General features: G+C 36.3%; 7 protein-coding genes across 8 annotated transcripts in view; 5 read left to right on the forward strand and 2 right to left on the reverse strand.

Annotated features, from left to right (window-relative positions):
• The first annotated feature begins 19,917 nt into the window (after nt 1-19,917).
• LOC143569872 (uncharacterized) lies at nt 19,918-32,430 on the forward strand. Its single transcript, XM_077055673.1, has 21 exons — nt 19,918-20,269; nt 22,425-22,510; nt 22,611-22,712; nt 22,800-22,906; nt 22,994-23,094; nt 23,195-23,282; nt 23,694-23,782; nt 24,496-24,635; nt 24,741-24,894; nt 25,236-25,371; nt 25,472-25,568; nt 26,207-26,336; nt 26,427-26,486; nt 26,579-26,697; nt 27,282-27,406; nt 29,479-29,703; nt 30,001-30,161; nt 30,887-31,050; nt 31,234-31,316; nt 31,482-31,567; nt 32,182-32,430. Exons 1-21 carry the CDS (start codon nt 20,060-20,062, stop codon nt 32,323-32,325), a joined length of 2,607 nt encoding a protein of 868 aa, XP_076911788.1. The 5' UTR covers nt 19,918-20,059; the 3' UTR covers nt 32,326-32,430.
• Nucleotides 32,431-34,076: 1,646 nt separating this feature from the next.
• LOC143569866 (large ribosomal subunit protein uL22y-like) lies at nt 34,077-36,702 on the forward strand. The gene is made up of 7 exons (XM_077055665.1): nt 34,077-34,100; nt 34,186-34,222; nt 35,220-35,260; nt 35,452-35,682; nt 35,935-36,037; nt 36,116-36,183; nt 36,514-36,702. The coding sequence occupies exons 1-7, from the start codon at nt 34,098-34,100 to the stop codon at nt 36,562-36,564; spliced, it is 534 nt and encodes a 177-aa protein (XP_076911780.1). The 5' UTR covers nt 34,077-34,097; the 3' UTR covers nt 36,565-36,702.
• Nucleotides 36,703-40,812: 4,110 nt separating this feature from the next.
• Nucleotides 40,813-41,246, forward strand: LOC143569867 (signal peptidase complex subunit 1-like). Its single transcript, XM_077055666.1, has one exon. The coding sequence runs from the start codon at nt 40,843-40,845 to the stop codon at nt 41,119-41,121; it is 279 nt and encodes a 92-aa protein (XP_076911781.1). The 5' UTR covers nt 40,813-40,842; the 3' UTR covers nt 41,122-41,246.
• A 1,043-nt stretch (nt 41,247-42,289) lies between these two features.
• Nucleotides 42,290-47,218, reverse strand: LOC143569873 (small ribosomal subunit biogenesis GTPase RsgA 1, mitochondrial-like). Its single transcript, XM_077055674.1, has 5 exons — nt 46,537-47,218; nt 44,856-45,077; nt 44,572-44,766; nt 43,455-43,648; nt 42,290-42,695 (listed from the first exon to the last, which is right to left on the reverse strand). The coding sequence occupies exons 1-5, from the start codon at nt 47,215-47,217 to the stop codon at nt 42,503-42,505; spliced, it is 1,485 nt and encodes a 494-aa protein (XP_076911789.1). The 5' UTR covers nt 47,218; the 3' UTR covers nt 42,290-42,502.
• A 1,006-nt stretch (nt 47,219-48,224) lies between these two features.
• Nucleotides 48,225-53,195, reverse strand: LOC143569876 (small ribosomal subunit biogenesis GTPase RsgA 1, mitochondrial-like). The gene is made up of 5 exons (XM_077055678.1): nt 52,480-53,195; nt 50,688-50,909; nt 50,259-50,381; nt 49,229-49,428; nt 48,225-48,417 (listed from the first exon to the last, which is right to left on the reverse strand). The coding sequence occupies exons 1-5, from the start codon at nt 53,089-53,091 to the stop codon at nt 48,225-48,227; spliced, it is 1,350 nt and encodes a 449-aa protein (XP_076911793.1). The 5' UTR covers nt 53,092-53,195.
• Nucleotides 53,196-60,440: 7,245 nt separating this feature from the next.
• LOC143569874 (F-box/kelch-repeat protein At1g67480-like) lies at nt 60,441-66,160 on the forward strand. Of its 2 annotated transcripts, XM_077055676.1 has the most exons (5): nt 60,441-60,533; nt 62,451-62,517; nt 63,018-63,849; nt 64,665-64,922; nt 65,659-66,160. In XM_077055676.1, exons 3-5 carry the CDS (start codon nt 63,350-63,352, stop codon nt 66,029-66,031), a joined length of 1,131 nt encoding a protein of 376 aa, XP_076911791.1. In that variant the 5' UTR covers nt 60,441-60,533; nt 62,451-62,517; nt 63,018-63,349; the 3' UTR covers nt 66,032-66,160. The 2 variants fall into 2 exon arrangements, with proteins under 2 accessions (XP_076911791.1, XP_076911790.1); XM_077055675.1 differs by lacking the exon at nt 60,441-60,533 and having other exon boundaries at nt 62,362-62,517.
• Nucleotides 66,161-67,698: 1,538 nt separating this feature from the next.
• LOC143569868 (nuclear pore complex protein NUP54-like) overlaps nt 67,699-70,752 on the forward strand; it is a 5,511-nt gene continuing 2,457 nt past the window's right edge. The window contains exons 1-4 of the mRNA XM_077055667.1: nt 67,699-68,159; nt 69,190-69,243; nt 70,068-70,127; nt 70,271-70,381. Of these exons, the coding sequence (XP_076911782.1) occupies nt 67,758-68,159; nt 69,190-69,243; nt 70,068-70,127; nt 70,271-70,381 (627 nt within the window). The 5' untranslated portion in view covers nt 67,699-67,757. The remainder of the gene's footprint in view (nt 68,160-69,189; nt 69,244-70,067; nt 70,128-70,270; nt 70,382-70,752) is intronic.

Below are 70,752 nucleotides of genomic sequence, written 5' to 3' on the forward strand. Positions count from 1 at the left end.
GGCACACCCACTCGAAGTGGCGAATCTTCGCGATCGCCATTGGGTGCAGCTCGGTCAGATGAACACCATGCCTTTCGAGGACACGGTAAACAAACTTTGTCAATGGGAACCTAAGGTTCCCATAAACAAAGAATGCAGCATATACCCCGATCTTGCCACTGGGGGCATCGTACACGGTCTGATGGGGTTCAGGAAACTCAGGCTCGAGAGGATCGAGCATGAACTTCCTAACAACATACCGGTACTGATCGCCGGGCAGAGCACACTGGCACTCACCAGCAGTACTTTTGTCATCGGCCGAAGACTCAAGATCACGAGAAGACATTGTGCAGAAAAAAGAAAGCGATTTCGGGAAAATGCTAGCCTGAAAAGGGGAGTATTTGCCGGAAATCGCTAAAGAAGAAGAAGAGAAGGGTGAAAGTGTGGATTGCAAACAGCCATCTCCCCCTTTATATACTAATCGCAATTAATGCGATGAATTTTATGCGGAGGAGAGAGAAATCGAAGGTGCAATGAAACTATGACACGTGGCATAAAGCAGGCTGGCAACAGCTGTTGATAGGACGTGTGCCAGTAATTTCGCGGCCACGCGCCCGAAAAATCGCGCCCACGCGCCTGAAAAAGAGACTGGAATGACCATATAATGTCACGTCACCATAACTTCCTGCACGTCCTGACACAGTCAGAAGAAACCGTCGCACGACGTTTCAGACGTTTGGACTGTTCCTATCTTTCTACCAACTCTTCGAATTTTGAAATTCAAAATTCAAAAAAGATTCAAAAGTAAGCGGGAAAACTGTAACACCCCGACCAAAGGCGGATTATACATCGGGGCGCCACATATTGCTTCATTACTCGCGACACTATTGGTGTCAATATTTATTAATACACATTTTATCGCGCACGCGCAGCGGGGAAAATAAAGAACATAAATCAAACATAAATCAATATATTATAAATTATAACATTCAAACAACATTAACTTGTCTTGATACATTTTAATTCTAGGTCCAAAAGTGAAAACGTCCTACGTGTCCACAAGCTCCAAAACAGCTACTGCAAACCTGAACATGTGTTAAAATAAACGTCAAACACTTGCGTGTTGGTGAGAAATCAAGTTTAATACAATACATAGATAATCATAAATCTGCGCGCAACATGTGTATGTCTGGGTTTCAACAAGGGTGTAATCAGATCGGGACCAACTCTAAGAGACAAGACTGCCAGTGCTCACAATTGAGCTCACAAACAAGACTAACTGTGCAAGTGTAACAAAAGAGAAAATCATAAACGATAGTTCTCCCGTGTTCATCTAATGGTACCATGCGAACTGCGGAATAGACCGGCAAGACGGTTAATGATCCACACATACAAATAAACAGCCAAGTCTACATCCTCAACACATGGGATACTGCGCGACTAAAGTTCATAAACAAGTTTAAGACTAAGTTTGTATGAACACATGAACATCCCAAAACATTAAAAGCAAAAAGGGATTTGGTACGAGATTACTCACTTGATAAACGATGCGGTGTAAGATAAAGCAAGAACCAACTTTAAACAAGCACAAGTTAACCTATAAGTAAAGATTATTGTTTTAACGATCGGTTTTAAGTCTTGATTATAAGTTAGCATAATTAATAAGTAAATTATTTTATATATATATATTACCAGAAAACAGAGCAGAACAGGGAGGAAGACGGAGGCAAGAGAGGAGGCGGCAGAGGAAAAACAACGGCAAGGAGCAAGAGAGAACAGGAGAGTGTAAGTGTTTTGTGTGTGTAGTGTTATGAAAATAGTACTATATATAGGTAAACCCTAGGGGACACAAACCCTAGAAAAGATCTCCAAAAGTAAAAGAAAAGATATCAACAGTAAAAAGTTCTGAAAAGTAAAGATATCAAAAGATATGGCAGCAGGGAAAAAGAGAAAAAGGCTGACAGGATTCAGAAAAAGGCATGGGCGGTCCAGAAAAAGTACTGGTCAAGCATGGAAAAAGCAGATCTCAAAAGATTATGTCAGTCACTTTATCTACCAACCAATGGGGTTGGTGCGCATGCTGCGCCGAAAGTAACTATTCAGACATTAGATAGGTTAGGTCAACAGCTCAAAAGATAAGACAACACAAAAGCAAACGGCTAGATTTAAACAGAAAACTCGAAGGATTCAGCGCGAGAAGGCTAAGGCGCGAAGGCAGATACAGAAGGTCAAGAGAGCGCGAGCGCGAAGGCAGACAGAACCAACCTTAACGCGTCGCGGAAAGAACTACATTTCTAAGCGTGCCGCGGGAAGAATCACATTTCTTAGCGCGCCGCGGGAGGAACTAAAATTCCTAGCGCGCCGCGGGAAGAACTATAATTCTTCGCGCGTCGAGGGATGAACTACGATTCTTAGCGCGCTGCGAGAAGAACTACAAATCCTTAGCGCGTCGCGGGAAGAACTTCCGTTCTTAGCGCGCTGCGAGAAGAATTTCAATTCTTAACGCGCTGCGAGAAGAGTTCGTCTCGCGTATCGCTGAAACAGGTGGTCTTCACGCAGGATTCCTTGTAAGGGGTCTAGCGCGTGGAGCTGCGCAGACAACCTTAGGCGGAAAGGAACAAAGGACAAGCAACGAGTTAGAAAAAGAGGGAAACAAGGCGTAAGGGCGGGACGGCGACAAGAGGGAAAAGAAGGCGGAAAGAGAGAAGGAAGAGGGACGGGACGGCGGAAAGAAAGAGAGAGAAAGAGGCGGGAAGGAAATATATATTATTATTATTAAAAATAAAATATAAGTATAAATAAATATTAAATCATAAAAGAAAGAGATCGGGTCAGAGAAACGGGTACCTGGGTCGGGTCGGATCGGGTCAGATGTCACAGTCTCCCCTACTTTAAGAAATTTCGTCCCGAAATTTATCTCGAAGTAGGTTGCGCAGAGAACAGGTGCGGGTACTTGATCTTCATTTGATCTTCCCTTTCCCATGTAAACTCGGCTCCGCGCTTGGACTCCCAGCGAACTTTCACGATAGGGATACGACTGCGCTTGGTTTGCTTTACCTCGCGATCCATAATCTCAACAGGCTTCTCAACGAAATGCATAGATTCATCAACTTGAACTTCATCAAGTGGAATGTGAAGGTTCTTGTCAGCTAAACACTTCTTGAGATTGGATACATGGAACGTTGGATGCACATTACTGAGCGCGGGCGGCAGGTCAAGTCTGTAGGCAACTTTTCCCACACGCGCGAGAATCTTGAATGGACCAACATAACGAGGAGCAAGCTTACCTTTCTTCCCAAAGCGGACAACACCTTTCCAGGGCGACACTTTGAGGAGAACAAGATCACCAACTTGAAATTCGAGAGGCTTTCGCCTGCGATCTGCGTAACTCTTCTGTCGGCTTCTGGCAGTCAGCAGATGATCACGGATCTTGGCGATTTTATCTGTTGTCTCTTGAACAAGTTCGGGTCCTGTGATTTGAGTTTCACCCACTTCGCTCTAACAAATCGGGGAGCGGCACTTACGACCGTAAAGTGCTTCAAATGGGGCCATACCGATACTGGAATGATAGCTGTTATTATAAGAGAACTCGATCAAAGGCAGGTGCGAATCCCAATTACCTCCAAAATCAAGAACACAAGATCGGAGCATATCCTCAAGAGTTTGAATAGTTCGCTCAGACTGACCGTCAGTCTGAGGATGATATGCCGTACTCATGTCCAAGCGAGTTCCTAGCGCAGATTGGAGAGATTTCCAAAAGCGAGATATAAAACGGCCATCGCGATCGGATATGATGCTCAAAGGAGTACCATGGCGGCAAACAATTTCCTTGACATACAGCTGCGCGAGTTGCTCAACACGGTAGTTTTCACGAATGGGCAGGAAGTGAGCAGACTTAGTCAAACGATCCACTATTACCCAAATGCTATCATGTTTACTTGTTGTCAAAGGTAACTTGGTAATAAAGTCCATTGCTACACATTCCCATTTCCACGTAGGAATTTCTGGTTGTTCGAGCAAACCAGATGGGCGTTGGTGTTCAGCTTTCACTTTAGAACAAGTCAGACATCTAGCTACGAACACAGCAATATCCTTCTTCATACCGGGCCACCAATAAGTTATGCGCAAATCCTTGTACATCTTATCAGCGCCAGGATGAATAGAATACCGAGATTTGTGCGCTTCACTCAGGATATCAACGCAAAGATTCTCATCAAAGGGAATCCAGATGCGATTGAGATAGCAGAGAATTCCACTCAGATTAGGGACAAAAAGTGCTTCCGCGCCACACGCTAACTCGGCGCGAAGGTTACCGTTACTGATGGATGCGCGCTGCGCGTCACGAATACGCGATTCAAGGTTGCTTTGAATCGGCGCGAAGTGAAGCTGCGTGCGCGGCAAAATACAGTTAAGCTGGCAGGGTTTTCGGCTGAGCGCATCGGCTACCACATTAGCCTTACCAGGATGATACCGGATCTCACAATCGTAATCGCTGATGAGTTCGTTCCATCGGCGTTGCCTCATGTTAAGTTCCTTCTGATCAAAGATATGCTGAAGGCTTTTATGGTCAGTGTAAAGGATACACTTAGTACCATAAAGGTAGTGTCTCCAGATCTTCAAGGCAAAAACAACTGCACCAAGCTCGAGGTCGTGAGTTGTATAATTCTTTTCATGAACCTTAAGTTGCCTTGATGCGTAAGCGATAACCTTGCCTCGTTGCATAAGAACACAACCGAGACCTTGGTTGGATGCATCGCAATACACGACAAAATCATCATTACCCTCAGGTAGCGCAAGAACAGGAGCTTCACACAACAAACGCTTGAGCGTTAGAAAGGCTTCTTCTTGCTTCGAGCCCCAAATATACGGTTTACCTTTGTGCGTCAGAGCTGTTAAAGGCAAAGCGATCTTTGAGAAGTTCGAAATGAATCGCCGGTAGTAACCAGCTAAGCCCAGAAAGGAACGGATCTCAGAAGGAGAGGATGGCGTAATCCAGTTCTTGATTGCTTCAATTTTGGATGGGTCGACATGAATACCCATCTTGTTCACAACATGGCCAAGAAACTGTACTTCATCCGACCAGAATTCACACTTGGAAAGCTTAGCATAGAGCTGCTCGGTTCGAAGCTTTTGCAACACCAACCGAAGATGTTGCTCGTGCTCGGCCTTGGTCTTAGAATACACCAGAACATCATCGATAAACACAATCACGAATTTATCCAAGAAAGGCCTACACACCCGATTCATTAGATCCATGAAAACGGCGGGTGCGTTGGTTAGACCGAAGGACATGACCAAGAATTCAAAATGGCCATAACGAGTTCGAAAAGCAGTCTTCGGAACATCTTCATCGCGGATGCGCAACTGGTGATAGCCAGAGCGGAGATCAATCTTCGAGAAACAAGAGGCACCTTGGAGTTGATCAAAGAGGTCGTCAATACGCGGTAAGGGATACCGGTTTTTAATGGTGAGTTTGTTCAACTCGCGGTAATCAATACACATGCGAAACGATCCATCTTTCTTTTTAACGAACAACACCGGAGCACCCCAGGGCGAAGAGCTAGGGCGAATGAATCCTTTAGCGGTCAACTCTTGAAGTTGACTTGCCAATTCTTGCATCTCAGCGGGCGCAAGACGGTAAGGAGATTTAGCCACGGGGGAAGCACCAGGGACAAGATCAATACGGAACTCGACTTCACGAGCGGGAGGGATACCAGGAAGATCATCAGGAAAAACTTCAGGGAAATCACGCACAACAGGGATATCGCGAAGCTTCTCTTCTTCAGCAGGTTTAACCACATGGGCTAGAAATGCAATACACTTCTTCCGCATGAGTCTTTGGGCTTCGGCGCAAGACATAAGTTTAAGACCACTGGAGGGTTTTTCGCCGTAAATATGAAGATCACCATTTTCTCGAGGTATGCGAATCAATTTCTTGGCGCAAATAACTTCGGCGCGATTCTTCGAGAGCCAGTCCATACCAATGATAACATCAAAGCTTCCAAGAGGCATGGGGATGAGGTCGATTAGAAAATCGTTTTCGTTAAGGTTAAGCGTGCAATCTTTAATCACAGAGTTAATTAAAACAGTTTCGCCATTAGCCAATTCAACTGAAAAATCTTCTTTTAAGTCATCGCGCGGTCGCGCAAGCTTCTGTTCGAAGGCGCGAGAAATAAAACTTCGATCGGCGCCAGTATCAAAAAGTATAGAAGCATAAAATCCGTTAAGCAAAAATGTACCATTAACTACGTCATTATTCGCTTGCGCTTGGTGCGCGGTTATGTTAAAAGCTCGTCCACGCGTCACTTGGTTTGAAATCTGGTTCACCGGATTCGCTTGTGTGATTTGCACTTGTAGTCTCGGGCACGCGTTCCGGAAATGACTGGGATCACCGCAGTTATAGCACGATCTGGGTCGTGGGTTTTGGTAGATTGATTGTGGGTTCTGCGGGTAGACTGGTGGTGTTGGCGCAATTGGATTGGCGGGAAGGACTCTACAGTTCTCAGCAGTGTGACCAGTACGGCCACATCGGGTACAAAGTCGACACGGGGTTTGGGTTAGGTGGTGAAATCTACAGGTTGGGCAAAAGGGATGGTTTCCTGTGTAAGGTTTCTTAGGAGGCGGGGCAGGGAGTGCGGGATTGGTTAAGGCATAGTTATGGACTACAGGAGGTGTTGGGTAGGCTGACAGTGGGTTAGGCGCATGAACTGGAGGTTGGTATGCGGGTTGCTGGACAATGGGCGGGTTGGTAAGCGCATAGGCCTTGCGCCTGCGCTTGAGGTTGTTACGGTTTGAGGGTTCTGGTTTGGTTTCTGTTGGTTCAGGGGCAGTTTTGGTAGGTTTGGTCTTCTCAGTTCCCCGCAGGAACAGGGTTCCTGCTCTGACATGGTTGTCGCTGAGCACAGCGGCCAACTCGATGGCGTCAGAGAGGGTAACTGGGTTTCTGGCCCATACAGAATCTTGAATTTCCATGGGGAGACCCCCAAGGAATTTCTCTATGGCTCGGCGGGAAGGGGTAACAAGGTGAGGGACAAGCAAACTTAGTTCATGGAAGCGCGTCGCGTACTCGCGCGCTTCACCGCTGTACTGCTTAAGATTCCAAAATTCCTCCTCCAGGCGCTTAACTTCGTTGGGAGGGCAGAATTCTCGCGTAAGAATTTCCTTGAATTCCTCCCATGTCATGCTAGAAGCAGCCTCTGCGCCACGCGCATGAGCTACTCCATTCCACCATGTAAGCGCTCTGGATTCCAGGACGCTGGAAGCATATAGGGTTCGTCTGTCTGAGGGGCATTGGGTATGGAGGAAAGTGTTTTCAATCTTTTCGAGCCATTGGAGCATCACGGTGGCTCCTTCAAGACCTGTGAACTTTGGAGGGTTACCCGCGTTAAAGGACTTAATGTTATAACTCGAGGTGTTGGTATTGTTTTGGCTCAAAGCTTGGGCTATTGCGGCGGCCATTTCCTGGGAACGTTGCTGTCTACGCATGCGCGAGGCTTCTCTTCTCTGAAATCGGCGAGATAGCGGAGGCATTCTATAAAAATTTTAATTTTAGTTAATATCTTGGTTTTTATCACAAAGTTTTAATCTTATAAAGCTTGGTTTCACGGAGTTAGATGCTATCAAAAGTTAAAGTAAAATAAATGATCCTAAATGCAGACTTAATAAAGGTAACAAATTCGAATCAAGAATCGACAATTCATGTATCACCATGACTTTCCGAATTCCCAATTTAAAATATACGAGCAAACGAGCATTGGAGGTTGACGATTCATGTATCACCATGACTTTTCAATCCTCAATATAAAATATACAAGAAAATGAGTATTGGAGGTTGACAATTCATGTATCACCATGACTTTTCAAGTTTCCAACCTCAGAACATAATCGTAAATGGAAATTGAAAATCAACTATTCATGTATCACCATGACTTTTCGGATCTTCAAATCCCAACAAACGAATAGGCAAGAAAAATCAATAAAAATCGAAATTCAGCAAAAATCGAAATATCGCGAAATAAAACATAAAATCATATACTGCGCAAGTGCGAGCATATTCATAAATAACGAGTAATTAACAATAAGCGCGCAAACATGAGATTTCTCTCATGCGCGAGAAGGGACTCTTAGGTATTCTAGGCCGTTACGTCTAACCACCTATCCTAAAGTCAACGAGCTCTGATACCAATCTGTAACACCCCGACCAAAGGCGGATTATACATCGGGGCGCCACATATTGCTTCATTACTCGCGACACTATTGGTGTCAATATTTATTAATACACATTTTATCGCGCACGCGCAGCGGGGAAAATAAAGAACATAAATCAAACATAAATCAATATATTATAAATTATAACATTCAAACAACATTAACTTGTCTTGATACATTTTAATTCTAGGTCCAAAAGTGAAAACGTCCTACGTGTCCACAAGCTCCAAAACAGCTACTGCAAACCTGAACATGTGTTAAAATAAACGTCAAACACTTGCGTGTTGGTGAGAAATCAAGTTTAATACAATACATAGATAATCATAAATCTGCGCGCAACATGTGTATGTCTGGGTTTCAACAAGGGTGTAATCAGATCGGGACCAACTCTAAGAGACAAGACTGCCAGTGCTCACAATTGAGCTCACAAACAAGACTAACTGTGCAAGTGTAACAAAAGAGAAAATCATAAACGATAGTTCTCCCGTGTTCATCTAATGGTACCATGCGAACTGCGGAATAGACCGGCAAGACGGTTAATGATCCACACATACAAATAAACAGCCAAGTCTACATCCTCAACACATGGGATATGCTCGGCCTTGGGGACCAGTAAGCTTAGCTCGTGGAAGCGCGTCGCGTACTCGCGCGCTTCGCCACTGTATTGCTTCAAGTTCCAGAATGCTCCTTTGAGCATCATATCCGATCGTGATGGCCGTTTTATATCTCGCTTTTGGAAATCTCTCCAATCTGCGCTAGGAACTCGCTTGGACATGAGTACGGCATATCATCCCCAGACTGACGGTCAGTCTGAGCGAACTATTCAAACTCTTGAGGATATGCTCCGATCTTGTGTTCTTGATTTTGGAGGTAATTGGGATTCGCACCTGCCTTTGATCGAGTTCTCTTATAATAACAGCTATCATTCCAGTATTGGTATGGCCCCATTTGAAGCACTTTACGGTCGTAAGTGCCGCTCCCCGATTTGTTGGAGCGAAGTGGGTGAAACTCAAATCACAGGACCCGAACTTGTTCAAGAGACAACCGATAAAATCGCCAAGATCCGTGATCATCTACTGACTGCCAGAAGCCGACAGAAGAGTTACGCAGATCGTAGGCGGAAGCCTCTCGAATTTCAAGTTGGTGATCTTGTTCTCCTCAAAGTGTCGCCCTGGAAAGGTGTTGTCCGCTTTGGGAAGAAAGGTAAGCTTGCTCCTAGATATGTTGGTCCATTCAAGATTCTCGCGCGTGTGGGAAAAGTTGCCTACAGACTTGACCTGCCGCCCGCGCTCAGTAATGTGCATCCAACGTTCCATGTATCCAATCTCAAGAAGTGTTTAGCTGACAAGAACCTTCACATTCCACTTGATGAAGTTCAAGTTGATGAATCTATGCATTTCGTTGAGAAGCCTGTTGAGATTATGGATCGCGAGGTAAAGCAAACCAAGCGCAGTCGTATCCCTATCGTGAAAGTTCGCTGGGAGTCCAAGCGCGGAGCCGAGTTTACATGGGAAAGGGAAGATCAAATGAAGATCAAGTACCCGCACCTGTTCTCTGCGCAACCTACTTCGAGATAAATTTCGGGACGAAATTTCTTAAAGTAGGGGAGACTGTGACATCTGCCCGATCCGACCCGACCTAGGTACCCGTTTCTCTGACCCGATCTCTTTCTTTTATTATTTAATATTTATACTTATATTTTATTTTTAATAATAATAATATATATTTCCTTCCCGCCTCTTTCTCTCTCTTTCTTTCCGCCGTCCCCTCCCTCTTCCTTCTCTCTTTCCGCCTTCTTTTCCCTCTTGTCGCCGTCCCGCCCTTACGCCTTGTTTCCCTCTTTTTCTTCTAACTCTTTGCTTATCCTTTGGTTCTTCCCGCCTAAGGATGTCTGCAGCTCCACGCGCCAGACTCCTTTCATGGAAGCCTGCGTGAAGACATCTTGTTCCTGCGATGCGTGAAGAGAACTCTTCTCGCAGCGCGCTAAGAATGCATGTTCTTCCCGCAATGCGCTAAGGATTGTTGTGCCAGCCTTCGCGCTCGCGCACTCAGCCTTCCCGCGCTTAACCCTTGTATCTTCTGTTTATTCTAGCCGTTTGCTTTTGTAAATGTCTTTTCTTCTGAGCTGTTGACCTAACCTATCTAATGTCTGAATAGTTACTTTCGGCGCAGCATGCGTACCAACCCCATTGGTTGGTAGAAAAAGTGACTGACATTATCTTTTGAGATCTGCTTTTGCCATGTTTTAACCAGTAACTTTATCTGACCCTCCCATGCCTTTTTACTGTTCCCTGTCAGCTTTATCTTGCTCCCTGCAGCTGCCATATCTTTTACTTGCTTTTGATATCTTTTGTTTTGTCTTGTTCTGTTTGTCTTGGAACCTTTTCCCCTTTTTCTGGATTTATGTCTCCTAGGGTTTCTCTATAAATAATAACATTATTTTTCCTAACACTACACACACAAAACACTTAATCTCTCTTATTCTCTCTTGTTCCTTGCTCTCTCTGCCGCCTCCCTCCTCTCTTGCCTCCGTCTTCCTCCCTGTTCTGCCCTGCTTTTCCGGTAATATATATATATAATAATTTACTTATTAATTATGCTAACTTATAATCAAGACTTAAAACCGATCGTTAAAACAATAATCTTATTTATAGGTTAACTTGTGCTTGTTTAAAGTTGGTTCTTGCTTTATCTTACACCGCATCGTTTATCAAGTGAGTAATCTCGTACCAAATCCCTTTTTGCTTTTAATGTTTTGGGATGTTCATGTGTTCATACAAACTTAGAGTCTTAAACTTGTTTATGAACTTTAGTCGCGCAGTATCCCATGTGTTGAGGATGTAGACTTGGCTGTTTATTTGTATGTGTGGATCATTAACCGTCTTGCCGGTCTATTCCGCAGTTCGCATGGTACCATTAGATGAACACGGGAGAACTATCGTTTATGATTTTCTCTTTTGTTACACTTGCACAGTTAGTCTTGTTTGTGAGCTCAATTGTGAGCACTGGCAGTCTTGTCTCTTAGAGTTGGTCCCGATCTGATTACACCCTTGTTGAAACCCAGACATACACATGTTGCGCGCAGATTTATGATTATCTATGTATTGTATTAAACTTGATTTCTCACCAACACGCAAGTGTTTGACGTTTATTTTAACACATGTTCAGGTTTGCAGTAGCTGTTTTGGAGCTTGTGGACACGTAGGACGTTTTCACTTTTGGACCTAGAATTAAAATGTATCAAGACAAGTTAATGTTGTTTGAATGTTATAATTTATAATATATTGATTTATGTTCTTTATTTTCCCCGCTGCGCGTGCGCGATAAAATGTGTATTAATAAATATTGACACCAATAGTGTCGCGAGTAATGAAGCAATATGTGGCGCCCCGATGTATAATCCACCTTTGGTCGGGGTGTTACCAGTTTCACCGTTAGCCAATTCAACTGAAAACGATTTTCTAATCGACCTCATCCCCATGCCTCTTGGAAGCTTTGATGTTATCATTGGTATGGACTGGCTCTCGAAGAATCGCGCCGAAGTTATTTGCGCCAAGAAATTGATTCGCATACCTCGAGAAAATGGTGATCTTCATATTTACGGCGAAAAACCCTCCAGCGGTCTTAAACTTATGTCTTGCGCCGAAGCCCAAAGACTCATGCGGAAGAAGTGTGTTGCATTCTTAGGCCATGTGGTTAAACCTGCTGAAGAGAAGAAGCTTCGCGATATCCCTGTTGTGCGTGATTTCCCTGAAGTTTTTCCTGATGATCTTCCTGGTATCCCTCCCGCTCGTGAAGTCGAGTTCCGTATTGATCTTGTCCCTGGTGCTTCCCCCGTGGCTAAATCTCCTTACCGTCTTGCGCCCGCTGAGATGCAAGAATTGGCAAGTCAACTTCAAGAGTTGACCGCTAAAGGATTCATTCGCCCTAGCTCTTCGCCCTGGGGTGCTCCGGTGTTGTTCGTTAAAAAGAAAGATGGATCGTTTCGCATGTGTATTGATTACCGCGAGTTGAACAAACTCACCATTAAAAACCGGTATCCCTTACCGCGTATTGACGACCTCTTTGATCAACTCCAAGGTGCCTCTTGTTTCTCGAAGATCGATCTCCGCTCTGGCTATCACCAGTTGCGCATCCGCGATGAAGATGTTCCGAAGACTGCTTTTCGAACTCGTTATGGCCATTTTGAATTCTTGGTCATGTCCTTCGGTCTAACCAACGCACCCGCCGTTTTCATGGATCTAATGAATCGGGTGTGTAGGCCTTTCTTGGATAAATTCGTGATTGTGTTTATCGATGATGTTCTGGTGTATTCTAAGACCAAGGCCGAGCATGAGCAACATCTCCGATTGGTGTTGCAAAAGCTTCGAACCGAGCAACTCTATGCTAAGCTTTCCAAGTGTGAATTTTGGTCTGATGAAGTACAGTTTCTTGGTCATGTTGTAAACAAGATGGGTATTCATGTCGACCCATCCAAGATTGAAGCAATCAAGAACTGGATCACGCCATCTACTCCTACCGAGATCCGTTCCTTTCTGGGCTTAGCTGGTTATTACCGGCGCTTCATTTCGAACTTCTCGAAAATCGCATTGCCTTTAACAGCTCTGATACCAACTGTAACATCCGGCCCCTCGCACCATCAATATTGTCCGTTTTGCCCACGAAGAGCTCACGGATTTGTTTTTGGTTGCCCAAAACGCGTTGGTGATTGAAGAGGCAAGACATTACTTATGAACCATTGATCTCTCTTGTCCACGGCCGATGTGTGATAGCCTAAGAGTGGGACGATGTTGTGTTTGCCAAAGGTGTTACAGACAACCCCCTTTTGGACTCATCGTCCTCGATGAGGCGTGTCCCATCATCCCGAACGGCACAAGAGTGGCTCTGATACCAATCTGTAACACCCCGACCAAAGGCGGATTATACATCGGGGCGCCACATATTGCTTCATTACTCGCGACACTATTGGTGTCAATATTTATTAATACACATTTTATCGCGCACGCGCAGCGGGGAAAATAAAGAACATAAATCAAACATAAATCAATATATTATAAATTATAACATTCAAACAACATTAACTTGTCTTGATACATTTTAATTCTAGGTCCAAAAGTGAAAACGTCCTACGTGTCCACAAGCTCCAAAACAGCTACTGCAAACCTGAACATGTGTTAAAATAAACGTCAAACACTTGCGTGTTGGTGAGAAATCAAGTTTAATACAATACATAGATAATCATAAATCTGCGCGCAACATGTGTATGTCTGGATTTCAACAAGGATGTTACAGTTGGTATCAGAGCCACTCTTGTGCCGTTCGGGATGATGGGACACGCCTCATCGAGGACGATGAGTCCAAAAGGGGGTTGTCTGTAACACCTTTGGCAAACACAACATCGTCCCACTCTTAGGCTATCACACATCGGCTGTGGACAAGAGAGATCAATGGTTCATAAGTAATGTCTTGCCTCTTCAATCACCAACGCGTTTTGGGCAACCAAAAACAAATCCGTGAGCTCTTCGTGGGCAAAACGGACAATATTGATGGTGCGAGGGGCCGGATGTTACAGTGAACACATGAACATCCCAAAACATTAGAAGCAAAAAAAAGGGATTAGGTACGAGATTACTCACCATGTATCACCATGACTTTCCGAATTCCCAATTTAAAATATACGAGCAAACGAGCATTGGAGGTTGACGATTCATGTATCACCATGACTTTTCAATCCTCAATATAAAATATACAAGAAAATGAGTATTGGAGGTTGACAATTCATGTATCACCATGACTTTTCAAGTTTCCAACCTCAGAACATAATCGTAAATGGAAATTGAAAATCAACTATTCATGTATCACCATGACTTTTCGGATCTTCAAATCCCAACAAACGAATAGGCAAGAAAAATCAATAAAAATCGAAATTCAGCAAAAATCGAAATATCGCGAAATAAAACATAAAATCATATACTGCGCAAGTGCGAGCATATTCATAAATAACGAGTAATTAACAATAAGCGCGCAAACATGAGATTTCTCTCATGCGCGAGAAGGGACTCTTAGGTATTCTAGGCCGTTACGTCTAACCACCTATCCTAAAGTCAACCTGGCTCTGATACCAATCTGTAACACCCCGACCAAAGGCGGATTATACATCGGGGCGCCACATATTGCTTCATTACTCGCGACACTATTGGTGTCAATATTTATTAATACACATTTTATCGCGCACGCGCAGCGGGGAAAATAAAGAACATAAATCAAACATAAATCAATATATTATAAATTATAACATTCAAACAACATTAACTTGTCTTGATACATTTTAATTCTAGGTCCAAAAGTGAAAACGTCCTACGTGTCCACAAGCTCCAAAACAGCTACTGCAAACCTGAACATGTGTTAAAATAAACGTCAAATACTTGCGTGTTGGTGAGAAATCAAGTTTAATACAATACATAGATAATCATAAATCTGCGCGCAACATGTGTATGTCTGGGTTTCAACAAGGGTGTAATCAGATCGGGACCAACTCTAAGAGACAAGACTGCCAGTGCTCACAATTGAGCTCACAAACAAGACTAACTGTGCAAGTGTAACAAAAGAGAAAATCATAAACGATAGTTCTCCCGTGTTCATCTAATGGTACCATGCGAACTGCGGAATAGACCGGCAAGACGGTTAATGATCCACACATACAAATAAACAGCCAAGTCTACATCCTCAACACATGGGATACTGCGCGACTAAAGTTCATAAACAAGTTTAAGACTCTAAGTTTGTATGAACACATGAACATCCCAAAACATTAAAAGCAAAAAGGGATTTGGTACGAGATTACTCACTTGATAAACGATGCGGTGTAAGATAAAGCAAGAACCAACTTTAAACAAGCACAAGTTAACCTATAAGTAAAGATTATTGTTTTAACGATCGGTTTTAAGTCTTGATTATAAGTTAGCATAATTAATAAGTAAATTATTTTATATATATATATTACCAGAAAACAGAGCAGAACAGGGAGGAAGACGGAGGCAAGAGAGGAGGCGGCAGAGGAAAAACAACGGCAAGGAGCAAGAGAGAACAGGAGAGTGTAAGTGTTTTGTGTGTGTAGTGTTATGAAAATAGTACTATATATAGGTAAACCCTAGGGGACACAAACCCTAGAAAAGATCTCCAAAAGTAAAAGAAAAGATATCAACAGTAAAAAGTTCTGAAAAGTAAAGATATCAAAAGATATGGCAGCAGGGAAAAAGAGAAAAAGGCTGACAGGATTCAGAAAAAGGCATGGGCGGTCCAGAAAAAGTACTGGTCAAGCATGGAAAAAGCAGATCTCAAAAGATTATGTCAGTCACTTTATCTACCAACCAATGGGGTTGGTGCGCATGCTGCGCCGAAAGTAACTATTCAGACATTAGATAGGTTAGGTCAACAGCTCAAAAGATAAGACAACACAAAAGCAAACGGCTAGATTTAAACAGAAAACTCGAAGGATTCAGCGCGAGAAGGCTAAGGCGCGAAGGCAGATACAGAAGGTCAAGAGAGCGCGAGCGCGAAGGCAGACAGAACCAACCTTAACGCGTCGCGGAAAGAACTACATTTCTAAGCGTGCCGTGGGAAGAATCACATTTCTTAGCGCGCCGCGGGAGGAACTAAAATTCCTAGCGCGCCGCGGGAAGAACTATAATTCTTCGCGCGTCGAGGGATGAACTACGATTCTTAGCGCGCTGCGAGAAGAACTACAAATCCTTAGCGCGTCGCGGGAAGAACTTCCGTTCTTAGCGCGTTGCGAGAAGAATTTCAATTCTTAACGCGCTGCGAGAAGAGTTCGTCTCGCGTATCGCTGAAACAGGTGGTCTTCACGCAGGATTCCTTGTAAGGGGTCTAGCGCGTGGAGCTGCGCAGACAACCTTAGGCGGAAAGGAACAAAGGACAAGCAACGAGTTAGAAAAAGAGGGAAACAAGGCGTAAGGGCGGGACGGCGACAAGAGGGAAAAGAAGGCGGAAAGAGAGAAGGAAGAGGGACGGGACGGCGGAAAGAAAGAGAGAGAAAGAGGCGGGAAGGAAATATATATTATTATTATTAAAAATAAAATATAAGTATAAATAAATATTAAATCATAAAAGAAAGAGATCGGGTCAGAGAAACGGGTACCTGGGTCGGGTCGGATCGGGTCAGATGTCACAGTACCTGTAACATCCGGCCCCTCGCACCACCAATATTGTCCGCTCTGCCCACGAAGAGCTCACGGATTTGTTTTTGGTTGCCCAAAACGCGTTGGTGATTAAAGAGGCAGGACATTTACTTATGAGCCAAGGATCTCTCTTGTCCACGGCCGATGTGGGATTTACCTAAGAGTGGGACGATGTTGTGTTTGCCAATGGTGTTACAGACAACCCCCCTTTGGACTCATCGTCCTCGATGAGGCATGTCCCATCATCCCGAACGACACAATAGTGGATCTGATACCACCTGTAACATCCGGCCCCTCGCACCACCAATATTGTCCGCTCTGCCCACGAAGAGCTCACGGATTTGTTTTTGGTTGCCCAAAACGCGTTGGTGATTAAAGAGGCAGGACATTTACTTATGAGCCAAGGATCTCTCTTGTCCACGGCCGATGTGGGATTTACCTAAGAGTGGGACGATGTTGTGTTTGCCAATGGTGTTACAAAAACACCCCTTACCTTGGCGAACAAGTAACCATAAGCCGGATGCGGGTACAGTGTTAAGGCAAAACCCTTCACATACCTAGCACCCGCAGGGAATTGAAGCCAAGAATACCTTGGCAACCAAGTAACTATAAGACAGGTGCGGGTACAGTGTTAAGGCAAAACCCTTCACATACCTAGCACCCGCAGGGAATTGAAGCCAAGAATACCTTGGCAACCAAGTAACTATAAGACAGGTGCGGGTACAGTGTTAAGGCAAAACCCTTCACATACCTAGCACCCGCAGAGAATTGAAACCAAGAAGGATCTTCTAGGCAATGCTTGCGGATAGAGGAATAACATCCCCGTATAACGGGAACGTCGAGAATTATATTGTTTGAAACTCCGTAATGGAATTGGTGGTCTTAGCATAATTGATCACTATGTTGAAAACCACCAGAACCTCATGGAGACTATATACAAGTGAGACTCAACGCTCCTGCCTTGCGAGAAGGTTACATACCTACCCGCATCATACCCAAAGATCAAGCAAAAAAATCGGGAATTTTTGCAAGTGACACTAGGAAACCCGCGGGAAGAATCCCCACGGAGAACCTTAAAACTAAAAAGCCTTTTCAAAACCCCTTGCTCAAAGTCCAAAAGTTCACCTCACTTTATTAAACATTCATGAGAAGAACATTGGACTGGGGGGACTTGAAGAGGTAGGTCCCAGCAGAGCCCAGTTGGTCCCGCAAGACTCACCTTGAACAGGGACGTCTGCGCAAAGGCCATCTGCTTCCGCAGGACCCACCATGCTCAGAGAACCTTACGCGCAGTACGCAAGCTGTACACGCAGGGAAAGCCTCCCAATGGTGAAGTACCCCGCCTGTTCCCGCAGTTGCGGATACAAGCCATCAGGGAAGGCTACCCGCAGACAGCAGGGCTGCACGCACAAGACAATAGATACTTCAGTAGTCACATGAAGGAATGAGCAAGACGGGAACAATCCCGCCAAAATGAGCCAGTCCGTATGATTCTGAAAGATCTTCTGTACTATACCTACCAAGGTATGGATAGGACAGACAATCTGACCAGAACAGCCCATGAGCCAATCACAGGGTGACAGCTCACCGACAACAGTACGAGGAGGAGCACCCTCTAGTACTGTTTGTCACTATTAGCCGCTGCCTACTCACCAACCCTTACTGCAGGGCATGCGCAGCCTACAGTTGGTGAAATAGTGTTACTGTTGGCCGTAACCTATTCACCAACCAGCATGGCCTGCGTATAATCCACAGTAGGTAGGACGTGCATAATCTACAGTTGGAGGAATAGTGCAGCCGACATAGTTACTGTTGGCCGTAACCTATCCACCAACCAGTATGGCCTGTGCATAGTCCACTGTTGGTAGAACAGGAATACTATTCAGCCGGCTATACCTTCTAACCTACCTTCGGCTATAAATACTCCAACATCTTGGAATGGTAAGATCATCTGCTATCCAGTTATCTAGCAATCTCTTAATATACACTTATATTCAGAGCAATCTAGTCTGATTCTCACGCCGGAGGGTGGTCACAAGGAGGAACCCCCCCTTCTCAGTGACGAGCTTACGGTGTTTGTTTTGCAGGTCTCCTGAAGAATAGCCTTCTCAGTTAGATCTCATCCGTGGGAAACATTACTTAACCCCCAGATTATCTATAATCTGTCCAGATTATCTATAATCTGTCCAGGGTTCACTTAGTGTTTCTTCAATTTGGTACCAGTCTCATACCAATTTTCTCCTTCAAATACCATATACTACCAATACATAACTTTTCGATCACTTTCAATATCAATATATATTTTTAACGATTTTTATAACATGTACCGCTGTACATTAGGTGCCGGTACCGAACCCATCTCTAGTTGGAATATTTCACACGATTAGAACAAATATAGAGTCCTAGTAGCCAACGACTCCTAGAATAATCTCATAACCAAGTAGTTAGTTTTCAATGTCGTGCTGAAATTAAGGACCCTATGATCAAATATGCATGACTCTTATTTTATACAATTTTAAAACGTCACATCACATTAATCACCTAATTTGACTTATAATATTGTCTATTTAAAAAAAAGAGTGTTCTAATTTTGTCTCAAGATTCATTTAAATTCTTAAATGTGTATCACAATTTCATTAGGACGAGTAAAAGACAATCCCTGATGAGTACTTTTGTCAGTAATTTAGGAGAAGACGTGTGACATCAAGCTGTAAGGGACGGGTAGTTTAGAAAAAGAAAAAAGTCGGGATAAATAATTTAGAGAACAAATTAAAAGGGACAAGTAAATATGAGAGAAAATTAGTAGGAATAACTATTTTTATTTAGTCAACTTTTTTAAATTTTATATTATCATAATTATTTTTACTCGTATTATTCGTCTCGACGTCCCCCCCAACCAATAGTAGTCACAAGCAGGTTAGTGCTATAAAAAACCGTCTCGACAATTTTCTTATCCTGATACAGTCATCCCAACTATTATAATTCCACATATCAATTTTTTATAACTGTCATGAGTAGATCTGGGTGACTTTAAAGCAAGAGTGCAAACGAGCCGAGCCCGAGCTCAACCAGGCTCGTTTTACTTACATAGATCTCGAGCTCTGCTCATTTCAATCTTTATTTCTAAAGCTCGAGTACAACTGGTGAGTAGTTGTTTCAAGCTTGATCTCGACACATTCACTTTTTATTATTTAACCTTTATATATTTTTTTCAATTACAGATTTATATATATAACATAATATACGAATTTTTTAGTTAATTTTTATAACATTATATATATAAATTATAAATTAATTATTACTAAATATACATGTATATATATTTATATATTAAAAATTATATAAATGACAAGTTTGTTTAAGCTTGTGAGCTGATTCAAGCTCGTTTATTAAACGAGTTTACTTAATAGAGTTTTATCACAAGCCAATCTCAAACATTAAGCAGCTCGTGAACAACTCGTCTAACACGAAGACAAAAGTCGAAACTCACCTTGCATTCTTAGAATTGTCCCACTATAAATACCCGACCATCGATTAACACTTACACACACAGTTACACTCTTCCATTTCAAATCCCGCCGGCTTCTTCTTCTTCTTACTCTTCAAAACCTCCAGATCTCAATCCAATATTATTATTATTATTATTATTATTATTATTATTATTATTATTATTAATGTTTAGGTTAAGCTCCGGCGATAAAGCCGGATTCAAGCTACTATTAGCCCTAGCGGTTACGTACGGAGCGTTATCAATGGTGGCGTATTACGTTATGCAGATGAAGTTTATAACGCCGTTAGGTTTTGATGCTCCAGTGGATCGGTTTTCGGAAGCTAGAGCCGTTGAGCATATTCGTGTGCTGGCGCATGAAATTGACGGCCGTCAGGTATATTTTATTATTATTATTATTATTATTATTATTATTATCACTCGAATTTGATTAATTGTTTATATATTATTGTAGTGTAGACGTGAATTGTGTAGTTTTAGAATTGAAGTTGTGTGTTTGGTTGTAGTGTTGTTTAGTTGAAACGGTAGTGTGATTTGATTTACGATCAGCTCGAGCTCGGCTCGTTTTGATTTACGAGAGCTCGAGTTTGGATCGTGAGTCCTAAGTTTATTTTATTTATTAATTGATTTCTATACATTTTTAATTAATTTTATTTATATATATATTTTAATTGTAATTTTTTTATATAAACGTAATATATACTATTTAGTTATTTTTATCATAATTATATATATATATATATATATATATATATATATTTAATATAACTATATATATATTTCGAAGTTATATGTTTGTTTGTGGTGCTGTTTAGTTGAAACGGTAGTGTGATTTGATTTACGATCAGATCGAGCTCGGCTTGTTTTGATTTACGAGAGCTCGACTTTGGCTATTGAGTAGTTTTTCAAGTTTGTCCTTGGCTAAGTTTATTTTATTTATTAATTGATTTCTATTCATTTTTAGTTATTTTATTTATATATATATTTTAATTGTAATTTTTTTATATAAACGTAATATATACTATTTAGTTATTTTTATCATAATTTTATAGTATATTACATTTAATATAACTTTATATATATATATATATATATATATATATATATTTTGTACTCGAATTTGGTTGATTGTTTATATGTTATTGTACTGTAGATGTGAATTGTGTTTGTTTGTGGTGAATGGGATTGGGAGGTTACGGTGTTGTTTAGGTGAGCGAAAGTGTGATTTGATTTGATAGAGTTTTGGAAGTTCTTTTAAGGAATGCATATGCCCAAGCTCAGCTTGTTTTGAGCTCGGCTAGTTTCGAGCTCCTTCTCTAAAGCTCTAGCTCGGCTCGTTACTCGTTTTTTCATGTTTGAGTTCAGCTCGGGCTCGACAATTTTTTATTAAATAGTTTATATACACTTTTAACTAATATTGTGTATTTTAATTATATTTTTAAACTTATATATATATATATACTACTATAGTTTTATATATAATAGGTATTATTATATAAACATATATAATTAACACATTAAATTTAAATATATATAATAATAGGCTCGTTTAGGTTTGCAAGCTAGATCAAACTCGATAAGTGAAGCTCTGGCTTGAGAATGTTTATCAAACAAACTTATTTTTAAGGTTCGAGCTCTTTAAGCCTGACTCGATTTAAGCTTTTAATGAGTCGGTCTCGAGAAGCTCACGAGCCGGATTGGCTTGTTTACACCCCTAATGGTTGCATCTGATATTAACTGATGGGGCTGTTAGTTGACCTCCTCTGGAGTTTAGGTACATGTGTGTAAACTTGCCATCATTATTCTAGTTTTGGAACCTTTTGTGTTTTCAAGCCATCAACTTTGTGTTTTTCTTTCTTTTTTTGTTGATAATGATTTTGATTTAAATTGAGAGTTTGTGTGCGTTAACCTTTCAAAAAAATAAAGAGAAAAAGGAAAATCTACATATGATTTCACTGGTGAGTGGAATGTGCATGTCAGCATATAGGCTTGGCTTAATTTCCACTATTTGACCAATTTATGTCGCTGCCCAAAAACAGTTGTGCATAGTCTAAGAATATCAAGTGATGTACTTCAATGTGAACCCCAGCTGCAAAATCACCAACATCCATAGTCTTCTTTATCATGCTCATTTAGTATATATCTAGTTGATGATGTCATACCATATGCTGGGCCACCTCAAATTTATTTATTTAATGAAAAAAAAGAAGAAAAGAAGTCCAGGTGTTAATGCTGAAAGTAAAGAAAGTTTATGTTTTTCACCGGTCACGTCAAATCTTTTTATTTACGTTTAATACTCAAAACTTATATTTTAAAATAATTTATTACAAACTTTTTTGGTCCCCACTGGTGCACATTGTGGTTTTAGTTGTTATGAGTGATGGAAAACCAACTCACCTAGTAACAGTTAACATCCTATGAACATGTAACATGGGTAGGTAACAATACACCAACCTAAAAAATATTTTAATTGTATTAAAAAAATGCAATTTATTTGTTTTTAATAGATCTTTTTATGTGATTCATGATAGGAAGGGCGTCAAGGTTTGCATGATGCTGCTAAATATATAAGGACACAACTGGAAATGTTGAAGGATCGCGCTGGATCTAATGTAAGGTTGGTATACAAACACATGTTTTTTTGTTTATTTTTTCTAAAACAGAACATACAAGTATGCAACTAATAAAGTATTACTTTTTTGTTTTGATTGTTACAGGATTGAAATTGAGGAAAATATAGTTAACGGGTCTTTCAATATGATGTTTTTAGGTCACAGCTTATCTCTTGGATACAGGAATCACACAAACATTGTAATGAGGTACTTCAATGTAATGTTTTTTGGTCATTGCATTAGTTAATGATTTAATTAAAAACACACGGGGTTTTAATCTTAGCTAATTTGCAGGGTTTCATCATTAGAGTCTACAGATACAGATCCTGCCATTTTATTGAATGCACATTTTGATAGCCCACCTGGTTCACCAGGTGCCAGCGACTGTGGTTCATGTGTTGGTAGGCTTTATTTTCTTACACTTTTCCTTGTTTTTTATTCATTTTAAATATCTTATATGATTTCATTATTTTATCTATTTCTTGCAGCATCGATACTGGAGGTAGCAAGGATGACAATTGATTCAGGGTGGGTGCCTCCTAAACCTCTTATATTTCTGTTCAACGGTGCAGAAGAACTTTTTATGCTTGTAAGTGATTTATCGCTTCACATTTCACTCAATTTTATATTCTTAATTTTTTTAATTATCATTTTCCCTTTTAGTAACTATTAATTTGCTTATTTACCAGGGTTCACATGGCTTTATAACAACACATAAATGGCGTAATACAATTGGAGCTTTCATAAATTTGGAAGCTTCTGGAGCTGGAGGGCTTGGTAAGTAGCTGAAGTGCTTTTAGCTTCTAATATGAATGTATAAATGGTTTGTGTGTCTGCTAACAATGTCAACCTTTAAAATTAATAGTACTTTCTTTATATGTCCATGAGAAGTTTTCTCCATTTGCATTACATCTTGTACCAAGCAAATGCTATCTGCTTTTTCCTTTTAAACTGAATAACAAATTAAAGCTGGAAAATGTATGGATTATATAGCTATTTGGTCATTATTAGTATTAATTTAAAATTGATTTGATTATTTAAATTAAGTGAGAAATATTAAAGTTTTATCTATTGTTTAACTGAGTTTTCTTAATATGATCCCTTTCTGTACAACTATGTTTTGGTGTAAAAATGTTTTCTCAGATATTTTGTTTTCCAGAAATTATAATTATTCTATTGAAATTACAGATTTTGTCTGCCAATCTGGACCTGGGTCCTGGCCTTCACAAGTCTATGCTCAATCAGCTATACATCCTATGGGCAATAGTGCAGCACAGGTTGTTTTAAGTTCTCTACTGCTTTAATAATAGTTTCAGTTATTTATGTAGATAAATTTTTTTGTTTTGATTTATAAATATTTATTATATATTATTTTCTTTAGTTTTGAACTGGTTATGTTAATTATTTTAGTTAAAATTGTTGCAAGAGATAGTGACATTGTAAAAATCAGATAATCAAACTACATGAGTGTGTGACAAATTCTGACAGAAGAGTTCATACTTATGTATGATTATTTTTTTTAAAAACTTGAAATATAACAAATTATCCTCTTATCGTCTAGTCATCCACATAATGTAATTAATGATTCCAGCAATTATTGTTTTTCCTGATGTTATTCTTAACAATGAGAAAGGTAGGTAAAAAGTCTCTAAACTAAAGTTTTATACTTAAGGGTAAGTAAGCCATTTTACTTTTTGCTTATATAATGAGTTTGGTTGCAACTGATTATCTAATTGATTATTGCCGTTTGAATCACTTTATCAAACGGCCATTGATTATTGCGAAAAGTAAAATGGCTGTTTGAATCACTTTATCAAAACTCGAAAAAAATCCTGATTATTGCCGTTTGAATCACAATGATCATATAATAAGTTTCATGACACAAATTATTGTCAGAATTTTCACTTCTCATAGGCCATATTCAGTATCTATGAAGTTGTTCTTATTTATTAAGCGAACTTATCTTTACTGTTATTTATCTTGCATGCAGGATATTTTTGGCATTGTTCCTGGGGATACTGATTACAGAATGTTTGCCACTGATTTTGGGAGCATTCCTGGACTAGATATTATCTTTGTGCAACGGGGTTATTTTTACCATACGTCTACTGATTCGGTGGAAAGATTATTGTATGAATTACCACTGATACTTTGGTACAGTTCACTAATTTACAATATTATGACCGCTTTGTTCATGTAAATTTTCTAATTCATGCACTTTTTTTTATTAACTAGACCTGGAAGCATTCAAGCCCGTGGGGATAACTTATTTAGTGTGGTTAAAGCCTTCACTAACTCATCAAAGCTTCAAAATGCTCATGATCGTGGATTTGCTGAAGAACATGATGATGGACATCCTATGTTTTTTGATTATTTGTCATGGTTCCTGGTATGTTACAACTAAAACTTTGAGTTGTGTTTTTATCTCTACCATGTCAAAAGCTTTCCTTTTTAACTTAACGGACATACGTTTTATACTATTATATTTAAATATCTAGATTATTATTGTAATAATATTGTTTCTTTGATCAACAAATGAACAAATCATAATTAATGCACTCATTGTTTATTAAAGAATTGGACAAATATTGTTGGCGTGTCAATCCGAACTGACCTGTTTTACAAATAACCCATTTAAAAACAAAACCTTTTTGAAATGTTAGTCTACACACCCATCTTACTTATTATTAAAAATCTATTGATTTTCTAAAGATTGTTATTTAAAATCAGGTTTACTATTCTAGAAGTCAAGGGATGATATTTCATAGTATACCCGTAGCCATGTATCTACTCATTCCATTTATTCTGCGGTTTCCAAAGCACGGTCTGCTATGCTCCTTTGCTGCTTTATTTGACTTCATTAAAGGTAGTGACTTCTACATGTTTAAGCAGTTATTATTTTCAGATTAACACAAACATATAAGATTGTCATTTAATCAATTGTTTATGTGATTTGGGCATTGCAGGAACTTTGTTTCATGTTCTCGGGTTCATCCTCGGAGTTATATTCCCGATTATATTTTCTATCTTGAGATTGTTGTTTGCTGGACAGTCAATGAATTGGTGAGGCATATAATTTCTTGAATTTACTAATTGGTAGAGGTGGCAAAGGAGGTGGTTCGTGTAACCCGTTGTCATGTTTGGGCTAACTGAGGTTCATGGGATGACCTGTCTAACCATTTATTTTTTTTTGTTATATTTTTTTAAATGTGTAATGTTATAAATTAAATCGCTTGGGTATCTTTTGCCAAAAATTAGAACTAAAAGGTAATTGACATAGGATTTTATAATTAAAATGTAATTGAATTATATGAATATGTTTTTTTTGTTGTAAAATTGTAAATTTAAAGTACTAGTATGTGAAAACAATAAATACTAATAAATTTTTAGGTCAAATGGGCCGTGTTTGGGTCAACCTGTGATTCGATCTGTTTCACTTTTTCTAGTAAAACGATTTAGGATAATAGGAGATTCCGCGCGTTGAAAGTAAACTTTGTTCAGTTTTCAACTCGTTTCACATACAGTTGCTATTTTTGAATTTACTCATTTGGTCTTTTAAAAGCCTGATCTGACCCATTTAGCTAGGATGAAATTGCCACCTCTACTAATAGGATTTGAGTTTAGTAGTTGCAAATAACTCTTATCTACTTATGTTTTCATATCTGATTTATTTTAATTATTTAATTTGTTCTCAAATGTAGGTTTGCTCATCCTTACTTGGCGTATTTGATGTTTATTCCGTGCTCACTTGCTGGGATGTTATTTCCAAGAGTTTGTTGGAATTTCTTCCCTCTCTCTCAAGATCGTTATATTTTCAAATCATCAAAAGAGGTTTGCTTTTTATCATTTTTCGATTTATTTATTTATTTTATTATGTTTCTTTCGTGAATTATGGTTTACTTATTTAATATTGTCTCACAGGAACTTGTGGAGGAAGCTCGGTATTGGGGTGCATTTGGCTTATATGCTTCTATCAGTATGGTGTGTATTAATATAATATTACAGTTCTTTTTGTTCCATGGCATAATTATTTTTTTCAGATTGGTGAAAGCTAATACAATCTTTTTAAATAGGCTTATTTCTCTTTTGGATTAAGTGGAGGTTTCTTGGCTTTATCGTTAGCTGCTTTTATGGTTCCTGCATGGATTTTGTATCGTTTATCTGTCAAGTATTATGGTACTGAATCACTAAGGTAATACACGGGCTTCTGAATTTCATTTCTGTACTTGTTTTTAAAGGTGGCAATTTTGACCCATTTCTTTATGCATTGGCCACTTTGGGTTATTTTTTCGCTGTAAATTGTAATATGGAAACAAATTAACAAAGAAAGGAACTGGTCAAAGTGTCAAACATCCTGACCATCACCCAATTTTGTATTTTAAAAACACTTGTGAAAAAAAGTTTTCCTAACTTTCAACATAAGTTCGCGAACCTTATTTTTGCAGTATTAAATCTCTAGACTTAACAAAAAAGTCCCCTTAATTAACTTCTGTGACTTAATCATGCAAAAAGGACTTTTATGTTAATCATATTGCTTTTCAAAGTTAGGGTGCTTAATCATGCACAAATGAAGTCTAAGGACTTACACGTGAATCAAGTCAACCCAACCGGAATTGTACCAAAAGTTACATGCTCGTTTTTTCTTTAAGTCAGTCATCTATTATTAACTTGAATAAGCTCAAATGACAGTTGATTTATATATAGTTTAGTAATATTTAGTGCTGGTGTTATGTTGGTTTTATGACTTTGATGTCTAACTTGAATTCGTTTTGACAGGTCAGCAGCATTATTAGTTGTACCTTCTATACCCTGCCTACTGCATTCTGTCTACTTTTCTGGGTTTTTAGCTCAGTTTTTAATTGAGAAAATGGGTATGATGGGCTCGCTTCCACCTCCTCATGGTTAGTACCAAACAGCCGGTAAATTTATTTTTAACCGTGTACAAACCTGGTTTCTGCTATATCTGATTTTACTGTTATTTCTCAAAACTAAATTTCATAACTTTGAAACGTTTTAGAGTAAAAGTATATCTGCTTTTATATATGCCAATTGTGGGCTGATCAAAACTTGTATATTTTTCGCTATTAGTGTTTCAATTGTTACCACATTTTTTAGAGAAATGCAAAATGTTTATAACAAAGGTTTCCTAGTTTGACCTATTTATTTCCATTACAAATCACCTTATAGAAATAACTAACTTGTTTAAATAAATTCTTTTTGACAAAAAATGTCAAAAAATAATAATTTAGTTATTTGAGTAAAAGGATTCAAGAGGTCGCACATATTAAAAATTGTATGTGTGTGGTGTCTAGAGGTGGCAATGGGAGTGGGTTGGGTTGGATTTGGGTGATGGGTCAGGATGGGTATGGGTCAAGATAGACTTTTAAAATAGAGGGTTAGAATGGATATGGGTCAAGATGTTACACTAACCCATCTTGACCCAATGAAAGGTTCACATACAAAGAGTTTTAAAAACCCCTCAAAAAAATATTAAAAAAAACTATTAAAAAAATAATAACTCAAAATATAATTAAAAAACGCAAAATTTAAAATAACTAAAATGTTCCCCCCATCATCCTCGTTCATAAAAAAAAAGAACTTTTTGTACCAGTTCAATTTCGAGTTTTTCGGGGTTTTTTTTCGGTTCGGTTTTGTTTTTTCATTTCGGTCGGTTTCGGTATCTGCTCGGTTTCAATGCTTTTAGTTTCAGTGTTGTTTTGTTTTAGTCAGTTTTTTCGGTTTCATTTCGTTTTTTTTTGTTTCGTTTCGATTCATTTGTTTTATTTTGGTCGGCTACGTTTCAGTTTTTTGTTTCGTTTTGCTAAGCTTTTTTATTGTATTTCGCTTTTTTTTTGGGTTTCGTTTTGGTCAGTTTTTGGGTTTCATATCGGTTTTTTTGTATCGTTTTGGTCGTTTTTCTATTTCGGTTTAGTTTTGTTTCAGTTTTTTTGTTTCGTTTGGTCGGTTCGGTGTATTTGATTCGTTTTGGTCCGGTTTTTAAATTGCATTTAGTTTTTTATATGTTTCCTTTTGGTCAGTTTTTCAGTTTCAATTCGATTTTTTTGTTTTGTTTCGGTCGTTTTTCTATTTCGGTTCAGTTTCGTTTCGGTTTGTTTGTTTCGCTTTGGTCGGTTCAGTGTTTTTGTTTTGTTTTGGTCAGTTTCAGTTGCATTTCGCTTTTTTTTTGTTTTGTTTTGGTCGTTTTTCTATTTCGGTTCAGTTTCGTTTTGGTTTTTTTGTTTTGTTTCGGTCGATTCGGTGTTTTTATTTCGTTTTGGTCGGTTCCGTGTTTTTGTTTTGTTTTGATCCGCTTTTCAGTTGCATTTCGTTTTTTTTGTTTCGTTTTGGTCAACTTTTCGGTTTCATATCGGTTTTTAGTTTCGTTTTGGTCGGTTTTTTATTTCGATTCAGTTTTGTTTCGGTTTGGTCGATTCGGTGTTTTTGTTTAGTTTTGGTTAGCTTTTCAGTTGCATTTCACTTTTTTTGTTTCGATTTGGTCAGTTTTTCGGTTTCATTTCGTTTTTTTCGTTTTGGTCATTTTTCTATTTCGTTTCAGTTTCGTTTTTGTTTCGTTTTAGTCAGCTCAGGGTTTTTTGTTTCGTTTTGATCGTTTTTTGGGTTTCGGATGAGTTTTGTTTCGCACATGATAGTTTGAGTATTTTGAAATAGATAAATTTTGGATAACTTGGATATTTTGTTTTGACCCATTTTAACCTTAAATGAAACTCACTTGTATATTTCCAACCCATCCTGACCCACTTGTAGAATTTATATGATCCATCCTAACCCATTTTACTTTTAAAGTTTATCCATCTAAACCCAAAACAACCCATTTGGGTTGGGTTTGCCACCCTTAGTGGTGTCCAATCCTTTTGGCCCGTTCGCGCAGTTTTTTTTCTTTGCAGACCTTTTTGAGATACAACACATACAAATCTATCCATTTAACATGTTAAGCATTTGACGTTGGTTACAGGGTATTACATTCCTGATGTTATAGTGGCAGCAACTATTGGAGCAGTGACCGGTGTGTGTGTGGGACCCATTTTACCAGTTATTGGTAACTGGCTTGCTCGATCGTCTATTGTGCAGTTCTTACTACATACCAGTGTGATTGCCTTGGCCCTCACATCACAGTTTTTTCCATACAGCTACGATGCACCAAAACGTGTCATTCTACAGCATACTGTTGTTACAGCAGGTATAAAATATATCTCTACTTTAAGAGCTGTCTTTTATTTATTCTATATGCCCATTTTCCTTCCATATTGATGTAAAAAATATTGTTTAAAATTGCACGGGGCCAAGTTTCTGTTGGTTTTTATTGTTAAAAGATTACTTGGGTGTGGTATATTATTCACATATATAAGATTATATAATATGCTTGGTGTTGGTTACTTGGTTATTGTGAAATAATATTATAAATTAAGTACATTTAAATTTGATTACCATTGTATGTTCTGTTCTTATAACCACTTTTAATTTCTTTGATTAACAGATTCAGGAAATATTAAAGATACCAGCTATGATTTGTCTGTAGTGGACTCCAATGGATTACCTTACCTGTTCAAACATGCTCCTGAAGTTGCAAAAGAGCTGCATGTGGATTCAGATTTTTCATTTGAAACGGCTAATCTGTCTGATCGAGAAGATTGGATGGTAAAAACTCTTTAAACAGTAATTTTATTTTTTCAAATTAGAGGTGAAAAAATGGGGTGGTTGAATTTACAATTTTCGGTATGGTAATGGGTTTGGTTAGGTTGCGAATTTTATATCTTTTAATAATAATCTAAGTGTTTAAGAAAATTAGTTTAGGAGATTTTTAATGTGCCATACTTGGGCAATTTTTTAAAAGTTTACTTATTAAGGTCGCAAAATTGGCAGTTTTAATCCATTTGACCCGTTAGAGATAAAACATAACATGGTCCATTGTTGACGTGAAACACTTATTAATCTTCTATTCGTTTTCTTCTTTAAATGAACCTGTTTTTTTTTTCTTTTTTTTTTAAATGTAAAAATGGCCCAAATCGCTTAAATTGGTTGACTTGACTATTATAATTCATCCTTTTTAGTTATTTTCTTTAGTTTTATAAGAACATAACCTGAAAAGTTGAAAGCACTATTGACATGAAGCACTCATGGTTGATTAAAATCATCTAATTCTTTTTAGACTTTTTTACCTATATGAACATTTAGAGATAAAAACATAACCCGAAACATCTTTTTCTCCAAATGACCCAAAACTTCTTTTTTTTTTCTATGTCAAACGAGCTTGTTATTTTAGCTAGTTTTTATTTTATTTTACCCATTTAAACTGTTAGATATTAAAAAACATAACCTGCAACACCTACTGATCAAGGTTGTTCATGACTTCATTCTGTCAGGCAATATATCCTTTGTCTTCCTTGTTCTCAAGAAGCTTAAAGTTCCCTGCAAGTAAAGACGAAATCACGAGACATTACAAATATTTTCCCCACATATCAACTACTAAGCAGGAGACCATCTCGGCCGATGGGTCCCGCAGAGTTCACTTGGAATTTTCTTTAGGGTAAGTGAAAGGAACAAACGGGTGGGGTCCGGCAAGTCAGAAAACAGGTCAATACTGGTATGGGTCAAACATATAGGTCGAAATCAATTTGTTTGACCTGTGTCCTGTTATGTAGATAAAGAAAAATCAAATTATTTAGTAGAATGATTAAATGACGGTTTTCTGTTATTTGTTTACGTTCAGTTCCTTGAAGGAGGTATGGGTTTCCGTCCTCAACATAACAGGCCCAATTTCTGGTTGGTCGTTTGCAAACAGTACCCTTCCAGGTAAATAACTGTCATCATATTGAAAACTTTGTCCCGTTATCTAGTTTTATATGGAATTGTTTGACTATTAGTCGCGAGTTATTTGACCGGTGCATAGATGATAAACCGAAAATAATAGCTCAAACTGAGTTAATTGTTGATTCTAATTTTTTACGTTTTTTGCAGCCCCTGAAATTGTTAAAGGTGCTCCTCCGTCATATATATGTAGACTAAGCGGTGTAGCAAATGAAAACTGGACCTTTTGGTTAGAGGTAAAATTTTATATAGCTGTACTGTTAACGTTTAAGACTGATATATCACCAAAAAAACATCGGTATGAGATTACTTTTAAAAACATTTCTGGGTTTAGGATGGGTATGGCATAAAGTGATATCCACCCAATTACCCGAACCTATTTACCTGAATCAAAAATCGATTATGTTTTTAATGTATTATTTAATCTTATAGAACACTATAAGTAATAAGTTGAAGTTTTTAAAAAGCTGAAATTTGTTATATAATAGTTAGGAGTGTAATCGATTATTTGAGGCAAGTTTAAGATCGGATTTTGGCGCATCTTGTTGCCCGCTTGCCTTCTGCTTCGATGTAATCACTACTTTTTTATATCTGTGAATAAATATTGATTTAATTATAAAAAATATTAAAATAAATTGGGTAATAGACATCCCAACAGGTAATTTTAAACACATTTTTTTGTCAAAATTATATTATTCTTGAAATAGCATAGGTTTTGTAAGTCTATTACTTTTACTTATCAAACAGTGAAACCAAAGGACGAGAAGCAATTTTGGGTCGACCCGACCTTGTTTTAGCTTGTTACCCAACAGCCAGATTAATTTTTTAATTTATATCCTTTAATTTGCAGACCAATGGTCCAGGAGATGTACGTATTGAAGTCGGTGTTGTAGAACAGTATTTAATGGACTCCATGAAGACATTAAGAGGTCGTTTCCCCGAGTGGGTGGATATCATCGCGTTTTCAAGTTTTTTGTCGACGTATATCTTCTAGTCTAAATACCAGTACTTTAATTTATTCAGATTACAGACATTGTATTTCTGCACTCTTTAATGTTTTCATGATTAGTGTTCTTTATATGAACATGCAAAATTAACCACCTGATTAGGCTGAGGGGTGTGGGGGGCTTTAATGGGGGCTCCAACCAATAATATTATGACGTGTGGCAGAGAGAGAAACTGGATAAGGGGGGTGTTGGAGCCCCTGGCCCTGGTATGGGGGGCTTTAATGGGGGCTTTAATGGGGTATAATTATATAGGAAAAATATTTTTTTTTTGGGTTTGGTCGGCTCCCAACGGTCAAAAAAACCATCCCTGTGCTTCTCTCTCTTCTCCCGCTAACCAGTTTGCGCCTGCATGTTTTTCCGCTCTAGCGCCCCGTTAGCGCCCCGGTTAGCGCCCCGGTGGTGTGGTGTTAGCGCCTGGCGCCCCCGTTGAAGCCCCACACCCCTCAGCCTTAGTTAAAATATAAAACTGGTGGTTTTTAGAAATGTGTTGGGACACAAATGTGGAAGAAATTACAATAAATCAATAATATAGATTTTTCATTTACATGATAAAAAAAAACCTTTATATAATCTATAAATATAGCTTGTAGGTAGCTCATTCATTAGGCTATGTGTAGTGGAGAGGATACCAAATAGGCGATTTGCGTCGTGTGACGTGGTATAGTTAAAAAGTGTGCAACTTAGTTATTGAACTTTAACTAATCCACCCTTTAACAATCTCGTTGTGTTTTAACGGATAAACAAATAATTTTTTTTAAGTGTGATTGGTTGGCTTGCATGGGCACCATCTCATTGTGAGAATTTTCAATGTTAATGTGTTGGCGCCCTGTTGATAATGGTGGTGTTGTGGTAACATTATATAACCTAATTGTAACTGAAACTGAACTAAAAACCGACGAAATTGAACTAAAAATGAATTAACTGACAATTGATAACCAACTACTTTTTGTACCCTCGGTTAACCAGTTATTTTATATGGTTTTTATACACGTACCATACCATATTTCGTGTATTTATACCTCTGTTTCATGTATTTCTATCTTCATTTCAGATTTATATCTATGCATCCATTTCATGTATTTCTACGCAAACAATTTTAGCCGAGGTTTGATTCTGGTTATCAACCGAATCTAATCAAACCAAACCAAAAAATGAAAAACTAACCGAATCAACCTAGCCGAAAACCGATTGGTTAATTATACCGAGAGTCCAAAACTAATAACTGAACCGTCCACACCCCAATGTAGAGATGGGCAAAAAAACCGATTCCGGACCCGACACGGCGGTTCCTACCCGAAACCAGAGCCGACCCTACCCAACCCCCGAGTACGGACCGGGCGTTGGGTTTCCCCCCGGAACCGTACCTAGAACTGGAGCCGACCTTGACTCGGTAAAAACCCGACCCTACCCGGAACCCGAAAAAAACCAGATGGAACCGGCCAATACCCGGTCAAATACCCAGAACTAGTTCCTACCCGGACCCGGTTTTGACTTTTGTTGATCATACCCGAAACCGGTTTCTACCCGGTTTCAGTTCCTAAGAATACCCGGTTAGTGCACCTCTACCCTAAGGGATTGGTTAACAAAATTTATATTAGAAGTTAGAAAAAGGAAAAGCCCATTAACGACCCAATTCCAAAACTAGCCCAATAACTAATATCCAACGAACGTAACAACCGACCATCGTTATATTATAAGTTTATAACCACCACCTAGGGTTTCATCTCAAAGCTTTCAGACACTAGCAGCCGCAGCAATAATGGTACATCTCGTGTTACACATTATTATATATGTTTATCTGCTAATTTCGTAATAATTAACAATAATTAGTAATTGATTATTATTAGGTGAAATACTCAAAGGAGCCTGATAATCCTACAAAGTGTAAGCTCTCGATCTCTATATATTATATTACATATTCGATTCGTGTTTCATAAACTGTTAATAGTTTGATTTGAGCATTTAGAATCATAATAATAAGTTTATTAGTAATTGATTTTGAATTCTCCTTAAATTAGCTGAGATTGATAGATGTTTGAAAACGTTATAATATCTAGGGGTGCAAATGAGCTGAACCCGAGCTTGGCTTGTTTAACTTACACAGAGCTTAAGCTAAGCTCATTTCGAGCTTGGCCGGTGAGTAGTTTTCAAGCTCAAGCTTGGCTCATGATCGGCTCGTTTACTATTTATTAGTTATTTTTTGTACATTTACAATTTTTTTGTGTGCGCGTGTCTATATATATGTATATATGTATATACACATATATTTATTTACTGTTTATTAATTTATTTCTATACAATTACAATTTTGTGTGTGTCTATATATATGTATATACACACACATATGTTTCATCTATAATTTTATATATAAAATAATTTAGTTATGTTTTTATATTATTATCATTATATAATTGAAATTAAAAATTATATAAATAATAGGATTGTTTAGGCTCGCGATCTGGTTTGAGCTCGATAACTGAAACGTGGCCTCGTTCGTTAAGCGAGCTTAGTTTTGGGCTTGATTAAGCTTTTTCACGAGCGGATCTCGAGTAGCTTGCGAGCAGTTCGACTTGTTTGCACTCTTAATATCTCTTAGTTATGCATCACTAGTTCGCTTTACATGTTTTTCAAAATAATAAGTTTAAATAACTGATAATTCTACATTTCTGTTAATTTTATCAACTGATTGAATTTTAAGTTGTTAATGTGTTATACTAGCTTTAGTTGTGTAGTGTAGCGTAGTAATCATTTTCTTAGCAGGGGCATTGGTTTTTATTTTTAGATTTATTTTACTAAGATTTATATGAAATATATTTATTTTTCGCACTGATCTATTTTGATCGGTTTGTCTGGTTTTGAATTTTTTTCTTTTGTTTTGCAGCCTGCAAAGCTAGGGGTTCGGATCTCAGATGTCATTTCAAGGTACTTTTACGGTTATTCTTTAATTTTATATATTATTATGTTTTATAGAAATGTTAGTACATTACCTCTTTATCTTTTTTAAATAGTGTTATATATGTCTGCGTGTATAAGTCCATGTCTCTTTCAACTGCTTGAAAAATAGTTGAGGCAAGTGGTAATTAACTTATAAAATTTTGTTTACAATTTTGAAGAACACGAGAGAAACCGCACATGCCATAAGAAAGTTGCCTTTGATCAAGGCAAAAAGATACTTGGAGGATGTTCTTGCCCACAAACAGGCCATACCATTCACCCGCTTTTGCAGGGGTGTTGGTCGTACTGCTCAGGCAAAAAACAGGCACTCTAATGGTCAAGGTCGGTGGCCCGCCAAGTCAGCTAAATTCATCTTGGATTTACTCAAAAATGCTGAAAGCAACGCTGAGGTGTGCTATTTTAAAACCCTTATGTTTTTTTTTTTAATAATTTTATGCATTCAAGTAAACATATCTTTAATAGTGTGTTTTCGTGTTTGCACATTTATTTTGTGATGAGTAGTTTTTTTAATCACTTGAATTTTATGATTTTACTCATTTATACTATTTGTGATAATATATAAGGTGAATCCAAAAGTTTCTTATTTATTTGAATTCACAATAAATTTCTAAATTTAAGGTTTGTTGTGTTTTTGATTGAAGGTTAAAGGATTGGATGTTGATGCGCTTTTCATTTCTCACATTCAAGTAAATCAAGCTCAAAAGCAAAGGCGTAGAACATACCGAGCTCACGGAAGAATTAACCGTAAGTATTTATATAAGAAATCTTGGATATATTCATATTAAAATCACATTTTGAACTGGTTTATTATTTGTTTTACAGCATATATGTCATCTCCCTGTCACATTGAGTTGACTTTGTCTGAAAAGGAAGAGCCTGTGAAGAAAGAGGTAATCTCATAACCTGTCCTAATTTTTACATTTTTATAATGGGTTTAAATTCTGATTTTATGTTTTAGCATTTTTATCTATTTTCAGTAGTTATATTACTAATAATGATGTTATATTTTATAAGGAAATTGGTGTCTTAAACATCTAAAATCTTAATATGTGTTACATTTATTTTATTTTCTGTAACGATATTGGGTTACCCTCTTTTTTTCTCAATTTTATGTACCTATTTTGTTATTTTATCTTTTTTACCATTTTCTTAATAGTATTTTTTACCTGGTTTTTCTACGATAATCATCTAATGCGTCTCTTTGTTAATTTTGCCTGCAGGCTGAATCGCAACTGGCAACGAGCGGGAAGTCAAAGAAGTCTCAGGCTTAGTTCATGTCATAGAAACATGTAGGTTTGACGCAAACAGTTTTGAACTACTTTTGTCATTTGTGCTTTGAAGACGATCTATCTTTGTTTGACGCTTTTGTCTTTGTGGCAAGTATAATCGATTTTTGGATGTTTTCTTTCGTTGTCAAATGAAAGATAGTTATGTTTTCTTATTGCTTTGTTTAACAAATCATAGTATTTTGCATTGGCACTTTCGTTCAATTAAACGAGCTAGAATTGATCTGTTCGTTCTACATGCGTACCGTATGATTTGATTACTAAACCTTAGTTTGTTCATTGAATTGAATTGGGGTGATTTGATATGAAGTTTTAGAAGTGAGAAGTGAGTTGTTAATTATAACATATTCAAATATTGATGTGAATAATAGTTGTGTAGATGGAAATATTATTTTTTAAAATAAATACATGCATGATAAATATTTTTTAAGATGATTTTGCAAGCTAGTACTCAACCAAATGCATGTTTATTTAATTAGTTTTCAATTTGTGACCCTCTAAACAAAAATAATAAGGTTTAGTGTTTGGTTTTCAAATCTTACTACTTTAATAAGCAAGTTGTATTCGATTTTACTTGTTAATAAATAGGTAGCGTTTAGGTTGACGCCAATCCATTTAATTAAACACATCATGGTTACTTAAACATGTTACCTACTAACATGTTTTAACCTATATTTTTACAGCCCATCAACTCGATTAACACATTTATAACTTGATTTAGAGGTGCACAAATCGGGTTCACCTTGAAAACCCGAACCGATTCGGAACCGGTTTTTTTCACACCGGGTAGAAAATGAAACCGGTTCCAGTCAAGAACCGGTTCGGTTCCGAACCCGAACCGATGCCCAGAAATGCAAACTTTTAGGAACCGGGTAGGGTTAGAACCGGACCGGTTATTACGTAAAAACCGGTTCCACCGGTTTTTTTTGAAATTCAAACAATATAGCCGTTAGAAACCGATTCCAACGGCTATATAGCCGTTTTTGACCGTTGGAACCGGTTTTATTACTATATTTAGCCATTTTTCATTCTATAAATACCAATGTATGAGTGTGTACTTGTTAAATCACTTCCAAAACTATAAAACACACTCTAAAACACAATTAAGCTTAAACCGACAACAAATGGCAACTAATGACGACGTTGTTATGGTGATCGAAACAACAAGATGCCCCGATGTTTGGGTTCCGGCGGGCATCAAAAACCGGTTCCAACGGCTATATTACCGTTGGAACCGGTTACAACGGCTCTATTCTCTCTCAAAAACCGGTTCCAACGGCTATATTACCGTTGGAACCGGTTCCAACAGCTAATTTGACCAATGTTTGACTAATAAAAAAAACCCGCCGGAACCGGTTTTTTCGGGTAGGAACCGAACCGGTTACAATTAAGAACCGGGTAGGAACCGGGTTGGAACCGATGGGGACATACAAATAGGAGAACCGGGTACGATTTTCGGGTACAAAAATACCCAAACCGGGTATTGGGCCAACCGGGTAGGAACTGGAACCGGTTCCGGTTCGGTTCCACCAGTTAGGTTCCGAAACCGGTTTTTTTGTGCACCTCTAACTTGATTAGAGTCCGTCAACCCTTTTAGATGACGTGTTAACAATTTATGTTCTGGTGACACTATGATTGAGCTCGAGATGGTACCGGTACCGATTCTGAAAATCCCAATCTCGAAAATTAAAAACTTGGTACCAATTCAGTACCCGTACCGAAAACGCTCATCCATAAGTGACACAATATTAAAGGTGTGCCGATTATGGATGATAAGTTTTAAGCGAGTAAAAGTAAACATAATGTTCATGCAAAATTGTTTAAAAGGAAAAAAGTGATGTGACATGAGGGATGAGAAATGCATGATCGTTTTTTAATTTTGAGTAAATTGCGGTTTTCGGCCATCTGGTGTCCAAATCTGTAGTTTTAGTTAAATAATTTCAAATTTGTGATTTTCGTCCATGTGTTTTCATTTCCTTTGCAATTAAACCCAACCACACTAACACCGTTTAGTCTGCCCGTTAAACCTATTAGTATGCCCCTCACGTGAGGGACAGTTTTGTCCTTCAAACCCCCCAACCCCCACCCCCCAAATACACCCCCAACTTACCCATGGGGGGGGCTTGCGGATTAAGGTTGGGAAGAAAAATGTCAAAACTGCCCTAACGTGAAAAGACACATTGATGGGTTTAACGACCAGACTTAACGAGGTTAGTTAAATCGGGTTTAATTGCAAGTGAAATGAAACCACAATAAACGAAAAATCATAAATTTAAAACTATTTGACTAAAACCGTAAATTTAAAAAAAAAACATATAAACGAAAACCGCAATTCAGTTAACTATTGAAGTTATATGAAGTCTAAGGGCGTATTATGTAACTCATTTCACAAAGTGCATATATAAATATCATATTCTTCCCCAAATTCAGTTCTAACAGACGCCCTAAATTTTAGCCGTCGGATTTCATCGTAAGTCTTCTTCAGATCTCCATTTTATATCTGCCCTAATCTTATTCCTTACAGATCTCTGTTTATTAAAATTTTATTATCATTTTTCGGTACTCGTAGTGTATAATTTGACCTAAACCGTAACGGTTTGATGATTAATTAGGTATTTGTTTGATTAATTGCTAATCGGATCATAATTAGCACTTGTTGTTCGTTGTAGGTTAAGTTTGTAGTACTCGCTGTAATGATTTGTTGATTAATTAGGTATTTGTTTGATTAATCGCCAATCGGATAATAATTAGCACTTGCTGTTTGTTGCAGATTTAAGTTTGTTGAGTTTTGTAGTACTCGTTGTAATGATTTGTTGATTAATTATGTGTTTTGTAAGATTAATTGTTAATCGGATCGTAATTAGCTCTTGTTGTGCGTTGTAGATTTAAGTTGTTGAGTTTTATAGTACTCGTTGTAATGATTTGTTGATTAATTATGTGTTTTGTACGATTAGTTGTTAATCGGATCATAATTAGCACTTGTTGTTCGTTGTAGATTTAAGTTTTTGAGTTTGCTGGTACTTGTTGTGTGCAATTTAACCTAAAATGGAATGATTTGGTGATAAATTAGGTATCCGTTCAAATAATTGCAAATCGGATTATAATAAGCAATCGTTTGATTAATCGCTAATCGGATCGTAATTAGCACTTGCTGTTTGTTGTAGATTTAATTTTGTTGAGATTTCTGGTATAGTTTAAGCTAAAACGGAATGATCTGATGATAAATTAGCTATTCGGTTGATTAATCTCCAATCGGATTATAATTAGCACTTGCTGTTTGGTGTAGATTTAATTTTGTTGAGATTTCTGATACTCTTGATTTGTAATTTAACATAAAATGGACAGGTTTACTGATTAATTAATTATGTGTTTTGTGCGATTAATCTGTAATTGGATCGTAATTAGGGAAATCGATAGTTGATTTAAGTTTACTGTGTTTGATTTGACTATAAACGTTGACCGGTTTATGCTTATCAGCTTGCTTCGTTTATCAGTTCCTTATGTAGCTTGATGTTTCTGATCTTAATTGCACACATACAGTATGTTGATAACAATATAAAATTAAATGTGTTGCGGTGTTAAATTGGATTTACTTAGGGTTTGAGTTTAGACTTCACTTTATGCCTTTATGGTGAAATTGAGTTATATCAATTTATTAGATTTAAGTGCCCGTTAATTATGATTTTAATTCTTTGAATGCAATTATCTTATATATGATTGGTAACTACATGGAGGATTGTTTAATAGTATTAAATTAATACATTCAAGTTTTAAGTTAGTTTTTAAATCAAGTCTTTGGATTATTTTGTAGAATAACTATTGACTTTGTTCATTTGCAAGTATTAAGACCTTTGATTATATAAAAGTTTTTCTGTAAAAATAGGTTGATTTTAAGTTGTGTTATACTTATATCTCCAGTGGGTCAAACTTTGAAGTTTAAAACTTTTGCTAATAAATGAAACGGGTCAAAACTCGCCAACTGTGTACTCTCATGTTTAGAACATCCTAAATCACTTCCTTTTAAAAGTTAACTTGCGTTTTTACTAGTATGGCTTTTGTTTTGTATCTATTAAATTAATTTTTTTCATTGTGTGTGTTTTTACCATTGCGATATGGCTGTCGTCATTTAAGTCACCTTTTGGCGTGCTCAACCCTTAAAAAGTTGTAAAGATAAAAGACATCATCTCGACCCGTTATCCAACCTGTCGCTTAAAATGTGCTAAACTGATTATACTAATTACGATTCTGCCCTTTGACTAACAGATGGATTGGCAAGGACAAAAGGTAGCAGAGCAGCTGATGCAAATAATGCTGGTAATATTTGCAGTCGCAGCATTCATCACAGGCTATGTCGTTGGTTCATTTGAGTTAATGATATACGTGTACGCTGGTGGAGTCGTGTTGACTGTCTTGACCACAATCCCTAACTGGCCTTTCTTCAACCGTCATCCACTCAAATGGTTGGACCCAAGTGAGGCCGAAAAGCATCCTAAACCACAGGTTACTGCTCCAGTTTCAAAGAAGAAAACCGGCAAGAAGTAGACGTCGGTTGGCTGGTTATATCAGAACTGATGTTTTTCGGTTTTTAAAAAATGTTTAGCTGGATAAACCATTTATAACCAGGATTAGATTTTTATGATGGTGAGAAATGAAATGTCTTGATGTCATTAGCTGATTTTTGGTTGGTGCATGGTTTTTAGTAAACGCGTCGTTAGAACAATTAATCTTACTTGGTTTGTGAAGTTAATGATTCGGTTTGAAACTGATTAAAACAGTTTGAACGAAAACCGATTAAAGTTGAACTTAAAAAAGGTAAACAAGAACTTAAATTTATAGTTAGTAAAAGTATTTATGTTCTATTTTTGGTTTATATGTTGTTCCAAGTGTCTTGAATAGAGACTTTGCATACATGTGTGTTATAATTGGTTAGATAATTTAAGTTCCAACTCACCTATGAGTAAAGGTGTATAAACCAGGGTTATTACAAACCCAGTTCGGTATGATTCGACTTCAACCAATGTTTAACCGGTTTTTGTCTAACTGGTTGGTTTTCAAGTAGAAAAAGAATGATTTGGTTCCAAACTAGTTATGGCTTTTTACTGGTTTCAACAAAGGGTTTCTAACCCGATCACTAACCAGCGGGTTCGGCTCGGTTCAGTTCCGAACCGTTTTTTGCCAAACTGGTATCAATTCCAAATTACCAACAGCTTCTGGTTCCTCAACCAGTTTATTGCGCACACAAAAGGAGCGTAACGACTGGAAACATCTCTGAAAGTTTTGACGTGACTTCATAAACGTATGGGTCAAAAATTTGGTCGATATAAGAACGGAAATAGATATAAACACACATGAGCACAAGAAAATTGCAAAAACACCTCAACGTCTTTAGGAGTCGCTTTGTCCACACGTGGTCAAAATTAGTCGAATATAGGGTCTAGAGAAGACTGATATGTAAAGATATCAGAAGAATAAACATTATGAATGATTTGCATTATTAAAATGCTATCTGCAAAAGATTAGAGATGCATTTTGTCATGTTATACTTAAAGCTTATTTGGTTGTTAGATAGAGTAACACCTCGTGTAAGTGGCTCTCGTCTCATGCCTCGTAACCTAAATGTCTCGAAGCGCATTACTTTTTAAAAACAAAAGTTTTAACTTTTTTCACAATAAAAAGTTAGCTTCAAAATAGTCCCAATAAGAAATTTCATATTTGACCATTTAAGATTCGAGAAGCAGCGGATCTAGTTTCTACATTAGCCTTTACAAAATGTGTACAAATGAGCATATCACAGTCACTGAGTCAGCTTCTCACACAATCTGCTACTTAAGCCACGTCATCATCCGAGACACTAAAAGCATACTAACCACGATAAAACCTAGTATTTACGACTTACTATGTTGTTGAGCAAGTGTGGCATGTTTTACTGTTTCTCATTCTCCATTGCCCGAATGACTGGATCATCGTGTAGATAGCTTTCATCATCTTCATCTTCAAGTTCGTTCTCCAAGTCATGAAGTATAGATTGATTAGTCGTCTTACGAGATTGTCTCCTGTGTTTCTTAGGCTCCAGTCGGGGCTCAGCTTGCTTGACTCCCATATCTCCCATTTTGAATCTGCATTAGTCAAACGGCCACGAGTCAAAATGAGCAAGTCGAATGGTCATACAGGTTAGTTGACCAAAACACTCTTTGTTCAAAAAGTGACAACTTTACTGTTTCTTTAAACTCATTTTTTATCATTTGTTTTTCAATTTAAGGAGTAAAATATCAAGAACGAGCTGGCTCACGAGCCTATCATTTCTATAATTTTTATTTAATAAATTAAATTATAACAAAACAATATATCTTGTTTATATATTAAAACTATTACTATGAATGTATATAAATTAATTAATATACAATAATCAAGCCCAGTCAAAGCCGAGCTAGAACATGGAAAACTACCCACGAGCAGAGAGCTCGAACTTTAGAAACGGGGCAAGAAACAAGCTAAGCTCGAGCTCTGCTAAGTTTGCTTGCATCGCTAGTTGTGTAAAAGTAAGATTGCAAACAATGTAATATTTCAGTAAGAATATAATCATTTTAGTACGTAAAAATGATTGTAGAGGTTTTATGCATTAAAGATACTGTTTAAACAACCGATGACCCGTTTGACCATTTCTCTCTATGGGTACCTTTTTCGATTTTACCCGTTTGAGCATCTAAAAAAACGTAATCTGGTGATCTGATTCGACTCATTAATCAGAAAACACGTCATAAGACTATAACAAGTTATCTTTAAGCTAGGTAACATCCTCCTATTAGCGAACAAAACTGACTAAAATTTCATACTTGTAATTTTAAAATATTTATGTAAGAAGATTATGAGCACACCTGACATCACCCTCTCGTTTGGTTCCAACAGTTCGCATCTGGAATTCTTTTCTGATTTTGATCTCGTCAAGCAACTGGAAATAGTACTGATATCTTTCCCAGTCAGTTTTCACAAGGCAGTCAGGTTCGCCAATATGCAAACAATTACTGAATGCACATTTCAAAGGTTGACTTTCTGAAAGAATTTTGCGAACCTGATAGTAACAGAAGTTCAACAAGTCGATAAAGAAAAATAAATCATTATCATTATAATTGTAAAAGCAAAAAAATTAGATCCCAACAAGAAAAGGTGGCAAACAAGTTGGGTTGACCATTCTAAACACTTTGTCCAGAAAACATTACATAGTAGACTTTTTTACTTGTTTGACCCATCTGACGTGTTTTCTACTAAGCTACTATTTTCACTGTACCCATTCACAATATACAAAACAAGACTCAAATCAACCCATTCATAGATGATGGGTAAGACTGTAAACGAACCGACCATTCAGTTAAATGTTCTGCGCGAAGCCCGTTCATGTTTGTTTATTTAATTAACGAACAGATAAGAGCAAAACTTTTTGCTCATTTAGTTAAAACGAATATGAACGTTCGTTCACTTATGCTCGTGGGTTCGTTTGTGTTTGTTCGTTATAGTTTGTTTAGGTTTGTGTATTCATTTAAATTGTTAGGCCAATTACACTTTAGTCCAGTCTTATTAAATTAAAATATCATCCACCACAATTAAGCATAGTTTTTTTAAATATATAGCAATATTCACGTTTACTTTTAATTAGTGTTTGCTCACTTATGAATGCTGTACTCGTTCATCTATGATTCAATTACATTTGTTCATTTACGTTCATGAACGGTTCATGAACACTATTAAGTATTAACAAATGAACATGGACACCTTTTTTTAATGAACAAACACGAACAAGAGAAATCGGTCTGTTAACAGTTTGTGTTTAATCATTTGTTCAGTTAAAGTTCAACGACTGAACACGAACATGCCCCTGTCTCGTTCTCATTCGGTTTTGTTTTCAGGCCTATTAATGGGTCAAAATAGCCACCTTTACCAACAAGCTTGGTGTGAGAATTAAACCGAGAGTTTGCTAGCAAGTTTGATAAGACCGACCTCTGGGAAGCAGAGTGCAAGGGACTGTTTTGTAACTTTCGTCAAACTCGGTTGATTAAAACCAGGAGTGTCTGCAACATATCCTCCACCAGATAACGGAAGCAAAGACACATGGCGAGTAGTGTGTTTTCCTCTGCCACTTCTTGCTGACACTTCACCAACACGTTGATCTTCAAGCCACTTGCTTCCTGAAATCTGTTACATGTGAAATGAAGCAGAATTAATTACAATCTGGACATTTAAATAAACGAACTACAAACAGGGATGAGATCTTAGTATCTTACAGAGTTGGGCCAGTCATCCAATTCTGCAGGCCCAAAGCCAAAGTGATTGCTTCTCAACGCGTTAATCAAACTAGACTTTCCAACACCACTTGGACCCACAATTACAGAGGTCTGATCTCTTAAGTTGAACTGCAGGGTATCAAGTCCGGTTTTGGTCTCGACACTGCAAATAACCGGTTCATAACCCCAGTTGCGAAGCTTGGATTTCCATGAAGTCACAGTCTGCAATAAGATAAAGGAAACTTTGAGTCATGTTCAAAATAATATACACCTTGAGCGGGTAATGAGCCTAATTGTATATCTAGTGACTCTTGCCATCCAAGAAGTAATGCAGACTTCTTATGAAACCAAAAATATTATGCAGAAACATACAGAAATGGCAGATTATTGCATTAACTTAAATGAATAAAAACATGACCTAATTATATGTCATAATCAGATATTGTAGAGTTACCGATACTTCATATGCTACTACAATCCATGGAATCAAAAGTATTATGAAGAAACTAACAGAAATGGCAGATTATTGCATTATCTTAAATGAATATAGAACCCGGCCTAATTATATATGACAATCAGATGGTGTCTAGTACTAGAAGCTGATATACCTACTAACATCATGAAATGGCATATATTACAGATAACTAACAGAAATGGCAGATTATTGCATTATCTTAAATTAATACAGAACTTGACCTAATTATATATGATAATCAGATAGCGTCTAATGCTAGAAGCTAATATACCAAGAAACATCAACGTAACAAGATAGAAGCAACTAACAGAAATGGCAGATTATTGCATTATCTTAAATGAATACAGAAATTGGCCTAATTATAAATGATAATAAGAGTGTCTAATCCTATAAGCTAATATACCTAGAAAACATCCATGAAACAGAATATATATATTGAAGAAACTAACAGAAATGACAGATTGTTGCATTATAATCTTAAATGATCACAAAAATTGACCTATTATATGTGAATATGTGATAATCATATAGTGTCTAACTCTAGAAGCTCATATACCTAATAACATCCAGGAATCCAGATATATTGCAACTAACAGAAATGGCATATTATTGCATTATCTTAAGCAAATACAGAACATGACCTTATTATGTATATGATTATCAAATGTGTCCAATACTAGAAGCTAATATACCTAGAAACATACACAAAACAGAATATATAATGAAAGAGTTAACAACAGTGGCAGATGATTGTATTATGCTAATTAAAGGAATACAGAATATGATCTAATTATATGTAATAAACAGGCAGTGCTTGACTCTAAGCTAACATACCTAGAAACATCCATAAAAGTTATGAAACCAGATATATTATTAGCAACTAACAGAAATAGCAGATTATTACATAATCTTAAATAAACACAGAATTTGACCTAATTATATATCATAATCAGATAGTGTCTACTGTCTAACCCTAGAAGCTAATATACCTTAAAACATCTATGAAACAAGATCTATAATATAACAAGTAAATAACAGAAATAGCATATTATTAAATCTAATAATTACACTACTTGATTCACACAATTAGCACGCTTTTTTAGTCTACTTTCTAAATCTAGAAGCTAATATACCTATATACATTCATAAAACAATGTACATTACAAGTAACTAACATAAATAACAATAATTCAGCATCATATATACCTCTTCATCTACAAGCTCCGCCTTGTTCAACGCAAGCGTAACCGGCATCCTCGTCGACTCCGCCTCAACCAAAAACCTAGTAAGCGAAAACTCCTCCGTCTTCGGCTGATCCAACGAGAACAACACCAGCAGATGATCCACATTCGCCACCGGCGGATCGAGTATCTCACTCCTCCTCTCGAACACATTCTCTATCATTCCTCTTCGATCAATCCAATCGATCGAACCGACTAACACCGTATCACCTACTAATACTCTCCTCTTAATCTTCTTCAACAAATTCCTCACTACACATAACAATTCCACTCCACTACCTTCCGATTCATTTAAACTATTCGATTCATTTAAACTATTATTATTATTATCAGGTTTATTCGATTCGATAACAACGCGCATGAAATTAGCTTGCGCCGAGGCGACTTTACCAACGGCTTGATCGGAAGCCAGACGGAGGTTATCAACGGCGTTAAGTGACGGCGTTAACGATAACGACGAGAAGTGTTTAACGGCGTCACGTGCTTTGAGCACGTGCTTGCTCGGCGGTTGAGATTTACGCGTTAGGTTTTCGCGGTGTCTGGAGAGTGTACGGAAGGTGGATGAGTAAAGGCGGATGGACGACGGAGAGATGAACGGAGTGTGGTGGTGGTGGTGACGGAGGAGTGTGAAGGAGAGTGACGTCATCGGTGGTTTATACGGTGGTGATTAGTGTTAGTGTGAGTGTGAGCTGATTGAAGGAGTAATTTGATTGTACTGGTAGTGTGCAAAATGTCGTCGTTTTGGTTGTGTATTCCTTTTTGTTTCTACGTTCTTCCTTACAAACATTTTTATATTCAGTTTTATACATACACTAACATATTTTAGCCGGAAATACCACTGAATTTAATTGGAATTTCACAGAAAACCGTTGATTATGGCTGAAACCTTATTTGAAAAGGCCGATTAAGTCCGATTAATCTTGATTTTGTCTGGATTAGCTTAAAATTAATCAGCGAAATAGGGACTAACGATTAATCAGGGATTAATCGTCGCCTAGTCGGGATTTTTGCAACACTGGATGTACATTACTGTTTATTTTTAACGACCAACGAATCTTTCAAATTGACTACCGGCTAAATTCACCAGATCGTGATACACCAGTCTCTCAATCCAGGGAAAACTCTCACCTAAGCCAACGCCTGTGAGCACTCGCCCGAAGGCACGATAGTGTAGTGAGATAAAACTCGTTAAGTTTAATAACTCAACTAGTAAACATCATGTACTCGTCTAGTCTCTCCATAATCACCTGGCGTCGCTAAAACTAAAAAATGAATGAACGAACTAACTTTATATCACATAAAACATCAGGTCTCTTTCTTACAACTTCACCTCACCTCACCTCACTAGATAGATGTACTAGATAGATGTAAATTACGGCATTCCATATGGTATTAAAAAACATATATGTGAATACATCAAAACACACAATTGATTTTTCACCACTGTGACGTGGCAAATGTCATGTCACCATTTTACATGCTAAGGTTTCTCGCATGCAATGTTACAAAACTAAAAGTAACAAAAGGGTGAAACTAAATTACATGTAAAATCCTTACTGCTAAACCAATGTTACTTGTTGTGATTCCGTCCTCGGACGAACAAATAAAACCCAGTATTTACGAATTACTTTGTCGTTGAGCAAGTGGCATGATTTACTGTGTCTCAGTCTCCATTGCACGCATGATCGGATCATCATCTAGATAGCTTTCGTCGTCGTCATCTTCAAGTTCGTTTTCCAAGTCATTTAGTATAGACTGATTAGTGGTCTTACGCGATTGTCTCCTATGTTTCTTAGGATCGAGTCGCGGTTCAGCTTGCTTGATTCCCATATCTCCCATTTTGAATCTGAGTATAATTCCAAGTCAAACAGGTTAGTTGACCAAAACAGTTTTTTTGTTCAAAAAGTGACAACTTTACACTTTACTTTTTAAACTCTTAATATTTTTCTTGTCTTATGTAAGCATGTAAATGAACCAAACGAACATGAACATACAATCAAACACAGTTTTTTGTTCATGTTCGTTTATTAAAAAAATGGGCATGTTTGTGTTCGTTTATGTTCATTCCTTTAAACCTAAACAGTTCACGGGATGTAAACAAACACAAATGAACATAAACAAACAAATTTAAACAACCATAAATGAACATAAGTTGGCACTAATGAACACAAAAGAACAAGTGCAATGCATCACAATTCACCCCAAAACACATCTAAATTAGTTGTTTAATTAAAGGAGCTCCGTTTATGTTTATGTTTATATAATTATAACTAGTTTAATATTTATTAAAAATTAAATGAACATAAACAAACGTAAATGAACAGACATATATGGACGTTCACGAACAAAATGCGTGTTCATGTTCGTTCGTTTAACTAAATGAACAAAATAATTGTTCATGTTCATTCGTTTAATTAAATAAACGAACATGAACGAACTTCCTAGTTCCCACCGAACAGTTCATGAACGTTCGGTTGATAAAGACGTTATCTTTAAAGAATAAAGATGAGACTAAATAACATCCTGACTAGTTAGTAGTTACAGAACAAACTGACTAAAAAGTTCATACTAAATATTAATTCAAGAAGATTATGAGCACACCTGACATCACCCTCGCGTTTGGTTCCTAGAGTTCGAAACTGAAATTCTACTCTCACTTTGATCTCTTCAAGCAAATGGAATAATGTTTATATCTTTTACACTTAGGTTCCACAAGGCACCATGCAGGTTCCTCAAGGCAACACGCGGGTTCCTCAACGCACCACACGAGTTTCACAACACATCCGGGTTCCTCAATATGCAAACAATTACTAAATGCACATCTTGATAGTTCATTGTTCGAAAGAATTTTCCGAACCTGATAATAACCGAGGATCAATGAGTCAACAAAATATAATGATCATGTAATTGTAAAAGCCAGCTAGATATATAGGTTATACCATATAGTAAAAAACTTCTAGGTAGTTTTCAAACCAAAAATAAACAGAAAAAATGACTAAAATGTCCATTTTGACTACCATAATTCCCAAAATGTCCATTCAAATCCCACCGGTTTTATTATGTTCAGCTCAAAACCAACCGGACCGCCTAATTATTCTACCCCAATGATTGAGCACCACATGTCAAGAGTGTTTCTCGTCGGCCACCTCCTCTTTTGACCGCCCGACAAAAAATGTACCCGGCACCGGGTGGATTTTTCTAGGCGTCGTGTGGTTTTTTCTAGACGATTATTGGATTAATCTAGGCGCCGCCAGGTTTTTCATATTCAAATCCTTTGAAGAATTATTTTTTCATATAATAAAATATTTGATGCTATATGAAAACTTAGGTATATAAAAAAATAACCAAACAATTTTCATAACTTACGTTGTAATATCTTTTGATAATAAGGATTTTTTTTTGATAATATCATATTATATGAAAAAAAACAATTTTAGCGAACATAGACGAATGAACAAATATAAATGAATGAACATAAATACACGTTCACGAACGCAGATGGACGAACGAGATGCTTGCTCGTGTTCGTTATGTGTTCATGTTTGCTTGTTTATTAAATAGACGAACATAAACGTTTTTCCCGGCAAACGGTTCACCGAACGTTCGGTTCGTTTACAAGACTGACCTCTGGGAAGCAAAGTGCAAGGGACTGTTGTGTAACTTTCAATAGACTCAGTTGATTAAAACCAGGAGTATCAGCAACATATCCTCCACCAGATAATGGAAGCAAAGACACATGTCGAGTCGTTTGCTTTCCTTTGCCAGTTTTCGTTGACACTTCACCGACACGTTGATCTTCATTCCTGAAATCTGTTACATGTGAAATGAAACATATTTAATTACAATTTTAAAGTTTAAATCAATGAACTACAAACAGACGGGGCCGGCTTTTAAGGTGTGCGAGTAGCACCCTCGGCCGAGGCATATTTTTTTATTTGGGCCAAAAAAATTTCATATGTTTTGTTTATACATACATATATTTAAATAATAAACCTTAAATAATATGACTGGATTTTGATCATCTTAAAATTATGGGCCTTTTTATCTTGGTTCGGCCGAGATATATAAATTCTCAGAGACGGCCCTGCAAACAGAGTTGAGATCTTAGTATCTTACAGAGTTGGGCCAATCATCCGCTTCGGCAGACCCGAAACCAGAGCGATCGCTTCTTAAAGCATTAATCAAACTGGACTTTCTGACACCACTTGGACCCATAATTACAGAAGTCTGATTTGTTAACTTCAATTGCAGAGAATCAAGTCCAGTTTTGGTCTCGACGCTGCAAATGATCGGTTCATAGCCCCATATGCGAAGTATGGTTTTCCATTTAGTCACAGTCTGCATTAAAATAATAATCCATGAAACTAAAAAGTATCAAAAATGAACATACAGAAATGCAGATTATTGCATTATCTTAAATGAACACAATATTTGACCAAACTATCTATATCTATACTCTCTAATAAAAACCTGACATTTTACCACTTGTCACTCCCACATTAATCCTCACAACTTTAAAACCAACTAAATCTCTAAAATCCTTCATTACCATTTATTTGTTAATTAATTAAATATTAATATGAAGGATGGAAATAAATAAATAAATATCTAAAGAATTTTAAACACTACTGTACAACGGTTATCTCTTAATATGCATGAAAAGTTTATTTTTTTTGTATTTCGCTTAATTATTGAACATTATTTTTGTCATCAATTGCGGGTATAGTACACGGGTCTCAAGCTAGTAAGCAATAAACAGATATTGTAGAGTTACAATGCTAGTATGCTACAAGTAATCCATGAAACCGAAAGTATTACGAAAGAAACTAAAATATACGGCAGATTATTGCATCATCTTTAATGAATACCGAATCTGGCCTAACTATATGTGATAACCATATATACAGACTTTGACCTAATTATATGTAGAATGGTAAATGAACTGAATCGAACAAGGTTTTGTTCATGTTCGTCTGTTAAGCTTGTACTGGACAAACCGCGGTTCACGAACAACTAACTGAACGAAACCTATTGCTAATGTTTGTTCACTAAAGAAATGAACTTGTTCATGAACCGTTCACAAACGCAAACGAACGAGACACATGAACACAAACAATGTGTTGTTATTTGATTTGGCTAACGAAGAATAGCTAGTGCCAACGATTGGTCCGACTACCAAGTTTGTGTTTGTGAATTATTTAACATTCATATTCATATGTTAGTTCTATATATATATATATATATATATATATATATATATTAATTAATCACATATTACTCATATACATTTGTGTTTAATAGTAAACAATTTTGCTTAAATCTTTATGATAAGATTAGAAAATTAGTCACTAAAAAGCAGGGGAGGGTCACAGGGTGTGCGAGCCGCACCATCCGCCGGGCACATAAGTTTCGGGGGTACAAACTTTTTTTATACATATTACATATATATGTTTTTTGGTGTTAAAAAAAAGGTTATTTACAATGGTTTATGAGTTAATTACATGCTCAGAATGGTTTCTATTTATAATAAATCGGTCGATAAAAATTTTATACATGTACGCTAGCGAATAAAAAAAAATCGTTAAGGCATACGAGCCTTTTTATTTTGACTCGGCCGAGGTATTTAAATTCTCGGAGACGACCCTGCTAAAAAGTACAAAAAACCTAACAAACAAAAACTAACCAACATAAACAGACTTAAACGAACATATATGAACACATTATCAATTGTTTACAAACACAATTGAACGAATACGTCCTCTTTTCGTGTTCAGCCATTTAGTTAATCGAACAAAACCCCTTGTTCATATTCGTTCTTTTAATAAATGAACGAACATAAACAAACTTTCCAGCTAAACGTTTGGTTCATTTACAGCCCTAACTACGTCAATAACATTATCATGTATACCTTTTTATCAACGAGATCAGCTTTATTCAAAGCAAGCGTAAACGGCAGCTTCGTCGACTCAGCTTCAACCAAAAACCTAGTAAGCGTTTTCGCCTCCGGTATTGGTTGATCCAAAGAAAACATAACAAGTAGATGATCCACATTCGCTACAGGCGGATCGGTTACTTCCGTCCTCCTCTCAAACACATTCTCTATCATTCCGCTTCGCTCAGTCCAATTGATCGAACGCAATAACACCGTGCCGCCTACTAACACTCTCCTCTTAATCTTCTTCAACAAACTCCTAACTGAACATAACAACTCCACTCCATAATATTCTTCTTCATGTTCTAACTTATTAAGTTTATTCGGTTTAATTACAACGCGCATGAAGTTCGCTTGAGCTGACACGACTGTTCCGACGGATTGGTCCGGCGTTAGACGGAGGTTATCGTCGCCGTTAAGTTTAACGGCGTCACGTGAGTTACGTAGATGCTGCTCAGCTTTTTTCATCACGGTTTCGCGGTTTCTGGAAACGGCAAACGTGAGTTGACGGAAGTGGTAACGGTAACGTCGTACGGACGGTGGTGTGAACGGCGTGTGGTGGCTGGTCGGAAATGAAAGTGACGTCATCGGTGGTTGTTAGGGTTTATGCGGTGGTTTTTATCGGGCATGCATTTGAAACGTTGTCGTTTTGCTTGCTTTCTTTCATTTTAATTCTACGTTTTTTCTTCAGGCGTACGGGGCTTGTTTTGACTTTTGACTTACAAGGGATTGAGCTTGAGCTTTTTTCCTAAAAGATTAGCTCAGCTTGTGAATAGTTTTTCAAGCTCGGACTCAAATCGTATTCAGCTCTTTTTCTAAAGTCCGAGTTTGGGTCGTGAGTTGTTTTTGGCAGCTTGGCTCGGGGTTGACACGTTTATTATTTATTAACGAGTTGTTACAGCCGGTACTGTAAACCAAAGTATTATCGGTCACTGGCATCGCAGCGGTGACTAGGTGAAACCTGGACGTTGGTAAAACCTAAGCTTTGACCTGAGCGTTGTTGTGGTGAGTTAAAGCGAATTTGATCGATTTTAGTTACGTACGTTACATTACAGAAATTAAAGCCTATTTTTTAAAAAAATAAAATAAAAGATGAAGTGGACATTGATATCGTGCCACTTGGTCCAATAATAACTCAAGCGACACCAAACTTTGATTTTATTATATAGTAATTAATACATATACATTTTATTATCATTATTTATATATTATTATGAAAAAAAATGAGCTAGCCTAAGAGCCGAGCTCGTTTAGTACCTTAAACGAGCCATAGCTAGGTCGAGTTTGGTTGTGAAGTGTTAACTAAATACATATAAATCCAAAATATGCGAAACTTAAAGAAAAATAAGGCTCGTGAAGGCAGGCACAATGAGCCTAAACAAGTTTCCCACACACATAGGGGCTTGAGCTCAGGCTCGATCACTAAACGATCTTTATTTAAGGCTTGTGCTCGGCTAGTTTCGAGCTTTTTATTGATCTGAGCTTGAGTAACTTGGCTAGTTTGCACCCGTAGCTAAAATATTGTTTGTAAACACACATTGATTTGAATGGTTGTTTTGTGGAGTACGATGTATCTTCTAAATTTTAGTGTTAGACGAAAAATTACTCACCTTAACCAATAACCATCATGCTTATTTGGTGTTGAATGATTGGTTGGTTTTGAACAGGTGTATGATTTTATTCCTAAAATGCGAAAGCTCAATCTCTCGTATGTCAAAACAAGCTCAATCTTTTGCTTGTTTTCGTGATTTCCCTTTATATGTCTCTCTATTTTATATATTATTCAAATATATAATAGGAAAATTGGATTTTAATAATCCCAACTTTACGCAGTTGGCCGATAATAATCCCAACTTTGAATATAGCTGTCACTGGTCCCAACTTTCACACTATTTGTTTTCATTAGACCTCCGTTAAAAAAACTTAACGGCGTTAAGTTTTTTTCAAATTTCATACTGATATTTTAGGGCTTTTGATCGGAATGAGTATACGAGTCGAATGATGTAAAACTTACCTCCAAACAGTGGTCCAAACGACTAAAGGATGCTTCAGTTCCGGTGTTTAAACTATTAATTAACAAAAATCAAGTTGTATGAAGCGCTGTTTAGAGTTAAGTTTTATATCAATCGATTCGTGTTCTCATTCCGATCAAAAGCCCTAAAACATCAATTTAAAACTTGGAAAAAACTTAACGTCGTTAAATTTTTTTTAACGGTGGTCCAATGAAAACAAATAACATGAAAGTTGGGACCAGTGACGGCTATTTTCAAAGTTGGAATTATTATCGGCCAACTGCGTAAAGTTGAGATTATTAAAATCCAATTTTCCTATATAATATAAGAGGGAGGTATCCTAAGTAATTTTTTTTTTACAAAACATACCGAGTGTGAGATAATAACACAACTTATGTATAATACCATGTAGAAGACACGACCGTATGTACTTAGATATGCAACTTTATGTATGCATAATTAACTACCGTATATGTTCAAATCACACATTTTCTATGTGACTAATGACAAAACAAATTTTCATAAAAACACTGGATTTATTAATTTATTATACATCTTTGAGTACAAAGAGAAAGAAGAAACTGAATTAAGTAGCATTAGTTTATACAATTACAAGTATACAACTATATGGCAAATCTGAAATACTAGGAATGCACGATGTTCAGAAGGAAAGCTCGTTCGTCCATGAAAACGACATGTCCGATATGACATTCGTTTGGTTGGATTTAGGATGGAGCTTGATTTAAGAATTTTAACTAGTCGAACTGATGTTGTTCTTGTACTTGGACTTTTATTATAGAATATCATGTATTTTTATATTATTTTTAAATTAAAGTTGTATTTTAAGAAATTATAGGGTTAACTGGTCAATACGGTACAACCAGTTGTACCAAATGAAGAGTCATGGTATATCAAAGAACTGAAGGTCTATTATTTAATTTAAGTCAAATACTAATTTTTAACTATTTTTGTTCTTTGCCCTCATATCTTTTAGATAAGTTTCAAAGCTCAATTTTTTTAATTTTTATCATGAATGAATGCTAAATATGTAACTACATATCTCCATCATAATAACATATTGCATAATGCATATCATATAACTAAATTAAAAGTCTTATATATACCCATTATATAGCCAAAACTTTTGATATCAATATACAAACAAACGAGTGATCGTGAACAAATCGTTTATTAAAATTAAAAGAAACGTCATCTTCTATATTTATAACATATAAATCGTATAAAACGTAGCTAGGCTCGAGTTGTACCTTAGACAAAAACAAAGTTGTGGCCGAATTGCTCCCCTCGCTTCGTTCTCTAAACTCCGAACTTACCTTATTTGTTACCAAAGTTTCAAGGTATAAATAATACCTCATTTGTCCTCCCATTTCCCTTTATAACTTTATAGTGTCATCAATTTTTTATTCAATAAAAACTACATTGTATTTATTAGTAAAAACTAGTTTTGATTTGGTGCGTACTTCCTTATAACCGAAAAAACCGAACCATTTGTAACTAAAACTGCTCCAATACAAAAATTAAAATCCAAGACATCGGTTATAGGCGCAGTTTTGACTCATGATCGAACTAGACCTACTCATGCTTATCCTTGTATGTTTAATTTAAATGTATTAGCTACATATTTACATAATAACAATCATAATAAATTATTAATTACATCATACCTTTTAGTTTTATAAAAAAAATTGAAAGGGATTATGAGTTAAGCAAGCATAGGGTCAATGGGTTTAAGACGTTAGAATATTAGCAACTCCATTAACAAAATCTAACAAACATCTGACCTTTGTATCAAATGGAAAGCCATTATAGATTTAGAATCTATGTTTTGTTGATAAAGCTTTTGGTATTGTATAAAAGACCTTATCCAAATGCACATTAAAAGAGGCAGATATAACTAAATGTGTCACTAGATGTTGGTGAGGTATGGTAAGGCTTTGACCATGGTTAATGTATGTTTGTGACGGGGTACCATGGTCAAGTAGCTCTAAATTTTCTATGGGGAAAATATCAAAATCTCTATTTATCTTAGAATGACCACCTTTAAATCTTGTTGAATCGATGACTTTTAATCATTACCCGACAGGGTTTTTAAATAACCGGATTTTGTCGTGCCAAAAATCTGACTTGAAGCTAAAAACTCATCTCGTCGGAAGCCAAACACGACATCGTTGGAAACCAAGAAGAATCTTGTCGGAAGTAAAAAAATCCCGTTAGTAGACGACATAAGTCTCGTTGTACACCAAAATAATATCTCGACAGATTCCTAAATGGTCATGTCAGCTCCGACGATGGTTTATTTAAAAAAGCTATCGACTTATGACGCAAAACAAAATCTTATTGGTTAAATATCTTGTTGGCTAATAATTAAAAGGTGTGATTGTCCCACGAGATTGAGAGTGGATATTAATCTATTATGTCAAAAAAGCTAGTCAAATTAACATTTTATTTACTTTGATAGTTTGATTAAATGTACATTTTGATTATTTTCCTATTATTTTAGTATTATCTATTATTTGATATGCGCTTTTTGTCCGTCATAAATAAGAGTGACCTAGTTCGCCAACCAGTCTCCATACATATTTGTGTGGTGTTTGTCTAGTATCTAATACTTGTTTTGTATATTATGTGAATTGTTGAGAGTTAATATAATTACAATTAAGTGTCAAAGTATATGTTGATTGACTTATTGCACATAAACATAATGCATTGAAATATCTATCATTTAAGAGGTATTATTTTAGTATAGACAACGTTGGACTCGGTGGTGGATTCCAAAGGTTCTAACCATGGTTAAATGTCTATGTAATCACCATGTCAACACCCCTATCTCTTTAGTATTTTAGAAAAACTAATCACTATCTACCCTAAATTAATATGGTCAGAGAATATTTAAAACTTGTTTATTTATAATATAAATCATATTTTATGAATTTAAAAGTCACACGTCTGGAACCATAAGAAATTGTGATGGTAAATTTCGAGAAACTATAAGAAATTCAATAGAAAATAAACTAAGCTTTCGGTTCATGCTAAATATGTTGGATCGTAAACGAATCGTGTTTGTGTTTGATAAATGAGTCGTCCAATACGCTTGATTAACGATTCGTGTTTATTTGATAAATGGGTTGTGTTTTATTTGGGACGTATATAAATGGGTTAATATTTTTTTAAAAATAAATAAGGTTTGTTGTAATTATCTTTATCATAGTTTAAAACTAAAAAAAACTGTATTACCTAATTTTGTTGGTACTCTTATTCCATCATCTCATGACATGATGCCAAATGGCATAATTTTGTTCATGGAGGACTCAATATCGAATCAAAATGCTATAAATAGAATTATAAAACATCAACCCCTAGTTTCATCAATGGTTGGCAAAAAATATTGCAGGCCACGAATGAAGCTTTCTCACCTTAAATCATGATGTCTTTATATTTTAACTTTATGTGCATGTTTTTCTTTAGCTAGCACTTTAAATATCTACCATTGAATTATTATTCTTATGGCAAACTAGTATTTCTATTTTATAATACAATCTTATAATTTATCTATGATAAATATAAAACATACAAAGTGAAAATGAATATCCAAGCTCTTATTTAATATGAAACATTCTATGTAAATCTTATGTCAAATGTGCATACGAAAATAAGATGTGCGAGATTCATATAAGTAGAGCGAAATAATGAATACAAGAAATTTGTGTACGTGTGTGTGGGGTGGGGTGGGGTGGGGTGGGGGTGGGGGGATTATGGATTGGCTGTAGTGGGGCGATCCGACACGATGGGAGGCATAATATGAGAAGTCTGTATATTGGAGGCTGAATTTGACTTTCGATGACACGATGCACTCAAAAACCAAAATTAACCAATTAAAATTAGTTTTTAATATGTTTGAGCTTTGGGCTTTAGTTTTAAAGGGTGAACATTTAGACTAAAAAAAGAGTTATTTATTTATTACACAAAAATTTGGCCCACCCATTAGGCCTTCCATTTGGCCTTCTAGGGTGAACATATAAGATATTTCGCCTCACGTTCCAGTAACTTATTTTAAACGTATTAACTATGGACAAGAGTAAAACTTTACAATAATTAAATAATTAAACGTGAAACAATCTATGATAAATAATCTCCTTGACAGTATTCACTTGACAACTAAAAACAAATTTATAAGTTTATCATGAGTAAAACACTAAAATACAATATATTGATAATATAATATTATAGAAGGAGAAATATTATGTGCTATATAACATGATATTATTTGTACCAATAAAAGAAAGAACGGTATTGTATTGTCAATATTTGTAGATATTCGCAATATTTATTAAATGGCTACAAAAAATAGAGAAAGTCTGACAAATGAGTTGAACCATCGAAACAAGTGGATGTTATTTCATGTTTTAGTTTAGGATAGAAATACAACTTATTACTCAACCCTTCTATATATTATACATGTTATTCACATGTATGTATATATTTGTTTGTAAACATTAACACATATGCTAAGACAATATCATATGTATCTTTAAAAGTTTGGATTTTGTTGTGAAACACCCAATACTAAATAGGGTTAAGCGGTTTATGTTCGGGTTATATAGTTTTAAATAAGTATGGATTAGAGTTGATATATTTAAACAAAAATATGAACCGGGTTCATGTTAAACAATTTAACATGTCATCATGCAACCCGACTCACCAACCCGACATGATTGAACTGTTAGTTATAGCTGAACATATTAAAACGATAAAAAAACCAGTGGGAAAATATCGATACTTGATTCCCTAAACTACCATCCATTGAATTTTGAAACCAACTAGAGCAGTTAAGCCATCAATTCAGCTATCAACCCTTTTTGATTAACTCAAACGACTGATGAGTTTATAGTGTAAAACAATAGTATTCGAACCCTCCACCTCTTGTGAAAATGACAAACACCTTACTACCATATTATTTTTAAAGACAATGAGATATTCAAACACCGTAACTTTTCATCCAGCCACCGTTTAACATCTATACGACTTGTATAATCCTATACGTTTCGTATAGATGCCTGGTGATGTTCACGGAAACCTAAATGAGTCGTATAACATGTAGCCATGTATATGAGAAAATTCAAACATTTTAAACAAGAATGTGATATTATGGCCTACACAAAGCATACATGGCTTAGTTTAGTTCTCCATTGATTAATTATATGTATCTTGCACTATATGAGACGTCAGGGCTTATAAATACACGTAATATCTATTGTATAGGAATATGACTATACGCAGTGACGAAGCTTGTACGTGAACGCCGGGGGGCCGAACTCAAAATGTACAAAAAAATTCATAAACGACGGGTGGGGGGGGGGGGGCTTAAATTTTTGGTTGAAAACAGACAAATTTACACTGCGCATAAAATATTTCGGACGAAAAACGGTTAAATTTACCATAACGCGCGAAAAAACAGGGGGGGCCGGGGCCACCCCTGGCCCTCATTATACTTCACCCCTGACTATACGTTTATACCCGCCCCCCCTAGCCCTCATTATACTTCGCCCCTGACTATACGTTTATACGAGTCGTATAACATAATAATAGAATTAAGTCGAATAAATAGAAATGTATTTGGATATAAATAAAAGAAGAAAAAACGTGTCCATTGATATGGATAATAATTGAGCACCACAAAGCTTCCACTATTATTGGTGAGATTGCAAAATATTCTGGTCACTGTCATTACCGATCAGGTCGTAATAATAATAATAATAACAATAATAATAATAATAATAATAATAATAATAATAATAATAATAATAATAATAATCATCCCGACATCGACTGACTGTAGTCTGATTCTGTCAAAATTTTATCCATTTTACCTTGATTTTAGCCTCTTTATTTATTTATATATATATCAAACCGTTATCATCATCATTATATCCATTTCATCCATTTCCATTTCTTCTTACACTCCAATTCACTCTACATATATAAATCTCTTCATTTCAGGTAATAATAATAATAATAATAATAATAATAATAATAATAATAATAATAATAATAATAATAATAATAATCAGTTTCATCATCTAATTTACTCTACATATATGAATTGTATATATATGCTTTCCGTTTTTACTGTTTAAATCAATCCGACGGTTATTATTATTATTATCGTGTCTTCAATTGAGGTAATAATAATAATAATAATAATAATAATAATAATAATAATAATAATAATAATAATAATAATAATAATAATACTACGTGTTTCTGTTCATTATATGCTCATGATTTGACCTAATTTGCTTTGTATGCTTCTGGTTATTTACTGTTTATATGCTGATTTTGATTTCTTCATGTCATTGTAATTGTAAGATCTGTTTGATGCTGTATTATTATTATTTATATTTATATACTAATTTTATCTAATTCACTCTAAATCTGTTCAATTCAGGTAATTAGTTCATCATAGTTTCATGATTTGACCTAATTTCTGTTGTATGCTTCTGGTTATATTACTGTTTGTACTGTTTTCTTCATGTCATTGTAAGATCTGTTTGATGTTGTTATTAATTATTATTATTATTATTATTATTATTATTATTATTATTGCTGTTGTTGTTGTTATTGTTGTGGAATGTTAATCAAGTAACTCGATCTGTTTGTGTTTCAATATGTGTTTCTTCCGTAGCGTAAGATCTAAACTGTGCGAATGTTTTTTTTAATGTTATATAATTTGAATTTGTTAATTGTTACTAGATCTGACCGGTTATTGGCTGATAATAATCCATACTTACACTTTGGCCGATAATAATACATACTTTCACTTTTGTTACGAAGAGCAATTTGGTAGCATAATCATTATAGATTTATACTTGATTTTTACTCGAGTTGTCTCACAATAATGATTATGAACAAAATGGAGTAACGCAATGGCAAAACGAGTATAAATCGAATGTAAATTGAGAGTAAATTCTATGGTGATTACTGATTATGCTATCGGGATTGCTGTTGACAACAAAAGTGAAAGTTAGGATTATCATTGGCCAAAGTGTAAGTATCCAGTTTTTTCGTTTTTTTTTATTTTGTAAAAGTTGTGTTTTTTTTCTTTTCTTTTTTTTATTGTTTTTTTTAAGATCTGTAGATTTTGAATCAGTTTTGTTCCTGAATTTGATTTGAAATCCTGTGAGGATAATCTGATGTAGTTCTGTTTATTGAATTTCTATTATCCAAAAGAACCATCATTGTGTGGATTAGCTTCTAGTTTTGGTCTTCTACATGCAGTCAACAGTTGATTTTGTGAATATAAATCAACTTTTTCTGTCAAATATGTCATTTTCTGAAGAATACATCCTTGATAATGACCGAATTTATAGTCAAACTCATTATCCTTTTCTTTAATGCCGATAAATATTTCCTTTACGCGATATATATGTTTGACATAAAACAATAAACTTGAAGGTGTGACATAAACCTAATGATTTGTGCAATTTGGGTAAGTTGTAATTAAAGTTTAGTGGATACATGACTCTCATAGATCCACCTTATCACCTTTTGTTTTCAATTTTTGACTGAATTCATTATTGGGTGTTTGGTGTGGTAGGTGTGACTGTGGTGGTAGGTATGCTTGAGGATCTACCCTTTAGGAATGCTTTATATATAAGTTTAGTATTGTTAGTTATAGACTTGTAGAACGCGTAGCAAATAAGAAACACATGTCGATTTATGTTCTTTGTTAGGTGTTAATCAGTTGACTTTCTGACTAATTACTAATATCATAAATTAACCGTGCCACCTGTTTATTATCAAGCAGACAAGCACCGACACAAAGCAACACTGGTTGTGCATATGATGACTGCTGAACCTACAAATAGTACTTTGATTTGATTATGTTTAATTAACTATCATTCTCTTTCGTTGCAGGTGATTGTGCAAATATAGATCAAATGGAATATATAGGGGGTTAAACCAAACTCTATGGCCTTGGCTGGTAAGATCTGCTTCTAATCATTTCATTTGATGTTGTACACGTTGAATTTTGCGGTCAAAGTCAAAAGTGTCGTTTTCAAATCTGATGTACATTTTCTCAAGAAAATGTTGATAACCCTGTTAACAAGTTTAAACAATGGGTGCTTTTGAATATGTACCAAGATTAATATTGGTCTTGAGTTTGAGAAATTGTGGTTTTACCTAACAGTTAGTTATCTTGTAAGGAAACGGGTCACATCTATAGAACGTGTCAGAAGTCGCCAAAAGAGTATTTTTAATATATAATATAATTTCTTATACATTTCTGGCACATTAGTTATTTAACAAAATAAAATATAGTGAAACAAAAAGTGTTTTGGGTCAACCCGATCCATTTTGACTTTGTCGCCCAACCTGGTTGACACCCCCATCTCTTTTACTTTAATGTCAATGTGCATATCTTTCTTAATTCTTTTGACACTTTTTTAAATTTGAATCATGGTTACTATTTACTATATGCAGATTACTCACTGTCTGCGGTTAGAAGCAAGTCTGGAACTTTAGGATTTAAGGTTATTCAAGGTGAAAGAAAGACAGAAAATTACTCCGGAAATAGGACACCTGGCATGGAATTTGAACCAGATTGGACAAGTTACAAAAAATATTCTGCTTGTAGAACTCAAGTGATTAGTACCGCAACTTCGTGGGCCCGTAAGATACCTATAAGTGAAGGGTATGATGAGTTTCTGTAGTCAACATCTTAGAATTTCAATTCCTTTCTTATTATTCTTTTCTTCTAATCAAGAAGAACAATTTGATCAACTCTGAAAAGTTTAGCCTTTTTGCACTTTAACATGCCTGAATCTGTTTGTGGAGGAGATATCGGTGACACAAATCCAAATATGTTCATCTCCAAATCGGTCCGTAAGACTGAGGTCAATGATGATGGCCTTGACTGCGGCCCGGTCTTGCCCGGGCTGCCCGATGATATAGCAAAGTACTGTCTTGCCCTTGTCCCAAGGTCATATTTTCCGAAAATGGGAGGTGTGTCACGGAGATGGAGGTTATTTATTAAAAGCAAGGAGTTTATTATTGTTAGAAAACTTGCTGGTTTAGTTGAAGAATGGCTTTATGTTTTGACTACTGATGCTGAAGGAGATGGGACCCACTGGGAGGTCTTGGATTGCCTTGGAAATAAGTTATCGGTCCTACCTCAAATGCCGGGACCCATGAAAGCGGGCTTTGGGGTTGTGGTTCTTAATGGGAAGCTTATTGTCATGGCTGGTTATTCAATGAGTGATGGCGTCAGCTCGGTTTCTTCTGATGTGTATCAATATGATTCTTGCCTTAACAGGTTTGTTACTTCATTTATTATTTTCACAATTTGACACATTTACTTATAAATGGTCGGTTTAGGTTTGAGTTGTTATCTCAAACGGGTCAAATAAAATATTGGTAAAAGTCACTAAAACTTCATTTTGGCCCGTTTACTTATGAGTGGGTCAATTTAGGTTCTGTTTTTATCTCAAACAGGTTAAATAAAATATAGATAAAAGGAAACTTTATTTTGACCCATTTACTTATTAATTCGTTGATTTGGGCTGTGATTTTATCCTAAACGGGTCAAATATAATATAGGTAAAGGTCGCTAGAACTCTGTTTTTAATGCATATGATCTCCGTAAGTCTGTATCGTTCTATTTTAAAGAATTATGTTATTATTTTAATTATATTGTTTTAGTAACTATAGTTATCACATTGAGTATTTTAGAAAATGGGTAAAAAAGTGTTTGCGGGTTAGCCCAACCTGTGATAAAAACACAATAGTCAAATATCAGTTTAATTTGGAAACAAATAGTCTTCCAACTATTAAATTATTAATGAGTAAACTACACAAATAGTCCTTATGTGTAAAAGACTAAAATGACCTACTTAACAGAAAATTTAACTGAAACAAGAATGAAACCACAAATCCAAATTAGAACTTTTGGACTAAAAGGGTTATTTTGGCCAAACCACAGTGACTAAATCCGTAGTTTGCTAAAAAAAATTATTGTTACAGAGTGAACTCACAATAACCAAAGTATCAAACAAACAGTTTCAAATCACAAATCTAAAATAGCTTTTGGTTTATACGTTTAATGTGACAATTATAATTCTGTGGTTGCAGTTGGAGCAAGATTGCAAACATGAACATGCCTAGATATGACTTTGCATGCGCAGAAGTAAACGGTGTTATTTATGCAGTTGGAGGTTATGGGGTGGATGGAGATTCTCTCTCATGTGCTGAAGTGTACAACCCAGAAACTGGAATGTGGACTGTTATCGAGTCCCTTCGTCGCCCTCGGTGGGGTTGTTTTGCATGCGGGTTCGAGGGTAAATTATATGTCATGGGCGGTCGGTCAAGTTTCACTATTGGAAATTCAAGGTTTGTTCATCTCATCACACATTTATATTTCAAAAGAAACAACCTTTAGATAAATAGTCCTTCCAACTATTAAATTTCTTAATAAGTTACATAATATTCCTTTAGATAAAATGACTGAAATGCCCTTTTATATAACAGAAAAGTGTCCTGGAGTGAAATGGCAAGAAACTGAAACCACTGGTACTGAAAAATCCGAAAAATAAAAATATATTAATGGACTAAAACTGTTGTTTTGGCCAAACCACAGCCTATGGGGACGAAAATCGTAATTTACTTTAAATAATATTATTTATTTTATAGAATATAGTGATTTAGAAGGTTTCTAGACATTTTAGGTTGGTTCAGAATGGTTATTTTGGCTCGTTTAGTATTTATTAGTTAAATTATATGCATTTATAATCATTTCACATATTTTAATATATTTTTTTTATAGAATCTAATATATCTTTTTTATTTCTTTTTGTCACAGTTTTATACATTATAATTATTGTATAATTAGATATCTAAAATTAAAATTCTATAATAATAATAGGCTCGTTTAGGCTTGCGAGCCAGCTTGAATTCCGTAAATGAAGCTCGGGAACACTCACTAAACAAGTGTTTTTAGGCTGAGCACGTTTAAGCTCGGGTTGAGCAGCTTGGATTATTTACACCCCGATTCATATTATTAAAAATCACATAAAGAACAACCAGTGTAGCATAACAAATAATACTTTTTTCATATGTGTACAACTAGGTTCGTTGACGTGTACAACCCCGAGGAGCACTCATGGTGCGAGATGAAAAACGGGTGCGTAATGGTAACTGCACACGCTGTGGTAGGAAAAAAGCTATTTTGTATGGAATGGAAAAACCAACGAAAACTCGCCATTTTCAACCCTGCAGACAATTCATGGAAAATGGTTGCGGTCCCGGTTATTGGAAGCTCGAGTGTCGGGTTTCGTTTCGGTATAATAGAAGACAAACTGTTACTTTTTTCACTTGAAGTAGAACAAGGAGGACTCGACACACTTTTGTATGACCCGACTGCAACTCCCGGGTCCGAATGGCAAATGTCAAAGATTAAACCATCTGGTTTGTGTTTGTGTTGTGTCACAATTAGAGCATGATGAATGATTTGACTATTAAGGTTTTTGTTTTTTGTTTTTGAAACTATTGATTTGAATGTGTTGATTTGTTGTGTTTTGTAAGAATAATGGATATTGATCATGTTTTAGAACTTGTTACTTGTAAGGAAATTGATGCTAATGTGATGGTTCCTAGATTTGTTTTGAGTTGTTGCGATCTTGTTTACGTTCATTTGGTGTGTTAAATCCGTTCATCCAGCGTTGATTTTAGACTACGTGCATTGGTTTAGCTGAAAAGTGAAATGTGACTGTCATGTAGGCATGAAGACTTTTACTAACCTTTTCATACAACTCGAGTAATGGTTTAACTAACAAATAACTATTATTATTTTTAAATAAAAAAGTAAGTTGTTGAATTTGATTGGCTTGATTAAATTGTGACCTCGGATTAGAATATTATATGCGACTTTTTGTTTGTAAAAAGTTTTAAGGAATAAGATACTCGGATTAGAATAAAGAGAGTCAGAAAGGGACATGTAACGCTCAAAAACACGAATAAAAAAGAAACGTTTAGAATCTAACAATGCATTTGTTTGGTAACTCTTAAGGATATAGAGCATGGGCAACTGAAAGCACCTTCACGTCATCCCTATTCGAGCTTTGTCTTTCTCGTAGGCTCGTAGCAAAAATGATCTATAACATACAATTTGAATATTTTCTTATTCATTCGGTCTTGTATTTGTTGTTTACTCGTTATATTTTGATTCATTAATAAGCTTTTTAAACTATTTATCATAGAGATTTAATTATTTGCAATTCCAATATCTAATTTTAATTGTCCGGTCTTGTATTTGTTGTTTACTCGTTATATTTTAATAAATTAATAAGCTTTTTAAAAAGTTATTAAAACTATTTATCATATAGATTTAATTATTTGGAATTACAATATCTAATTTTAAGAAGCAAATTATTCATATTGGTGTCCCAAACAATATTAATCTTTTTAACCTGGTGATGATAAATCGGTCTAACATGTTAAACCTTAACTGATCATCCGCTTAAAATACAATAAGATCGGTTTCTGGGTTCTGCACACAAAAGGTCGAGTCCGAGTTTGCAAAAATGGCTTATAAGTTGAACAAACCGGTCTCCATTCTAACAAACAATTATAGGGCCCGAGAGCCTTGCCTTGGACACAAAACGAGGATTAACTAGGGGTGTAAATGAGCCGAGCCCGAACTCGACTCATATTAAACTCATATTCTAAAGCTCGAGCTTAGTTTGTGAGTTGTTTTTTAAGCTCGTCTTGTATATTATTTATTAATTAATTTATAATTTTTTAAATATTTTGAGAAAAACTTAAACAAGCTTAATCTCGTCTCGAGCCCATTTAATACCTTAACAAGCCAAAGCTCGACTTGAGCTCATATGTGAAGTGTTAACTTAATACATATCAAAAGATGCAAAAATTAAAAATACATCACGCTCGTTAAGATTAAGGCTCAACAAATTTAAACGAGTTTCCCATACAGCATTCAAGCTCAGCCAGCTCGCAAACAACCGGGCTCGTTTGCACCCCTCGACCCTTGCATCATAGGGTCGATTCCCAGGTATACTCTTTTAACATTAACCAAAATAGTGAAAATACCATTAAACACACAAACACAATAATCATCTAAAAAATTGGCGGCAACACAACACACACTTATTATTTCTTCTAGGGTTTCAACCACCCACTCTCCGCCGTGCTCCGTCGTACTCCGCCACAATGTTCGGAGCTCCGGCATCCTCCTCACCCTCCTTATTCGGCACTCCATCCTCAACACCAGCCTTCGGCACTGCATCCTCAACACCAGCTTTCGGCACACCAGCATTCGGCACACCATCAACACCAGCATTCGGTACACCGTCCACGTCATCATTCGGCACTGGCTTCGTCACGTCACTGTTTAATACTCCCGCTACGACGCCGTTTAACACTCAACAACAACAGCAAACGACGCCGTTTCAGCAACAAACTTCAAATCCGTTTGGATTCACAACGCCAGCTACTAATAATAATATTTTCGGACAAACGACTCCGGCAGCGACGCCGTTTAATGCTCAATTAACTACTCAGATGGCGCCTGTAGCTCCGCTTCCATTCTCTCTAGCTGATCGAGACATTCAGGTATGCGTGTATGTGTATATATATGTATGTATAATTTGTATTTTACTTTAAGCAATTGAAGCCCTAACCCTGGGTTTTCAATTTTTATGTCAATTGTGTTAATTATTAGGGAAAATAATCAAATATTACAGAATTGTAACCGACTTTCAATGTTAAAAGTTAAAAACTCAAAATACACAGTCTTCTATAATATGAAGTCGTACGAAGGGTATCGAAGGGTATCAAACGGAGTCCGATTGAGCTCATTCTAGCGGCGTTGGAACCGTCTCGTCGAACTCATCTCATTCATTTTAGGTTTTAGGGTGTAGGTTTTCTTTTGACGAGACGGTGTTAATTATTAGGGAAAGTATCACATAATAGTAACCGAGTTTGAATGTTAAAAGTGAAGAACTCAAAACACACAGTCTTCTATAATAGGAAGTTGTACGAGGGGTATCAAACGGACTCCGATTGAGCTCATTTCAGCAGTGTTGTAACTGTCTCGTCGAACTCTTCATTTTAGGTTTTAGGGTGTAGGTTTCTTTTGACCAGACGGTTGTAACGCTGCTTGAATTAGCTCAGTCGAAGTTTGTTAGATACCATTTGCACGGTTTTTTTAGTTTTAGAAGACTTTGTAGAATATTCTGACCCTTGAAAACTGTTCGGATTAGGTTACTTGTGCATTTTTTTTGCCCAAACTGGTCACTAAACCTTCAAATTGAGCCATCATCGGAATTTTTTTGTTTAAAGAACGAAATGTACGAGAAGATGTGGGGGTTGGGATTTCCAATATACGTTATTATGTTAAAAATAAATTACATAAAATTTACATCACCAGTCCACATCAGCATAAAAAAAGTAAAAAAAAGGTTTTCCTAATTGAAATAAAAAGGAAAAATGCTAAAAAACATGTTAAAACCTATAATTTAAAATAAAACATGAAGCTGAGTGATTTAATTGGAACACTAATAAAACTTGGTTACTATTCTGCAAAGTTATCCCTTATAATACTCTAATTATGAGTTGAATTGTTTGTTGTGTCTGATACTAGGCGATACTTGATGCTTACAAGGATGAGATTGCAAACCCGAAGTATGCTTTTAAGGTTGGACTTCTTTTTATCACACAGAACTGCACACATTATTGCTCTGTCTTATTAGTATCTTGAAGCGATAATAGTTTTATTTTATAACTTAGTTCTATAAGCATTAAGCAGTAAGTTTATAGTTTCAGATCTTGAAGTGAAAGTAGAAAGCTGTATAACTAGGGCTGTAAAAGAACAGAACATTTTGCGGGAAGTTTGTTTGTGGTTCGTGTAATTAATGAACATGAACAAGAAATTTCGTTTGATTAACTATACGAACAAACATGAACAGAGGCTATGTTCGTTCATTTGTGTTCGTGAACGTTCGACAATGTGTTCATTTATGTTCGTTAATGTTTGTTTATTAAAGGTTTTCAATATATGTTAATGACTTTTCTAATATTATCATATAGATTTAAGGAAAGTTATTACTACTATAGAATAAAAATATGTATGAGTATTTTGTGATTAATTTATATATAAAATTAACATATGAATATGAATTTTAAGAAAAACACCAACACAAAACCGTTGACAATAATTATTTTTGGTTATCCAAAACAAATAAAACATTGCAGTGTTCATTTGTGTTTGTGAACTGTTCACGCACAAGTTCATTTTCTTAATGAACCAACACGAACAAGAAATTTCGTTCGGTTAGCTGTCCGTTAACCATTTGCCTGTCTATAAAAGCTTAAGTGACGAACATGAACACGGCCTTGTTCGGTGCAGTTTGTTTACAACCCTACGTGTAACACTGTATATCTCTAAGTTGTAACCTGTGATTTAAGGTCTATTTTTATTTTTATTTAACGTAAAAAGCTTACAAGATTTTCATTCTGCAGCATTTGCTGTTCAGTGTGACTGAACCACAATTTAGGGCAAAGCCTGCTGGTGTATCAGATGTAAGTTTATTAGTTCCATTCTTTGCCGCTTAACTGGTTTCACATTTTGAATTTGGATTTTGAATATCTTTAAATATATTTTGAGTTTTTTGTTTTATAATTTTGGGTTTTGCTAAGAGTGGCGGATAGTTTATGTTTGGCAGATAATGTGGGCAGAGGCCATGGGTAAGCTAGAAGGTATGGAGGCTTCTAATCGTGAACGTCTTTGGCCCCAACTTGTTAAGGGTTTTAAAGATCTTTCTGAACGCCTTAAGGTATCTGATATTAATACGAGTATGCTAAACTGTTTACTTATTTATGTTTTACTAAAACTGTTATGCTTGCTGTTAAATAGCATATCTATATTAATACGAGTATGCTATTATTCTGGTAACTTAGAAGCTTAATTATGCTAGGTTGGACGGTAGATATTATCTTTCTTAAGAAGAATTGAGTGACCAAGTTTTTAGTGATAGGAAGTATACTTTGTTACTCATTTATGAATATGTAAATTTAAGATGGCCTTAGCTTATCTGTACACACACACATATTATACACAAACACACCCTTGAAACTGTAAAGTTGCAACTAGTGTTAGTTTAATATGTGTATATTAAATAAAGCATACTAATTTGTAGGCTTTATA

This window comes from Bidens hawaiensis, unplaced genomic scaffold (genome assembly GCF_021521415.1).
Source record: "Bidens hawaiensis isolate Kalapana, Puna unplaced genomic scaffold, B.hawaiensis_p1.1 tig00024691_1, whole genome shotgun sequence".
NCBI lineage: Eukaryota > Viridiplantae > Streptophyta > Magnoliopsida > Asterales > Asteraceae > Bidens > Bidens hawaiensis.

What these genes read in the sequence shown, in the direction of transcription:
- LOC143569874 (XM_077055676.1), top strand. Translation starts at nt 63,350, where the DNA reads ATGCCTGAATCTGTTTGTGGAGGAGATATCGGTGACACAAATCCAAAT. An exon ending in TATGATTCTTGCCTTAACAG is followed by an intron (nt 63,850 to 64,664) that starts GTTTGTTACTTC and finishes CTGTGGTTGCAG; the next exon opens with TTGGAGCAAGATTGCAAACA. An exon ending in TTCACTATTGGAAATTCAAG is followed by an intron (nt 64,923 to 65,658) that starts GTTTGTTCATCT and finishes GTGTACAACTAG; the next exon opens with GTTCGTTGACGTGTACAACC.
- LOC143569872 (XM_077055673.1), top strand. Translation starts at nt 20,060, where the DNA reads ATGTTTAGGTTAAGCTCCGGCGATAAAGCCGGATTCAAGCTACTATTA. An exon ending in CAGAAGAACTTTTTATGCTT is followed by an intron (nt 23,095 to 23,194) that starts GTAAGTGATTTA and finishes CTTATTTACCAG; the next exon opens with GGTTCACATGGCTTTATAAC. An exon ending in TTTTCAAATCATCAAAAGAG is followed by an intron (nt 26,337 to 26,426) that starts GTTTGCTTTTTA and finishes ATTGTCTCACAG; the next exon opens with GAACTTGTGGAGGAAGCTCG.
- LOC143569867 (XM_077055666.1), top strand. Translation starts at nt 40,843, where the DNA reads ATGGATTGGCAAGGACAAAAGGTAGCAGAGCAGCTGATGCAAATAATG.
- LOC143569876 (XM_077055678.1), bottom strand. Translation starts at nt 53,091, where the DNA reads ATGACGTCACTTTCATTTCCGACCAGCCACCACACGCCGTTCACACCA. An exon ending in CGGATGATTGGCCCAACTCT is followed by an intron (nt 50,382 to 50,687) that starts GTAAGATACTAA and finishes CACATGTAACAG; the next exon opens with ATTTCAGGAATGAAGATCAA. An exon ending in ATTTGCTTGAAGAGATCAAA is followed by an intron (nt 48,418 to 49,228) that starts GTGAGAGTAGAA and finishes AATTATACTCAG; the next exon opens with ATTCAAAATGGGAGATATGG.
- LOC143569866 (XM_077055665.1), top strand. An exon ending in ATGCTGAAAGCAACGCTGAG is followed by an intron (nt 35,683 to 35,934) that starts GTGTGCTATTTT and finishes TTTTGATTGAAG; the next exon opens with GTTAAAGGATTGGATGTTGA. An exon ending in AGCTCACGGAAGAATTAACC is followed by an intron (nt 36,038 to 36,115) that starts GTAAGTATTTAT and finishes TTTGTTTTACAG; the next exon opens with CATATATGTCATCTCCCTGT.
- LOC143569873 (XM_077055674.1), bottom strand. Translation starts at nt 47,217, where the DNA reads ATGACGTCACTCTCCTTCACACTCCTCCGTCACCACCACCACCACACT. An exon ending in TGGATGACTGGCCCAACTCT is followed by an intron (nt 44,767 to 44,855) that starts GTAAGATACTAA and finishes CACATGTAACAG; the next exon opens with ATTTCAGGAAGCAAGTGGCT. An exon ending in AAACGAGAGGGTGATGTCAG is followed by an intron (nt 42,696 to 43,454) that starts GTGTGCTCATAA and finishes TGACTAATGCAG; the next exon opens with ATTCAAAATGGGAGATATGG.